The sequence below is a fragment of the Hesperophylax consimilis genome, chromosome 14, assembly GCF_061612785.1.
Source record: "Hesperophylax consimilis isolate HC1 chromosome 14, BYU_Hcon_1.0, whole genome shotgun sequence".
Taxonomy (NCBI): Eukaryota; Metazoa; Arthropoda; class Insecta; order Trichoptera; family Limnephilidae; genus Hesperophylax; species Hesperophylax consimilis.
This window is the reverse complement of record NC_142849.1, coordinates 18,540,393-18,612,481: the sequence shown is the minus strand read 5'-3', so window position 1 is coordinate 18,612,481 and position 72,089 is coordinate 18,540,393. Positions and strand designations below refer to the sequence as shown.

Here is a 72,089-nt window from a genome sequence, read left to right as displayed (position 1 = left end):
TTTTCAAATAATGTCAAGTTGGTAGGTACATATTAACCCATTACCATAGGTCACTCCAAATAGTTCGCTACGTTTGGTGACTTAGCAGGGGTTCCCGGGTTCATAATAAATAATAATAATATTTGGATGATTTGTATAGCGCCTTTTTGTGTAAAATCACCTCAAGGGGTGAGGTTTGGATCCGTTTGCCTACCTACTGCATGGCGGGTCGAATCGGGAGAGGCTGGTTGACGCAGACCTTTTGAGCTCTCCAGATGGACTCTCTTGACCCGTCGCTTTTGATCGCTGTGGGAGGAATGGATTTATACATCCGTCATTCATGGTTTGGCCCCCAGATTCCAACCCACTCTTCATATTCCTTACCAGAACTTCTCTCCTGCCTTTCGATAAAATAACCTCCCCCACAGCACCCCCAAAGATAACATAGGCCTTATTAGGCCCCATAGGGAATTAATTTTTTCTTAAGGCCTCTAGTTTATGTTAAAAAAAAACCTTTATGAAGGAACGCTGGTTTCGAAAGAAGTCGGAAAAACACTCTCTTGGGACGGATTGTCTCGCAGAATTTAAACAATCCTTCAAATTTAAAAATAAAAATTCATGTTCTGTGAATGTTCTATTGTAGTTCTGTTAATATTTTATCAAAGATCGGTTATTTTATAATACCAAAATAATAACAGAACATAAATTTAACTATTACAGAACTTGAAAATTTACTTTGAAATTTGATGAATTGTTTCAATTCTGTGAAAAAAACTGTCTTAAATTTTAAAAGTTTGTTGTTTCACTAAGCGACATTCTGTCAATATCTTCTTTAGACATCCCTCTCAAGTATTTTCATGAAATCTGTTTTCCTGACCATTCTTTTCCATTTGACTGCTCTTTGTAATAAACATGGCCAAATGACCTACCGTTGTTTATTCACTCATAGCTCCACACGGGAAATATACTGATAAAAAAATATTGCTAATTTATTAAGAATCTCTCCAAATTATTCGTAGTCCGGCTAAATGAATTGACAAACTTACTGACAAACTTTTAATAAAATACCAATGTATTTTCATAATGTCAGAACACGTGTTAATAAAAATCCTACCATAATTATATATTATAAAGACAAACGATGGTTCATGAATACATTTTCTGATATTATTACGAATGTTATAAAAGATTTTCAGGAAACGGCCTGCAATCCCACTTTTAACTGGACTACCAATAATTTGAAGAGATTCATAATAAATTAGCAGTACTCGTTTTTCTCCGTGTACTACCGTACTTTGTGGTTGGTATCAGAACTGCATCGTGGACAGCTGGACTTCGAGTTACTACCGTACTTAGTTTGCCATTATGTTTAATCTGTATTCATTATTCTTTTTTTTTGCTCCCTTCCCTCCCGCGAACATGCTTTACAAATACACACAACTACAATTTACATCTCATCCACTTGCTCTAAGGATTTAAATTCATCCTTCGTGTCTAAGAACATCACCCACCGTCGTGTATTTTCCTTACACTCTTTTAACCTAACTAATCTCACTGTTATGTAGTTCTATGAATAGTAGACCTCATGTCCAAAAAAACTTGTTTTTTAATTATTTCTTAGTTGATAAATCTAAACCAAAGATATGTTCTTCTAATATCTTTGATCTAAACCAATTTTTCTCTGCAATCATAAAATTTGTAAATAGGTACTTAAATAGCTTCCTACTTAATTATAATTATTATTAGCCGTGTTTGGTGACCAGATCTGAATAGCCAGGTACTTCCCCACCTTCCTCTTCCCCATCTCCCTCCCCTCCCCAATACCCTCAGCCTCACAACATACCCCAATTGGGGATGCCATAGTCTCACTGGCTCCAGACGGGAGCAGTTGGGACTCTTGTGCGGTAATACTGTAAAAAAAAAAAAAAAAATAAGCCAAATTTTTTACGTAACATTTTCCAGAGAAAGTTTACTTTCTCAATGGAATTATGAAAATTAATTTTGAACATTCTTGAAAAAATTCGACTAGGGGAAAACAAATAAACGATACAATTTCACATTTGAAAAATAATTTCTACTTAAATCTTAAACTTCTATTAAAACGGCCACCATCTTGAAACGGAAACGAAACGTACAAACAGTCAAATATTAAAAGATTAACGACCTCCATGACTTTCTGTGCTCCGTGACACCACATGATGCATTGATTAGGTCTCTCGGGAAGCTGCAGACGTAATCAGGATGTTTCTTCATCTCCTTTCAAAGAACTGTGTTTTTTGTTTCTTTAACGGTATCTTCTTTCTCGTCCAACTTTCTTTCAAGATGTGATATGTTTGAACTACAAATAGCTTAACAAACTAATATTAACTAAGGGTGGTCACTAGAGAGTGTTTTCTGGTTTGAACCTTTTGTGTTTGTACGTACAGTGAAATTAGATTTTTTAATATGAAACAATTCATATATAAATATATTTTGAAGTGAAACTTCTTTACGCGCGTTATGCATTTTCGAGGACCGGAGTAAAACCGACTCATGACCGTCACGAAAAACCGTGATCATTTCGCTATAGGAGCCTAGCTAATATTATAAACCTAGTTTAGGTCACTCTCCAAACTCAGCTTCGCGGTCTAGAGGCAGAGCGCCCGACTGTCGTCGTGAAGAACCGAGGTTCGATCCCCGCTTTACCTATTTTTTTTCTTTTTGTGATTTTTTTAATACGAGGAAAAGTGATAAAATGCTCTCGTGCTGCGACTTTTAGATATTTTGACTATATGATATTTTGGTCGAAATATAGCTTACGAATCAAGCCGGTAGAGTCGCTCGGTATTTTGATTAATTATTTTTATTTTGAATCATTTAAATTACTAATCAAGGCCAATAACGCGACAAATTACCCTCGCAGACGTGCGTGACAAGTTTTTTTAGTAAAAAAACACAGCCGTAAGTGAGTTTTTCAAAATTAAGAAATGTTTTTCAAATTCAAACTCCATACGGGTATGAGACTGTTAAAACACGATAGATCTTTTCCAAAACGGACAAATATACGGAAATATTTTGAAAAACGACAGATATGACTTCACACTGCCGATATATCTTCGATTCGACCGTATATAAAGCGTTAACGAGACGTTATGTGATATTATTCATTTGCCGTGTTTGAAAATGAAAATTTGCGTGAGACAAGTCAATTGAGGAGTACACGTTGTATATGCGGTTCTCGTCGCGCGAAATACCTCTCCTTGCGGTCAAGAGGCAGAGCGTTCGACACTCGTTATGCAGGACCCGGGTTCAAATCCCATATTTTTATAACTTTTAATTTTTTTATCACATGCTACTTATAAATATGTCAAAAGACAGAAAAAAGGAAAGAATGAAATGAAAAGAGAGAGAGAAGAATACTAATAGTTTCACTTCCGTCGTGCGTAGGCTTGCCACACACTGTATTTTTTTTAAAAGAAAGACCTGAAAATAATTGAAAATCTCCTACTACCACCACAGTAATCGATTTTTTTTTGTGTTGTGACGGAGGACTTAGCCAGCGGAGGAAACTATGCCTGGGTGGGACCCAAACGCGATGACAACTCAGTCTCTGACTGGTCGAAATACAGAACATAATAAATTTTATTATAATTTCAAAAAAATACAAGCGAAATAATTTTCTGTTAAAATAATATATCCCAAGAAGATACCTTCTCTATCTGAATTATTTTTCTTATAAGCTGTTCCAATTTACAAAAAAATATCACTTAAATTCAAAGCAAATTTGAGTTCATTGAACGTGAATAATTTCACTCAAGAATAACGCACATCATACAAAACCGACAATAGTAAAAGTAGGTACTTGCTTTCGATCACCGTGGATTAAATACTTTTGATTTTTAAACGTTATTCCCACAAAAACCCCTTGATTAAACAAACAGATTGGTTTTTACAAGGTTCGTTAACATCTCGGGTCAAATATGGTCCCATCGGAATTGCTGTGACTCCCTTACTATTATAGTGAAAAATGTGATCTAAACGGCGTTAGAAAGAAAAAATTCCACGCTTTATATTCAAATATAGACGAATAAATATAGACCATGAAACAAAAGGTTCCGCCCCCAATTTGAGAAAAAAAAGTAAATTCGTTGATTTTTTATTCATTTTTTTATACGTAACGACAAAAAGTGAGGAAACACAAATGTGTATTATACATTTTTCTAACAGCGTTAGTAATTTTAATTTTAAAAATATAAGGAGAACCATTTAAAAAAAATTATATTTTCATTCAATATTTAAAAAAATATGTTTTTTTAATAATAAAATTTATGCTCGTATTTCGTCACCATTCAAATAAAAATTTAGTTTTTGAATACATTAAGAAATATTTCATTAATAAAAATTTTATTGCAAACGGAAATAGTCGAATATTCTGACAGAATACGCCAGAGGCCTGGGGAGGGAAAAAAACTATATAACCATTTTCAAAATCTATTGTTTGGTTAAACGTTGTGTAATTATGATTTTAACCTATATTTTTAACGCGCGGTATTGAGCAATTGTTCGAAAACGATATTTGAAAAAAATAAAGATAATATTTTTTTGATTTTAGGTCTAGAATCTCTTTGAAGAATTATTGTATAACATGACACCTGTAAGCAGAAGTTGTGATTTTTTTCTGAATATGGTTAACCTAAAGGTAGAAATTGATCGGTTAAACTTTAGTCTTTAATTAGTCTCGATATATTTCTAATGAGGTAGATACTCTCAGTATCGCCACGATGCAAGACCAACGCTAAATATTGAAATTTGGCTCAAAATGACTAGATACTTCAAATACTTCCCAACTATCCTATTCTATTAATTCCTACAAAATTATAATAATTTAGTTTTTATTTCTAATGAGTAAAAACCATGTGATTATTCAGATAAATAAAAAGTTGTTTATGTCAATAAGTAGGAAAGCAAAATAATAATACCTTTCCCAGAAAACAAAATACCATCCTATGCAAACAATTATTCCTAAATTTAACAATTTTCCGCATAATGATACCCTTTAAAATGAACAGAAACGATAGGAAGCTAACCTGGTTTTTTTAATGATGATACTTGTTCTTCAATTCGAACAATTTTTCCCTGCGCCCATACCTCAAAATTTTGCATAATTGCCTGACCTAAATTGGTATATATGAAATCGAAAAAACAACTACCAAATTATGTTGGATTTTGCATTAATTCTGTCGAATAGTTTATGTGTAATTTGGATAAGTGTGCCAAGGTTGCCAAGTTATGTGATTAAAGCTATCTTTCAGTGCCAACTGTTAAGACGAGACAATAGCCTAAGATAAAGCCAGAATCTTAACGAGGTTAAGCGAAACGCTATGCACAAAAATATGCGATGCCCAGACCTGAATAAAATCCAGATTTTATACTAAAACGTTTTATATAATTTTCGTACCGTTTTACATATAATATTTTAATGGTAAGGTACAGTTTTTATTAATCTTGAAGTACAGCCTATCTATTAATTGAGTACAGCCTGGCGGGTTACGTGATACGCAATCTGTCTCGTTACAGCAGCACGGTAACAGATGAGACATAGCGCGTATCCTATGATAGAAAAAAATAAGTATTTTTTGACAGCAGAATGACTTTCATGTTTTCACTCCAAATGTGCTCAGGAATCACTGGTTAATATCCTTTGGGTATGTGAAGTCACGTGATACACCCTGTATAATTATGTCGTTAGTGCGATAGACTAATACAAATGATAAACACCACATTTGTTGCCACTTATTAAAATCGTTTTTAAAAGATCGGAAGAAACATTTCAATCGATCCATTTACAAAAAACTGTTATATCTGAGACAAATGAATAAAAAAAACATTTAGTAAGTTTACTTAATACTAAAATAAATTATGTAATTATTTTACCGTAACATTATTATAAGATGTAGCTACTTGTCTACATTTTACAAGGAAAATTATAATAAAAAGGTATTTTAAATCGAAATAAACTCAGTTCTTTCTAGAAACATCTCTCAATAAAAAAAAATTACTAAACTTGTGGATTATTCGGTCGCTCGTGGTTAGTTACGTACTTCCTTATGAAATAACAAAGGTGTAGTACCTATACTATAAGACAGGGCCGGCCCTGAGCCAAACAGCGTCTGGCGCTAGTACAAAAAACCAATGACGCTGAGGTATTATCAGCGCCTTGGCTCCTTGGCCCTTGGCAAGTCGGCGCCCGGAGCAGACTGCACCAACAGCGCCTGCACAGGACCGGCCCTGCTATAAAATAACTAAGTATGCTTACTACAGAGACATTAGATTCATCAAATCTATTGATATATGATTGAAAATATTATATTTCGTTTCCCTGAACACAACACCAGATCAAACAACTTATTTAGTACACCAAACTCTAATCCAAATACGTGCAAAACTCTTTGATATGACGTACATGTAAAACTCACAATGCATTATGAGAATTTGCAATTTTCAACTATAACTTGAAATGATATAAAATGCAGCTCACTAAACTGATTTAAAATACTTTTATTTTGTAAAAAATATACTGATTATTGTAAAAATATATCCGTAGTTTATTTTATTGTTTTGAATAGTACAATCAAGCGAAAACTGCATTTTACTTCTTTATAATTTTATGTATTTCTTTATATTGTAATAATACCGTGGAATTACAAATACAAGGTCAATAATTAATGGAACAATGGTCTAGAACATATGGAAAGTATTGTTCATACCTTAATGTACGACTGTTTTTTTCCTAAATAAATAAAATTAGTGTTACAAAAATGATTGCATAGTTGCTTAAAAAGCACACACATATACTGTCATAATGCGTTCAAAGATAAAAAATCTTTGACTTCAACAATAAATAATACACCATCATTGCAAAAAATGGACTTTTTATAATTATAATGCGACAATGCGAATACAAAGAGAAAAACGGAGTTTTGGTAAATTAAATATATGCCATGGTAGAGGTCATACGTTGAGTACATCATAACATGAGTTATTACAATTATGGAACTTCTCTGGAATGCTGTTTTTGTAAAAAATAAAATACTATGTTTATTCATTTCAACATCATTTTCATCAGGTCACGTTTTCAAATTTCACTAAGGTTTTTGAAAATCCACAGTTCTCAAAATATGAGGCAAGACCACATTTCCCCATTATTAAATAAGATTTAGGTAAAAAAGGTAGATAATAGCACCTTGCTCAATTTTATTGATATTTTTTGTTGTATTTGTAATACTAAAATATGAAATCAATACTTCGTTGCCATAGATACATCAATGCTCACATGTATACGTTTGTTCTATTACTAATCTCACGGAAATCAGTTACATGACGTAAAAACAAATAACATATTAAATGCAATTTTAGTTTGATTTTAGATGAAGGTACCGTGTTAACTTTCTATCACAACTCGCATCCTTGATGTGTTGAAGATGGAAAGATTTAAGAAAAAGCTAACTTTGTGGCACCTAAGTTTTGGAGTACCCTTATCTTTCCACTATAGTAGTAAGTTTTCAGTGAAACTTAATTTAAATCGTATATCTTTCCTCCTTAAATTGTTTACACTACACCCTTGGTGAATCCAAACTGTTTTCTAAGATTGTTAATGTCTCGAGCTTTCGACAATTTATATCTAAATCCATCAGATAACCTTTAATCTAGCACATGGCCGAGTGGAAAATGGAGTCAGGGGTGGGTAATGTACGCTGAATTCATTATTATTAAGGAGAAATTCAAATAAATCCACAAAAAATGTACAAGAAGTAGTGTTTTTCTTTTAAAAGGAAATAAAATAGCTACAAAGACGACGAAAAAATCTATCAAGCCAGTTTTTGGTATTTAATTGAGAACTTGTTGAATTACTGTCAAGCCTCGAGCTTCTTAATCCTGGTAATTTATATGAAAGCCCTTTAGTAAGGTGTTAACATATATTATAACCACGAGTTGAATGTTCTCCAAAAAAATTATATCGATATTTAAGCCCGTTTCCAGATATTTTGATGTATATTAAATCCTTTTGTAAAATATGTCACTGAATACGGAAGGAATGAATTAACAAACCTTGAATTATACCTAGTGAAAGGACTTTGAAACAATTGTCCAGTAAGATAATAACGCATTGAAATGCAAGGTGGAGATAAAGTAACGTCATAATGTGAAGTGGCTGCCATTTTCTTAGAAATTAAAAATATTGGACTCTGTTTTCACAGAAAGTTAATGTGTAAAATTGATGACATTGAATTGCAAAAATGATATTGGTCAAAGGATCACCCGCTAAGATGATGCACATTTGTGATAATCTGGCTCTAAAAAGATGATTTCTTCTTCAATGTTGGCTTTAAAGACTTTTAAGGTTTGTGGTTTGTTCGTTAAGAGGAAGCTACAAGCCAAAAATGTGTATATTCTTGGTATACCTTATATTGTAGGCAATAGGCATTAAAATCGCTTGACAAACGGAGTCTACAAAGCACAAAACTGGTTTTAATTTATTTTGTAAATAATTTTACAAGAAAGCAAAAACGTAAATCAAATGAAACTATCACATATAATCTTAGCTAAAATACTGTATTTTTTAAAAGTTGTTTTTTTTTACGCGTTCATACATTTCTTTTGGAAAAATATATATTTTTTAGTATGTTACATTTATATTGTTTATTGAGTTTTTTAATTTTTTATTATTTTATTTGTATTCTACTCAAGCAAAAACGATAGGAAAACCTTCAATTTATCTAAAGGATATTTTTTGGTATTCATAATGTACACCAATTCGTTATAAAGATTTATCAAAATAGTGATTTAGCATTAAGCTTCCCCTTAACGAGAGATTTAAAAAAGCCCCAAAGGAAAAAAAGGCTAGTGCCGTCACATTTGACGATCTGGCCGGTCAGAACAAATCTCAAAACCCGGAGATCACACGGCCCGGAAATTGGTTTTTCAAAATCTCCATTGCTGCTCGAGCTGTGTGAGTGGTCGCTCCATCCTCCTGGAACCAACAATGCTCAAGACATAATTCAGCAACTTGCGGAAAAAACTCGTTTAACATCTGTCTGTAGCGTTCACCAATTATGGTTACGGTGGGGCCGTCGGCGTCAAATAATCAGTTACAATAATTCCGCGTTCTTCAGGTGTGTGTCGCTCCATTGTTTATTGTCAACTAATTCTCTATCTGTCTACAACATAAATTTCAAAACACAATGAAATTTAACGACCTTTTGCTAAAATTATTGAACATTCACATTAAGACATTACTTTTGCCCCACCTTGTATTATAAAATGTATAAAAATAGGCAAAAACCCTTTTACACATGAACTTAAGGTTTTGAATACAATGGGAAGTAAATATAATTATGCATACAGCGTTTTTTCTCCCTAAAAGCTTCTTGGTATGAGCGTGGAAAACGGTATGTTAATATTTGTGTAAATTATCGTTTCCTTTACATATCCCCAGACAATGGTCTAATTTAGACTTTTTAGTATGTATAAAAAATTAAAGGTAGTTAACCAAACCTAACCTATACAAATTATGTAAAATGAAAAGGAAAGCATGATTAATTATTATTATAAAAATGTGTATTCTTCCTTTTTTTTTCTAAAAATTGTGTGATTCTGTGCTAATATTATCATATTATTAATGTGTTACTTTGCGCAAACTCACTACGTGTTTTCAATTACATTATTGGTTTATTCACGAGACATTGGTAGCAATAGGTAGCCAGTGGCACTATATAATCCCTTATGTTGTGGGGCTGAAAGTGGTGGGGAGGGAAGAAGATTGGCAAGAGAAAGGTTGAGAAGTATTTGACTTTGCAGAGCCGGTAAGCAAATATGGCTAAAGTCATATAAAGCAACGTTTTAGTTCCGAATGTTGGTCGTTCACTAGGGCCATACCGATAGTTTTTACTACTCTGGTATTAAAAGTTGAGTTATTTTATTCCATTAATTGACAGCCTCCCCGTGGGAAAATTTCCACAAAAAAAGCACTCTAAAATTGATACTTGTATTATTGTTAGTTTAGTTATTGTAACGTATTGATGTTTTACAGGATAGAATACTGGGCCCTTAATCTCCAGTATTCTAAGGAGGATAGGGATCTGGTAATATATATTAATAATCGTAGATACTTATATACGGAGGTTGTTTAATTCGGAATATAATAAACTGACAATACAAGTACAAGTTGCCTAAAGGCCGTCTAGCGAAAGAATGGCTCCTCGTCACCCGGCAATGTAATTCGAGGCTGTTGGTAGCGTTCGGTTATGTTCGGTAGAACTCGAAGCTGCCCGAACGCAAACACCAAACACTACACTTATGGTAGTCTCAAAAATAGTCCTAAAAATTATCCAATATTCCTAATTACCACGGTTACTGTAACATTTCTCAATTTTTACATCTGTAAATTCGGAAAAAACAGATAAGACAGCCCCCAGGAAACTAATCGACAAAAAACCTTGGTAAATACATTGAATAAATAATATAGACCTTCGGAACTGACTGCGAAACACAAGACTACATTTATTTGTTTTAAATTACTTTTTAATTTATGAATTCTCTTCCTTGAGAAAACAGCCCAAGTTCCATTGAGCTATAGTTCTATGGAGGTCGATTACTGAGAAAATGTTCAGATATTTCCAGAGTTCTTACTAATGAACCAAAATATTTTACTTTTTTTGTTTATTCAATTAAATATTATTAAAAATTAATTTAAGTAAATCCTTTGGGCAAATGTGTGCTTTTTTAGTAACAGTTCATCGATAGACGTTATTATCTTTGTGCATTTTATGGTACAATTGAAACGGATTCATAAAAGTCGTTCTTCTTTTGTATTACGGTGGTATATAATTTATGTAGCATTAGTAAGGTGCAACACCGCTCTTTGTATTTTCATTTAAAAGTTTACCATAGAAACTTCCAATTAGTTGTAATATATTATGTGCGAAATGTGTGTAAAATTTTCTGAATTTTTTATTAATTATTCTAAAAAGAAATAAAAAAAAATAAAGTGACGATTACTTCTATAATAGGTTTTTGAAGTTAACAAATTATTATAAGCATTAACTATTCGTCTGAAATATCCATACAAATTGAAAATAAATGCCGCCGACGGGAATTGAACCCGCACCTTATGATGTCTGGTAAGGTGCTCCGGACCACTGAGCTACGTCTGCTTATTCCCAATCCGCCAAATAATTCAATATGTACAAGTACTTCTATCGACAACTACTGCTTATTATATTTTTTTCAACTGCAAACAACCGAATTTATTTTTGTAGGAAAAGCTTTATTAGTGCTGAATTTTCCACTAGATGGCGTCGAGATATATTATATCTACATTTGTTGGTGAAATATTTTGACTTATCAAATATCATTATTATTTGTATTTTTACTGTGCTCTGTATAAAAACCTTGTCTTATAAACATTAGTTTATCATTACAAAATAATATTTCTGTAGTTAAATGTGTTTTTAGTTTCAAATAAAGTAGTATTTTCACAGTTTATAAGAAAATCAATCAATAAGCGACTGCAAAAAATTCCTCTGTTTTTTAAATCAAAATTTTAATATTTTTAATTGCATGTGACCGTTTGCAATGTTAAAACCTCGAATAGTCTTTTGCTTTTAAAATCCATATCTAAAAACAGCGAATCTATTTAAAGTTGAATGTCAACCGGGATTATTTGGAGTTTCTCTAACTACCATAGTTATCAGCGGAATCAGTTCCAAAAACAGTGAAAACGCCCTTGATGTGAATTTTACACGAACACGGCTTTATAAATTAATAAATATTTTTTATTATGAACTTACATAAAAAAATGTGCATATTTTTCAGTCTTTCCCTAACAAAAACCTGACAAATTGTTTTAAACGAAGTGAGCGACTGGCAATTGAGCCGTAATAGCAACCATTAACCGAAAGCACTTAATTATTTTTTCGTTTAATCTAGAAACGCCATTATTTATAACGTAACGAATATTTTGTATGCGTAGAAAATAAAGTTTTTTTATTAACGGAAGAGTTAGGGTATCCAAAACGTATTACGTCCACCCTTAATTTCATTTGAATTTTCAGGCTCGTTTCGAACTTAAGTTATATCGTTTAAAGTGTGCCTGCGGATGTTTCGAAAGCGCGGTATTTTTTGTGTTACCATCGATAACTTAGATATTTTAGCACAAATAGGAATATCCAGTTCAAAATATCCGCCCGGAGAAGGTCCGATAATTGTTTCAAACCTCAAAATGAAAAAAAAGATGTTTTTATGATTCAAAACCATCATTCCGTAAAAAGTACTATTATATTATACTGCGCCCTTGAGGTGATTTTCTCTATACAAGTAATAAAATTATTATTATTTATAGCCTAAAATCAATAATGCTGTTGCTTTTGACAAACTTTAAGATTTATCTTTTAAGAGTTGTGCTAGTAATTAATATCGAATTTAAGTGGTTTTTGTTGTCTTCACACGGTTTTAATGCAATTCCAAAATGCTCCAACATTTAAATATTCGAACATTTGTACATTACAAGACAAAAAAATTACGTATTTATAACTACCAACTAAATTATTCCTTTTTTATTAATTACCTATTGAAGTTTTTAGTTAATTCTTCATTCCTACCTGAAATGTGGTTTATACACAAGTAGCGAGCGGCGGACATATAGACCATAGACTATGTATAATTTAGTTCTAAGTTCATTCTTCATTCAAGACCTACCTGGGGCGTGGTTTATACACAAGTAGCGAGCGGCGGACATATAGACCATAGACTGTGTATAATTTAGTTCTTAGTTATTTTTTTAATTCAAGACCTACCTAAGGTCTGGTTTATACCCAAGTAGCGAGTGGCGGACATATAGACCATAGACTATGTTTCATTTAGTTCTAGGTTCATTCTTCATTCAAGACCTACCTGAGGCGTGGTTTATACACAAGTAGCGAGCGGTGGACATATAGACCATAGACTATGTTTCATTTAGTTCTAGGTTCATTCTTCATTCAACACCTACCTGTGGCGTGGTTTATACACAAGTAGCGAGCGGTGGACATATAGACCATAGATAGACTATGTATAATTTAGTTCTAAGTTCATTCTTCATTCAAGACCTACCTGAGGCGTGGTTTATAGACAAATAGCGAGCGGCGGACATATAGACCATAGATTATGTATAATTTAGGCCATTTTACAGATTTTAAAAATATTTGTATTTTGTTATAAACATTATGATTTTTCATCTATTAAATTTATGCGAAAATGTTTGTAAAGGTTTATCATAATATTTTTCGGCTGATATGTCTGAGAAATAGTTAGGATTCAGGCAAATTCTCTACTCAATTTTTTTATTATCTTGGTTATTATATTACGGTCTGTGTCTGTGTTTTCTACGAAAAAAATAAATAATAACTTGACCGTAACTTCTTCGTCTAATGCCCGGCAACAATGCTTGCTTGTTGTTCCACCACCACTCCCGTCTCGATCTCCACTCTCTCCAGTTTCGGTATTGAATGTCTGTGCTCCATTTACTCGTAAGACCCACTTCTAATCCATACTTCTCCCTTCTTCCCCTTTTGTCTTTTCGACCCATATCTGTCAGCGCTTTCTTTGTCTTTGCGATTAGCCCTTTCATAACTTTTTATTAATTCAAATTTACTTGTGACAAAATTTGATTCGTCAAATTTACTCGTGTTAAACAAAGTTCAATTGATCAAAGCCAATCGTTCTACCAACCTAATACTAAAATAACCATTAATACATTTCTACCCACTTTATTACTAAACACGCCTTTCCGTAATTAATAATATTTGCCATTGGCCTCACACCAAATTTAGAAACCCAAACAGGTGTGATTCAATCTATTACGTTTTGAGTTATGAACATACGATAGTCATAAAGGCGCATTACGTAGAAATGTCTCGTCGAAAAGTGTTCCACTATTTTCATCGGATTTGGTAGTTTACGGTCGTTCGGCGTTAGAACTTTGGGAGCATTGGGGGTCAAATCGACCTAACTAGACGTAGAATAGTGGAAACAGTGTTTTGGTTTTCTGTCGAATCTAAATATGATACATCTACCGGAATATTCTAAATTCTCGACAAATCAATTCCAATTTTGAAAATGGCAATTAAGATTATTTCCTGTTAAATATATTAGATTATAGGTAGATACTTTAGTGCTTGTCTGAATTTTCTAAAAAACACTTTCGTTATTAAAAAAATAAACATATAATTGAACTGCAGTTGCAGACAGAGGCAAAACCGAAATTAGTATTTTTATTTTAGGTCGTTTAAAATCACTCACGTGATATTTATTTAGTTGTATTGCTACAAAACACCATCCCTCGAAATGGGAAAATTGAGAATATTCGGGAATGAGGGGAAATGGAGAAAGGTGCTCCGCACACGTAAGCCTTGATATTGTTTCGGGAAAACTGGTTTCAATATTGTCGTTTAAGTCCAAGGATTTGGAAGAAACCTCATTGGGCGGAAAAGTTCGGGAACACGTGTTGAATCGACGCACGACGCCGGAAAATTAACTGATTTATCGTTTCTTGTAAGATGGGGCAAAAGTAATGTCATAATGTGGTTGTGCCATAATTTTTGCGAACAGCCTCAAATATCAATGTGCTTTGACGTTTATGTTGTTGTAAGACAGAAATAATTGGAAATAAACAATGGAGCGATACACACCTGAAAAACGCGGAATTATTGTTAATACTTATTTGACCAATTTCTGTGGTCGTTTTCCCAATCGTCCTGCACCAAGTGCGTGGGGTTCTATAAAATGGCAGCCATTTCACATTATGATATTACTTTTGCCCCACCTGCGTTAAAACAAGAGACCGGAAATTGGTCAAATAACCAGTAACAATAATTCTGCGCTCTTAAGGTGTGTATCGCTCCATTGCTTATTGACTTGAAAAATTTGATTGGTTATATTTTACATCGAATTTGTTATGTTAAATAAGACGATTTTATTTATATGAATATTTGTTTGCTGCGCTATATAGGTGAGGAATCGGCAACTTTGCTACATAAATTGTTCGCAAAAAAATTACGATGATAAAGGTCCTTATGCCTAGTGTGTCGAGTAAGTAAAGATAATGATTAATCAATAATTAATGTTTGTGATTTTAGAGCGATTATGTAAAAATAGAGTAGATGCCAGCCAAAAATCAATCACGATTTGTGTAATAATGATTTATCTTTGGGATTTTATCCCATCTTGCGCTATTTCTTTCTTCAGCCAAAGTTACAGACAGCATTTCAGTGTCCACCATCAGGGCAAATGTGTAATCGAAAATTGTGGTGAAGTGGGTGCTTATTTATTTATTTATTTATTCATTTTTTGGGAAATCAACAGTTTATATTTTTACAGATTGTACATAAGTGAAATAGCCAAAATAAAACCAATTACGGATTTCCTCCTTGTGACTTTACGTAAGACAGCATTAGAAGAAATAATTAAATTTATGAGAAATGTGAAGTTATAATTATATAAAATAAAAGAATTGTATAAAATAATAGAACAAAATAATACAACAAAAATAAAGGGGAAAAAAAAAAAAAAAACTAAAATTTATATAAAATAAAGGATTATCGATACATTGGTAACCATAAGAATACAAACAATATTGTGCATATAAATCATATCATAACCATAACCATAAGAAGACAATGTTGTGCATATAAATTATACCATAACAGGATTATAAATATATAAATACTAGAAACATAAACATCAGAAACATCAATTCAAGAAACATCAGTGAAATACTCTTTTAAGGACATTTTATATTTAGAAGATGTCGATATTGAAAGTTAGTTGATGGAAATATTGTATGTTTTTAGTTTTTCTAGATCATTATAATTATTTATGCAATGGTGATTTGTGTTTTCATTAAGTCTTACATAAATTTTACAATTTTTGATCCAACAGAATTTGAATTTATTAATTTTGGTAAACTCTCTGACCTTTTTGTAGAGTACTTTGTTTTTATGAGTTAAATGTTCATTTATATAGATCCGTTGTTTTCCATTAAAGTTAATATCCTCTGCTGTTAGGCCCCTTCTTGTCCGGATTGCTGCTATGATTTCGTCTTTCTGTTTCCTGCCCTTTAGTTTTACTATAATATTTCGCGGTCTTCCTTCAATCTTCTCCTTGGGGGTGACTCGGGTGGCGTATTCAATGTCGTCGCTTACTATATTTAATTCTGAATAGATCCTTTTGATAATCTCCGTCAGGTTCTCTTGTTTTTTTTCTGGTATCCCAATGATCTCTATGTTATTAATGCGTGCGTGTTGTTCGTTAGCATCCAATTGTTTTTGTAATTCTTTAAATTCACTTTGTATTACGGCGTTTTGTTCCAGAGTTTTTTCAAGGTTGTTGTTTTTTTTCGTATCAATTTTTTTTTCTAGAGTTAATATTTTATTTTTTAATTCCTCGATTTCTTCTTTATACTCGTTTCTGATGATTTCCAGAAATTGTTCCTTAAATTCTTCAAACTTTTTGTCAAGAAGTTGGAGGAGTTGGGTGTCCGTAGTATTTAGTGTTTTTGCAGTTGCTCGTGTAGTCATTTTGGCACGAAATATTAATTAGTATAACTTCACTTCACTATTAAAGCTATTAAAATATAGATATTTAGATTTTAGCTAGAATTTTTTATTTTATTTTGAGATATTTCAAGAGTGAAATAAAAACACGACAGCTGTCATTGAATGTTATTGTTGTATGTCATTGAATGTTAATGTATGTAGATATGATACCCTGTTTGCTATCTCCTATCCCGTAAGAGCTGAAATTTCAGCAAAATTTAAAATGGTTTTCTGGGTTTAGTTTTGGTGTAGCTATTAATTACCGGATACCGAGGATTTTATGAATTTCAAACACCTCCATAATTAGGCGTGCTTTATTTGTTTTAGGTCTTTATAGTACATCAGGAACACATTCAAAGTAATGGCGTGTTGTCAGGGTGGCTGAGTTTACATGATAGTTTGTGTGTTTAATTTTGAGAAAAGCATAAATAATATTATTGCAAAAAAAAATGGAAACTTATTGTACGCTAGGTTATAGAAAATACGTATTGTGAAAGCTCTCCAAAATGTTCTTGGTCTTTCATGGGACATACATGTCAAGGACATCTATACAATTTCCATTATCCTTCCAATCACAGTCCTTCCCAAACATGAAATCACCACCACCATCCTTCAAATTACCCAACAATCAACCCACAGTAACATCAAGCTACTTTATAATCAAAACATCCACAGCCACAATATCGAGAATAACAATAAAATCTGCATTCCTCTAATACACACTACGAAACATGGAATAAAATCTCTTAACTATATTGCCTACACACTCTATAAATCTATTCTAAATATGTATATAATCAGTAATAAGTAAGGCTTTAAAATATTATTTTTTAAAAACACATAAATACGTAATTCTTGTCGTGTTGTACTTTGTTTTGTTTCTTTCTCTCTCCCTTTCTATCTCATATATATGTGTTATCGAGCATAATCTATTTTTACCAATGTATTTGTGGTTAAGTACCTTCTTCTAAATTACTACCTTTTATTTGTGCTTGTTTGTTTCTATTTTACCTCCCTTTTTCTATTTGTGTACTGTTTTGCATGTGACACTTATAATTATGATATTTTTTATATTTGTGTACTGTTTCGAATGTGAAAGTTATAATTTTGATATCAAAATACCAATGTAAAATTGTACCTATCAACTCCCACCTATGTATTGTAAGTTCTTCTCGTCCTACAGTGAGTTTTGTAACCCATCAGGATTGCTACAGCAAGAAATAAAAATATAAAATAATAATAAAATAAAATAATCCTTACAATCTACAAAAATTTCTGTTAAACACCTGTTTTTTTTACGCAAAGTGAAATAATTTAATTACGTACAATATCCAACTAACAATGAATTATGAAATATGAAATATGTATAGCTAGATAATTTTACTGAATCGAGTTATCAAAATCTATTCACTCGGTAAGCTTTTCGAAGAATAGAAAAGCTTTCCTATTTGAAACGTAAGATAGTTTGACTATCTGTAACAAAGTCTGCAATGGGCAGTCGGTCGCTTGAAAACATGTATTACGATTCAATTGTATGGAAACTACTCTATATGATAGAGTAAGTGCCATGCAAGTGAAGTGAACATGACATCAAGCGTTCTGAAAGTGTTGTCATATACTTATTTATATGAATGCGCACTATGAAATGAACGAAACTCTAGCTTTATCGATTTGAAAGGAAACTCATGATGCCATTGAACTAACATTTGTTTTATTGGGAGTAGAATAATTAGAGAAAAAAATACATTGCAACATTCTTTATTGATGTAATTTGAATTCTATTATGTAATCTGTATTCGGGATCAATGCTGGCTGCTCTAAGAAGCTAGCCAGCATTGATCTCCGATGCGTGAAATTCTACGGACACGAGCGGAACACCCGTTTACAGTTTATGTTGGCTTCGTGACTCGTTTTTCGTGTCGGGTCGAATGTTGAACGAGCTACCGGCATCTGTTTTTCTTATAAACCGGGCCACTTCAAGACCCGCATTAATACATCACTTTCTACGTCATCCCCTACCTCAACTCGCCCCACAACACTGCCCAACCGGGTGGCGACAACATAGATCCCCTGTCTTTACATTGTAGAGAAAAGAATAAATAAATAAAAAAATAATATTTCAACTCCTAGACTCCAGACGGGACAAAAAAGACGATATAACACTCCAGAAGGGTTCAAGCTGACCCCAACCGCCTGGAGCCAGTGAGACTACGGCGCCCCCAATTGGGGTATATTGTGAAGTTGAAGGTAGTGAGGAAGGTAAGGAGACGAGGAAGTGGAAGGTGGGGAAGTACTTGGATATTCAGATCTAGACACCAAACACGGCTAAAGCCATTTGAACCAACGTTTCGATTCCGAATGGTGATCTTACACCGGGGCAATACTGAGAATATCTTCCACATCTGCTGAAATATTAAAACAAAACATTAATATATTCAAATGATAAAAACTTACCTTGCTGGAGACCAAAGTATTCGCCGAGCGCTTGTACCGGAAGAGAGATTCCGCCAAAACGGTGTATATATGATTTTTGGCGCGCATTGCGCAGGAAATGGAGGCTATCTAAATATGAAACGTGGAAGTCAAATCGTCATGTACTTTTGAAGAATCACTTCAACCACAATTGTTTTTTGTCAGTGGGGAGCTTTCGTAAGCTAAACTTAACCAACCTAACGAAAATGCTATAATTAAATAATAAAAGTGTGTATTGGCATTACAGATATTTGAAGTAATTCAAAACCGTGGTTTTAACGACTCCCCATTTTTCCAAAAAATAGATTTTCTCAATTATTTGAATGAGAATTGGACATTATTCCGTTCCTTCTCACCTTTTTAAAAATGACGTGCTTGACTTCTCAGATTTTACTTTCTGCGGTATAGAAGTGGAAACTTTAGATAACATATTTTTGGTTGTCCCTCTCTAAACAAATATTCTCTCTTCTATCAAGCTTTTTCTTATATTGCCTCCCCTCCATTCAACATCTCATATCTTTTAAGTCTGAACTCGACTACAATCTTCCATATAATTTATATATATCTTCTTTCTCTCCAAAATTGAAACGACGTCTTAGATTACCCTTGAAGCATAGGGTGAAAGCTAGAAAAAATTGAAAAAAAAAACATTATTTGAACTAATATAATTATTAGTTCAAATAATTCAAACCCATTAAAAATCACACAATAATTTTAAAAATGTTGCTTAAATTTAAATTTAGATATTTGATTGATATTATGTAGGCACATTATATTTTTATGAAAAATTATTGTTTTGAAAAATTTTTAAGGAAATTTTATCATTAAAAGCGAATAATATGTTAAGACTTAGCTAGCAGATGATTGAACCCTCGATGCCTGTTTGATAATCCTGTTCTTCGTCCTTTTTTCTCATTCTTTATTCCATCTAATACGTCATTCACTATAAGCAGCAGAATGTTTATATTTGGCATTGTCAACTATTTTTATTATTATATTACTTTTGTTAATTTTTAAAACAATCCGACAATTATCGAAATTGAATTTTTAAGTGTTGAACAATTTTCCAGAATTTTTTATTTACTAGCGTGGAAAATCACGGGTTGTAATATTTAAATAAAAATACAAATGTTTTTTTCAATAAAAGTTATAATATAAAATATTCCATTACGAATCTGTTAATGAAAAAATAAGAAAATACACAGATTTAAGAAATGAAATAAAAAGAATTTTGCATTCTCAGACTATAAAAATATTACCATTCGTTATTTCGGCTACTGGCATTATACCTTGCTCTCTCATCAAAAATTTAGGCGTATTAGATCTATCAACAAATTTATATATAAAAATGCAAAAGTCGGTCATTTTGAATACATGTAGGATAACGAAAGATTTTTTAAATATTTATGTTGAGGGATCAGTAGGATTTATAGGCCCTGTTAGGAGTTCTACCGAGCCGAACCCTCTGATATGAAAATATCTGGAGTCAGTGAATTATTTTCCCATTTGATCTCTGGTGAGTTGACGTGTTGTTCTTGTATTGTTTTGTATTTATTTTGCTTATATAATGCACTTGCATAATGTTGATTGACCAGATGATCATTTGTGGAAAAGTGTGTGGAAGGGTTTAGTTTTTCCTATGGGGAAGATTTAACCCGGACATAAAATCGGAAGTATTAATAGAAGAAATTTTAAAATTTGCAAAAAATTACAACACAACGCAATAAACCACCAACTTTTGTATGAACGGCGGACATAAATCAATTCGATTTTATGTGTTTTTGAATTATAAAATGTTACATATATCACATCAAATTATATTTTCTTCGATAATAAATGTTGACGATTTTCTGAAACCCGATGGCTAATGGATATACTCTTATTTCACATTTAACGAATTTCATGTTTTTTTAAGGCTCCGTAGTAAGCGTTAAAAAAAAACGTGGTTTGAAAGGGAAATGATATGTAAATTCGAATGTTAGAGCACGCAAATATTAAAAAACGATTATAACTAAGCGAAAATATTTAATAAAACACAACTCGTTTAAAATAGAGCAAATATCTTTCGATAAATGCATAATTTAAATTTAAAGATACGAATGAATATTTCATACCTATACCACATTAAATAATAGAACAAAATGTGACTTTAATCATTTTCGAAGCGTAATTTGCGATTTTTTTCTCTCAACGAAAATTTCATATAATTACCGTTTCGGTTTGTTTGTATAGATATTATGTACAAAAACAATATCTAATTTTTTAGGAACTTAAAAACATAAAGTGTTCAATAGAAATGTGAAGAATGTTGAGAGGGGAAGGAGGGAGAACTGCATTTCATTTATTAATAAGGGATATACCTTGACTGTTCACAGTCGCGTGACCACGGCAGCTCCTTTGATTTGACCCCCTTCTCCTGTCTACGGTCATATAATTTAGTAGATCAAGGCATATCACCTAGGCCACGCTCACATGTAAAATATAGTATCTGTTGACTATTTGGGAAAGTATGGTAAGCAATATAGCGATTAAGGGCTCTCTCAAATATCGCATGATAGTATTATAATAACGTTCGTGTGCGATTAGAATTAGTCGTAAATATGTCCTTGTTAATTTTTATCAGTGAATTCTGATCTGACCATCAATTATTGGCCAAATTCAATTTTTGAAGTGAAACTTCTTTACCCGCGTCATGCAATTTCGAGTACCGGAGTAAAACCAACTCATGACCGAAACGAAAATGCGGGACCGATTAAAGTTCATTTGATCTAGTCAAAGTTTTGAAGTAAAATATAAATGCTTCTTAGCTCATCTCGACAACTGGCGTTGGTGGTGTAATGGTCAGCGTAGTTGCTTTCCAAGCAGTTGATCCGAGTTCGATTCTCGGCCATCGCACATAATTTTTTTGTTTTTAACGCCTTTTTTTTTTTCAATGGTTGACCATAATATCAATCCACTAAGTAATATTTTAGGCCTGTAGCATACTTGAAAAGTTAAAGAATGATATAAAATTTTTTATGATGTTAACGATAAAAAAATAAAAAAAAACATAAAATTACCATAAAAAATGGGCCAACGGCACGCGGTGTTCCCAAGCGGTCACCCATCCAAGTACTGACCGCGCCCAATGTTGCTTAACTTCGGTGATCGGACGAGAACCGGTGTGTTCAACATGGTATGGTCGTTGGCAAACGCTAAACAATATTAATTTCTATTCTACCTGCCAATAAATATATGAAAATTAGTATAAAAAAGCCCTAATAATACTGAAAACATTAGCAAGGTGTGTGCGACGTTGATAAAAATAATCATTACATACGCGCTTGAAAAAGATCGTAATTACATCCATAACTTTGCAGGAATTTTTTTTTTCAATGGTTGACCATAATATCAATCCACTAAGTAATATTTTAGGCCTGTAGCATACTTGAAAAGTTAAAGAATTTTATGATATTATTAATGATAGTAACGATAAAAAAATAAAAAAAAACATGAAATTACCATAAAAAATGGGCCAACGGCACGCGGTGTTCCCAAGCGGTCACCCATCCAAGTACTGACCGCGCCCAATGTTGCTTAACTTCGGTGATCGGACGAGAACCGGTGTGTTCAACATGGTATGGTCGTTGGCAAACGCTAAACAATATTAATTTCTACTCTACCTGCCAATAAATATATGAAAATTAGTATAAAAAAGCCCTAATAATACTGAAAACATTAGCAAGGTGTGTGCGACGTTGATAAAAATAATCATTACATACGCGCTTGAAAAAGATCGTAATTACATCCATAACTTTGCAGGAATTTTTTTTTTCAATGGTTGACCATAATATCAATCCACTAAGTAATATTTTAGGCCTGTAGCATACTTGAAAAGTTAAAGAATTTTATGATATTATTAATGATAGTAACGATAAAAAAATAAAAAAAAACATGAAATTACCATAAAAAATGGGCCAACGGCACGCGGTGTTCCCAAGCGGTCACGCATCCAAGTACTGACCGCGCCCAATGTTGCTTAACTTCGGTGATCGGACGAGAACCGGTGTGTTCAACATGGTATGGTCGTTGGCAAACGCTAAACAATATTAATTTCTACTCTACCTGCCAATAAATATATGAAAATTAGTATAAAAAAGCCCTAATAATAAGAGAGAAGAATACTAGAAGTTTCACTTCTGTCTTGCGTAGGCTTGACACACCCACTTTTTTTTTTTTTATCGGTGATTTTTTCATTTATTTCTCTTTTTTAAATATTGCCTGTATGTAAAAAAGTTGCCTACTAAAATGTATTTATGCAAAGCGTTTGTATTTACGTAAAATCTATCGACGAAAACGTAAAAAAAAATTATATCTTTAAATGGCTAAAATAAAAACATTTCTTTACGGTTATTAGAGTAGTTATCAGAAAACCATCAAAAAATTTAAGAAGAAAATAAATATGAGCAAAGAAAATAATTCATAAATTCAAAAGCCATTTTCGTTAAAGATTATATGCATAATGATATTTTTTGTTTGATTTTCATACCTAGCTAAAATATTCATTTTCAGGGCCAATTTAATTTAAACGTGAAAATAAATTTCCTAAATGCTAATCGACTCCGGGTGATTTAAAATAAATCGCTACAGGAAATTACAACGACTTCCCTTGAGTTTCACGGGTATATTTTTTGAAGGTAACAAGCCCGTCGGAGATTTGTACAATGATAAGGCTGTATTGTGCGAGAGCAGACGGAGGCTTCTACGTAAAATTAAATTGGTTTTTAAACCCACTTTGATTCAGATGTGTTGAAGATACTGGAGAATAGCCTTGATGAAAGACAACTAGCATTCTTCTTCTCGAGGTGTTTGACGGTTGATTGATAGAAACAGGGTACTCTGAGAACACATAGAACTGAGACACCAACACAACACAAATTATTATTACGATAGTACCACTAAACATCAACAACATAAATGATCGCACCAAATGCTAATGACTCTACATCTTAATGTATATGCTTGTCACGTCACAGTGAAGACATACTATTATATATTGATTAACTGTTTCACTATATTCTATTATATATTATGCTATATTAATCTTATTTTTTGTAACAAACAGATATAATGATATCCTCACTGGAATATCATTATATCTATTTATTACAAAATTCTCTACTATTTGTTTTCCCGTGCTGAAGATTTCACGTATATTTTATCAAAAAATAGTAGTATAGATAAAGTTTTTCTAAAATAATTAAAAATATATTACAAGATATTTTTAGGTCAATTGAGGGGTTTCAATTTCAGTCTGTATTTGATATCAGTATATTGTCTATTTTTTATCTGCCTTTGTTTTGTATCCAGCTTTTTATTTGAGATATAAATGTTAGGTTATGAATGAGAGTGGTATTATGTTGTAGAGTTTAGTGCCATAGTATAGGTAGATTTTTTTGCCCTTATTATGTTGTATTTGTTGTTGCTTGTTGTAAATGTTTTTGACGCTGAGATAATGTATGTGTTGGTTGTTATTTCTTGTTTTTGTATTTATGAATGTAAAAGAGAAGTTGTTTTAGAATATATTCGTTTAAGGGACTTTTAGATAATTATCATAATGGCTCTTTTGGTTTTAATGGGTGATTTAAGGAAATTGTTATTTGCACTGCCCCATCCAATAATACCTGATTTTAAGAGCGATTGGCAAAGAGCCATGTAGATCTTTATTACTGATATTAATTGTCATTTCATTCATTTTGTTTCTCTTTTTTTTGTAAATTTAATTTCGTGGTTAGCTTATCGTAGCGTAAAAGCAGTGGTTTTTAACCTTTTTGAAGTCATGGAGCACTTTTGACTACAAGAAAATTTGCGGAGCACCGAAATCAAAAAGTCCTCAAGAAATCGGTTCCTCGCAGATCGCTTACGAACAAAAAACAGTTAAAAACGAATAAAAAAAACAGGTGTTATTCAGGAACAATGAAAAATTACCTACATTATTGTTAGAACTTTCTTTGATCGACCATGCTGGATATCCAAAGCTTTTCGGCTTATGCAGATTTCAGCGATATTAGGTATAATATTTGATGTATAGACTATTCTGAATTCTTCTTCTAAATTTTTTTTTTTTTTTTATATTTACTCCACACAGGAGGCCCTGAAGAAAATAATTTCCCTCAGGGCCTATGTCATCTTTGGGGATGCTGTGTGGAGGGTCTTTTTGTGGAGAGGAAGGAGTGAACATGGGTCTTGAAGAGTCCCATGTTGTAGGAGGGAGGAAACACAGAGGCCGGCAGTTCGTTCCACAGCCGAGCTGTTGAACTTAAGAACGAATCGTAGAAGCGACCCGTTCTCATGTGACAAGTGTCAACTGTGTACAAATGGTGGGCGCGCGTTTGGCGTGTATCCCGACTACGCACCGGTGCCGAAGGGATCAATGACGCTAGTTCTTCAGAGCATCTTCCATTGTAATACCGATAGAACAAGGACAGCATACCTACCTGACGCCTGTGCTCTAAAGATTGCAGTCCGTTTGTTAAGATTGGGGAATCTATCAAACGGACCGCCCGTTTCTGCACAGAGTCAAGGGTTTTTTTCAGGTATTTTGGGGCTCCAGACCAGAGATGGCTGCCAAATTCGACAGTAGGGCGCACTTGCGATTTGTACAGGGTGAGCAGTTGTGTACTATTAAAGTATCTGCGGGCCCTGTACAGTACGCCCAGCTTCTGAGAGGCCAACTTTACTCTAGCTTCGATGGAGCCCCCGTACCTGAGCTGGTCACTTATAGTTACACCAAGCATATCAATGGAAGGCCTGTTCGGAAGATTGCTTCCGTTGAAGGAGACTAGATTATCATTTGGATCCCTTTTAGACGTAATCAGACAGGATTGGGTCTTTGAAACATTAAATTCGACGAGATTATTTTTACCCCAGGAGGAAATACTCTCGAGATAACCGTCCATTCTCTGCTTCAAAGCCCTCCGAGCCGTTGGAGTTTGTGTGCCCTTTGGGGGCTTGTCAAACAAAAAGCTATCATGAACTGTACTGTCATCCGCGTAACAATGAATCGGTGCACATGTCAAAAGGTCATTGATGTGCAACAAAAACAAAGTCGGAGACAGAACCGATCCCTGTGGGACGCCAGCATTTATGGAGTGCGAGGAAGAGGTGAAACCGTCAGCAACCGCCTGAATCGACCTATCCCTTAAAAAGTCAGCAATCCACGTACACAGGGATGCGGGAAGTCCGTAAGAATGCAATTTGTTGACAAGTCCTCGGTGCCAGACCCGGTCAAAGGCCTTGGATATGTCTAGTGCGACCGTTTGGGTCTCACCGTGAATTTGTATGCCTTTCGGTTTTTTTTAAATTTCTATATTTACTATAATATTTTTAACAGGATTACAAAAATATTGAGTTAATTTAATGTTAACTTTAACAACATTCTATGATAATAGTAACAGACAATAGCTCTTTCAAAAATATTATCCATATAGAAAGTAATATTAGTAAGCTTTGGATAATCCAGTATTAAATTTCACTCAGCAAGAGCACATGAGCCAGCATTAAATTTGGGCTTTCATCATTTCGCGGAACACCGGTTAAAAACCCCTGTATTTTAAAATTTACACAACTGATAAACTACCATTTACCATAATATGATTGTATATCAGTGGTGTAAAACTAACAACAAATTTATTTTTAAAGTCCAATATCCACCGGCTAATACCGGTTTGTGCCTGAGTTTCAACAATTTTCGAAATCTCTCAAATGCTTCGAAGTCATTTTTTAGAGCTGTTCATTTTTAAGACTATTTGTTACCTTCTGTTGAGAATTTTTGCCTAAACCAATGGAAAGAAACCGGTGCACGAAATAACTACACGAACGCTGAAAATGTTGACCTAGTTAGTATCCTTGAGGAAATAACCAAGAGACAGACCGTGGAAGAGATGAATGTGTAGAAGAGGATTGGAGCAGGACAGGAAGAGAACAAAGGTCTGGAAGCGAATGGCTAGAAACCGTAGCCAGTGGAGAACCTTATTTGTGGGGAAGGCCAAATCCCATCGTATAATGAAACGCCGTTGCAATGAATAATTTCAGATGCTTGATAGTATTAAAAATAATATTGTTAATATATCAGAACTACCATTTATAGTTACATCCCAATCATAGTACAGCAAAACAAAGATGCGTTTTTTCCGCAAAATTAATTTTCGTCGCCGTATTAATCATTGTTATTATTATTTCAAGCAAACGTTTTCGGAAATTTATTTACTGGCAATACTTATTCAAATATCGTTTATGACCTCCCGATACAGATTTGGCTGTCTGGATGATAAACGATCAGAGCCCAGGTTAGCAGGGCGCCTAGAAGGGAGAACTTCCCTTATTTATTATAGCAGACAATTTATTACGTTTCGCAATATTGCCGAGACAAGGGTGGGCCAATCAAATATTGCCATCTTATGATCATTTACAGACACTTTTTTTTTTGAATTTGGAATTTCTTTTTTGAATGATCAGTTTTCCAGTTTTATTAGCTGGCTTCGCTGTAGATTCAAATATAATACATTTTAATTAAATTCGTAGTTTGATAATGCCACTTCAGCGCCGGGAAAAGCTGCCTAATCTAAACACTTTATTGGTAAATAATATCAAATGAAAAACGAAATCACATTAAGAACGTTTACTAAAAATTATATGTAACATATTAAAAAAAATAATGAGAATTTTTTTACAAATTGGCGGCACCAGATTTCATCAAGGGTAAGTACGGAAAAAACCTAATTTATTAAGTATATAAAATTTTTTGAAAATAATTCGTAAATAAAAAGCTTACAGCGAAACGAAAATTCGTACTTACTCCTTGAGATAATTTAGTTGACAAGCTACAGTTGAAATAATTAATAATAAAAGTGAATTGATTGGAAGTTATGTTTCCAGCCTGTTTGGTTTTTTAAGCTTAAGTGCTTTATGTTTAATATTACATTTTCGATTAAAAAATGTCATTTCCCATTCAACACATGATTTTGGAAAACTTACCATTGCTTTTGTAAAATCTAACCACTTACCGGCACCGTACAATAAAATAATGGCCATCATCCGGTTTTGACTTTCTGCTGATTTTAAGAATATCCTAGCTTCTTTTGGAATATCTAATTCGATTAATAATTCTAATAATATTGGATTTTTAATTGATTGGTGACTTGTGAACAAGCATTTTCGGTTGTTTTTAAACCAATTTTTTTATCCTTATATTTTGTTTTTATGCTGTGAAAATATTACATATATTTTATACGCCAGATTGATTTATTGTTCAATCACATACCCAAACCGGATTTTTTAGATTATTATTATTCAGAGCTATCTGTTCTAAAAAACTAACAAAAGGAATAAATTTATGTTGGCGCCGTGATTGATGAAGCAGAGAGCATACGAGCAGAAGGATTAAACCTTTATCAATTTCATGTATTTTAATGGTCTTTTTTTAATGGCAGGCTCCAAAAATCAGATCTACATTTTCAGTGAAGTGATTTTATGCGCAGGTAATATACATCGACGAGTAGGAACTTCACAACTCTGATTATAGATAAAAATATATGTGTAAAAATAAAACTCCGTATTATTGACTTAGCGTAGCTGAGTACTGTTGCTCGAAGTTTTGCATTTCATTTATCTGTAAACTAGTTGTGAGTTTGTTGTCAATCCTGTCCATATGGTAGCCGTATTGGATAGTACCTTTTTACTCCGCCAGAGTTTGCATGAGCGTTACGAGCTGTCAAATTAGAATAATCAACATTTTGTGGGGTCCGCTGTAAACAGAACTGCAAGTTACAATTTAATACAGAGTTAAACATTGGCGAGAAAGCAGAGAAAAAATGAAGGTTATTACCATTTTTAATTATAATTTTATTTATTTATATTCATAAATATAATCCAAATCATATTTTGTGTCGAGACATTGATTGTTTTAAATGGTAACCACAAAAAGGTTCAAAGAAAAACTAATGTTATAATTACTGTACTCTCAGTGTCGTCCTAGTAAATTTTGAGCGCTACTTGAATGGCGATAGCCTTATTTGGTTTACCATGTAAATGGAAAACCGAGGCACTTCCAAAACTTCCTCTTTACCATCTCCTTCTTTCCATACTCCCTTCATCTCATGAATGGAGTTGGCGCTAACAAAAAATTGTCCAAAGAAGTGAAGTTAGCAGTCCACAATGGAGTGCTGGTACCTACCCTGATGTATGGAAGTGAGGCATGAAACTGGCAAAGAAAGGATGAAAGTAGATTGAATGCTGTTGAAATGAGATCCCTGAGGCGTATGTGTGGTAAAACCATGTATGATCGTGTGAGGAATGTGGATATCCGCAAAGAGTGCAAGGCTGATGTAAACGTAATGAGTAAGATCAAGAAAGGGACGCTTAGATGGTTTGGGCATGTAGAGCGAATGAACGAAGAAAGGAGTGTAAGGAGAATATATGATGCAAATGTGAATGGTAGCATAAGTCGGGGAAGCCCGAGGAAGACATGGCACGACCAAGTGAATCAGATACTTGAGTCGGGCCATGTCAAGAGTCAGAACAATAGAAGAGTATGTATGAGACGATGTATGAATGTGAATGAGGCAAGGAGTGTGTGCCAAGACCGTGTTGTTTGGCGGTCCGTCCTCTCTGCCTACCCCTGCGGGGAAACGGCGCGATGGTTAGTTAGTTAGTTTTAGTCCCAATGACTCCAGACAGTTGGAAGTAATTGGGACTCCTGTGCGGTATCCACTTAAAAAAATGATTTTAGTTACGAAGCTATGAGTAATAAGTTTTATGAAACCAGAAATCATTGTACAGGGGGACTAGGGGAAATATGCACAAGCTGGAGTTGATTCTGTATGATGTTGAAAGTAAAAAAGATAAATAACTTTTTTTTCAATTGTTTCTGGCTTTCACCCTTCAAGGGTGTTTTAACAAAACCTCCTAGATCACAAGGCCGGGACACTCATTTAAAGCAGCCTCCTAACTTGTATAGGATTTTACAAAAAAAAAAATCATTTTTTTTCAATTTATTCTTATTTATTCAAACATCTTAAAATGTTTAAGTTTATGTTAAAAATATAAAGAAAAAAAGATTTTTTGGAGGCTTCCATACGAGTTAGAAGGCTAATTTGACTCAGTTTCCCGGCCTAGTGATTTATATTATGGAGGGAGTTAGTTAGGTATAAATAAAAAAAACTGTAGATTGAAATAAAATTATTTATGAAACTATGTATTATTTGGGTCATTATTACATTACATAAATATTAGGTTAGTTTTTTTTCAAATGCTTCTTGCTTTCATTTTAAATTATGGCGAGAGGAAAAGTGAATTTTTATAATAATTCTGTTTGAATTGAGAAATTTCAAAAGTATATCGAAGATTGGAGTTGAGTTTAAACTTAGAAGAGATGAGATGTTGTATGGAGGGGAGGGAATTTTAGATAAGGCTTGATAGAAGAGAAGATATTTGTTTAGAGAGGGACAGCCAAAAAATATGTGATCTAAAGTTCCCACTTCTAGATCACAGAATGTACAATCTGGAAGGTTAAATTGTGTGATGTATTGTACAATAAGGTTGAGTATTTAATCGATAGATGGCGCTGGTCATAAAGCTTACTCCAGATGTCGCTAGAGTGTAAATGGTACTTGTGAGATTATATTGTCAGGGAACAAGCTTCTCGAACCCGAAAATTACCAACCCTCGGGTTACACAACAGTGTAGCTAAATCCAGACCTATTTATAATAACGTAAATAAAACAACTATACGAAGGACTTTTTACTATTTTCATAGAGTTCCCAACACACAAAGTCTGCATAGTAAATGCAGATATAACAAATTGTTCGTATGAAATAATATTTTCGAAATATTTTTGTATGAATAAAAATATGGAATTTCATAATAAGTCACTTATCTTTTTTACTTCTAACATCATGTAATTGTAGAATAGGGTGGAGTGACATTGCAAAAATCAAATCTCGGTATTGTAATAGCTGCCAAAAGATGCTTCATGTCTTTCATATTCTCGTAAAAATACTTAAAAAAATCTAAACTTATGTCTTCATTCAACAACCTAGCGATTTCGTAACGTAAAAAACGTAAATTTAGCCTTTTTTTCCCAAAATCTGAGTACAGTCTCAAAAATATAAAATAATATCCATTACTTTCAATTGCATTTACCTTATTGAACATTACATGTTTTATAAAAAAAAAACACTGTATAAATTGCTCTTAAACTAGTGAGTTTGTGAGCGCTGTGGAGGTGGGGGGGATAATTTCGCTCCTATTGTTTCGTCGCAGAAACTAGATGCGACTTGCATCTAGTTTCGTTTCGGCTACCGCTGACCGTAGACGTGTTAGAATCCTTGTCCGATTAAATTTTAACACATATAATTGTTGTGAAAATGAATGGAAATTACACGAGAAGCAAAATTTTATGTCCAATATTCGGGGCACCAACTGAAATGAACTCTCAAGTGTTACCTACTGTCTCAGAAGTGATTAAACATTATTTGTTCTTACGATATGAGCGTAATCTTAACTCTACAAAAAAACCGTCAGTATTCGAAATAAAAAGTGTTATATCTGCAATTGTTGAAGGAATTTGGAAGCGCGCTTCTATTCCCATTGTTTCACACAATCGAGTGATGAAACTGATCCAAGATCATTATAACGAATACTTAAAACTTAAAAATTGGCCAAAAAAAAGTGTGCATTTTTTTTATTTTATTTTTTATTTATTTTTTTTTTTATTTTTATTTGTATAAAGATTACATACAATATTATTTATACCCGCTAAGCTACTGCAAGTAGCTTGTCAGCAGGAGATTAGTTGCACCTATAATAATAGTATAGTACATAAAATTAAAATAATCATCAACGCTTTAGCGTAGTAATACATACATTTCTACAAAAAAACCAAAAAAAAAAAAAAAAAAAATTGTGTTATACCTTAAATTTGAAAATACAGAAACAGTGTTGTGGGGAAAAAAAACAGTCTTAATACATGAGGTTACTCCTTAGTAGCCATGATTTTAATATTAAAGAGAATTTATTAATGGAGCAATTTTCTTTTAATTCATATGGCAATTTGTTAAAAATTAAAGGTATTGTGTATTCAAGAGTTCTTTGACCATATTTGTTTTGAAACACAGGTACTTTCATTCCTTTATTTTGTATGAAACGTGTATTGTGTACATGATCTACCATTGTTTTATACGGACTGTCAGATATATGCTGTAATACAATTTTTTGCCACATAAGGGCACGAATCGGTAGTACATTTATTGATTTATACATAATACTAATGTCTCTCCTCTGGTTATAAACGGTTTTGCTTACTAACAACTTTACCATGGCATTTTGAATCATTTGTACATGTTTTATGTTGGTTTTGCACGATTGACCCCATGAAGTTATCCCATATCTTACGGTAGATTCTGCAAGAGACAGATAAATCAATTTCATAGTTTTTAAAGGCACAAAATATTTTATTTTATACAGTCTTCCTACAATAGACCGAAGGCGCTTACACAGTTTTGAAATGTGTACATCCCACTTCATGTTACAATCTACTGTAACTCCTAGATAGACATAGTGGTTAACCAGTTCGATATTTGTACACGCACAGGGCTGTGTGATATTGTTGTGAATGCAGTCAAAAGAGTGATATATGATTAGAGGTGCCTCGCTATACTTGGCATGTGGTGATCTTATATGCATCAGTTTTGTTTTTTTAGAATTAATTAGTATACCATAATCATGTGACCACCTTAATAAAGAAATAAAGTCTTGCTGCAACAATTTCATTGCAATAGATAAATTTTCATGGGATATGACAAGTGCAGTATCATCAGCGTATACATAATATTTAACAAACGAAAAAATTTTTGTCATAAGAGATACAAAGATAATATAAAATGTTGGTCCCAAAATTGACCCCTGTGGAACTCCAGTTTTGACATTTTTTATTTCACTAAATTTATCTGATATTTTTACCTTGATTTGGCGGTTGGTTAAAAAGTTTTTGAATAGTTTGAGTGTATTTCCTCTTACCCCTATTGCCTCCAAAATATTTAACAATTTCGTCGTATCTATAGTATCAAATGCCTTAGAATTGTCTATGAACAGTACCAAAACATGTCTTTTGTTATTCAATTCATTATTTATAAAATTAGAAAAATCCTGTAGTAACATTTCGGTACTTTTTTTTTTTTGGAAACCATATTGATTGGGATCTATTATAGAAAAGTAGTCCAAGTATTTAGTTAGTTTTAAAGATAAGTATTTTTCGAGAATCTTTTCTATAGCTGGTAGTATACTAATCGGTCTATAGTTTCCTATATCGGTATGTTTTCCACTTTTATAAATAGGTCTGACAATACTACACTTCAGCTCATCCGGTATTACAGCCTGAGTTAAAATTATGTTAATCAGATGTGTTAATATAGGGCCTAGGATATCTATGTGTCTTTTTATGTCAAACATTCGTATGTTGTCTATGCCAGGAGACTTTGAATTTTTGAGGAGCTTCACTATGCTCACTATGTCTGCGAGTGACGCTCGTGGTATATATAAGCTATGTTGCAATTCTAGCGGGACGATATTTGATGCCCTAAAATCACATTTGTGTACCATTGAAGAAATGCTGTCTGAAAAATAGTTTACAAATTGGTTTGTCACAATTTCCACGGATTGATCTTTTAGCATATATCTAGATATAACATCATCACAGTTACTCTTTGTGTTACGTCCTAGAATTTTATTTATTTCATCCCAGGTTTTTTTGCTGTCTGTAAAATGATGCTTAAATCTATCATTATAAAATGCCGTTTTATTTTTGATTATTAATTTGGTGACATAATTACGAAATGATTTATATTGTTTTTCATAAATTGTATTTGTTGGTGAATTTTTCCATCGTTTAAATAAAAAATCTTTTTTTTTAATATGTGATAAAATATCTTCGGTCATCCATTCTTTTATTATCCAAGGTCGAGCTTTAGGTTTGACATCTATAATTAATCTACTATTTTCATACAATTCGTTAAAATTGGATTTTATTTGATTATATAAATTAGTGCAATCGTTTGTCTGTAGTAAAGCACTCCAGTTATAATTTCTAATAGAGCAATCTATACGTTTTTGGGATAAAATTGAGACCTGCCGTACTTCATTTACAATACGTTTATTCATTTTATAATATGGAATGCTCACACCTGTTGTAAAGTGATCAGCAATAATGAAGTCACATACACAAGCACGTAGCGTGTCCGTGTCTTTGTGCTTATTAATATACCTAACAAATATATGATCCAGGCACGTACGTGTCACTTTACCTTTAGCTATGGCTTCCCTCGTAACGTCACTGATACATTTAGTAAAATAATTATTTGAAAGAGTGTTTTCATAGTTGATCGTTATAGCGTCAATATAATTTAGCAAATCAATATTTATATCACCAAATATTAACATATTTTCATTACGGTTCGAATGTTTGGTTAGTAATGAAGAAAGCTCATTTATAAAAGATTGTTTACTAAGATTTGGTGGTCTATAAATAGCAAGAACATTAAGTGTTGTATTATTAGGTAATGTTATTAGGCATGAGATATTTTCGAAAAACATTGTTTCATATGTATTTTGTGTAAAAATTAAAGTATCCCGGATATATAAGCTTATACCCCCTCCCGATTTGGATGTGCGACAGTAACTGATGCTATTATAACCTGGAATTTCGAAAAGACAAGTTTGTTCACTTTTTATAGATGTTTCACATAACATTAATAAATCTATATTTTTCCAACAATTTTGGAGGTTAGCATGTAAAACATCCCAATATTTAGAGATTGATCGTATATTAACTTGCACACATATAAAACTTCCCACTTCACTGTTTTTTTCTACCATTTCTTCCGTCCATTGGTCTAACCTATTAGTTCTCTTAAAGTCAACATCATAGTCTTCATCTATGTAGTTAGACGCCATAGCTGATCGTGGAGAAATCCCTCGAAAGCGCTGCTAGGTATGCTGGGCAGTTCTCCCTGTCTCCGGTAGGATGAGTGGCGGGCTTTCCAAATCTGATGCAGGTGGCGCAAACTGCCTTCGCAGCAGTATTTGGGCAACTTTCGCGGGCGTGAACATCCTGGCTACAGTGACCACATCTTGTTTGATCTTTACAGAACTTGAAAGAGTGACCGATCATTTGGCACTTGGAACATACTGTGAGGCCAATAAAATCACGTACGCGGCACACTGTCCAGTCCACAAAGACCTTTCCCTGTTCCACTAAGATGTGTCGCAGGTTAGCAGGCACCTCGTAGACCCGGTGGCAAGTTGATCCTGTGCGAGCACCAGCTAGGTGACTGAGCCTGCAGCTCGCTATGGTGCTCCCAACGTCAGTTATCCCAGAGATGCCGGTAAGAGCGCTCTGCAGGAAATCATCATCAGTCAGCTCACGGGGAACATTAAAAAATATGACTCTCGGTAGTCTTTTGGTCGGCAGTCGGGCACTCAGGGTTGAAGAATTGACAAGAGCTGGGGCATTTAAAATTTTTTTACAGTCTTCTTTTGTCGCCGTCTGGAGTAACACACCATTATTTTTTATTTTCCGGATCCCCGTCACGCGTACACCTAAATCTGATGGTCGGAAAGTGTCCTTCATAAGCTGCTTTGTTTGTTCACTATCTTTGGCCTTTAATTTGGGAAAAATGCACACCGAAGGCTTTGGGCTTCCCACTTGAATCCTCGTGCGTGTGATTGGGGGATTGGATGCTTTTTCAGGACGATTCCGAACAGCGTCCGCAAAACTATTCCGGGCAATGTCTGCAAAAGAAAGGCTGGCTTCCGTTGCCATAGCGACTCTATGCATGACAGGACCAAGGTCAGACTCCAGCTGAAGGATTTTTTCTTGTAGGTGCTTATTTTCTACTCGCTCGCTCCTTGTTTCTTCTCTCGCGATGTGAAGCTGTGCAGTAACTGTTGCCATATCAGCGCGCATAGCCTCGCGCTCCAGAAGCAATTGGGATACGGCTCGGAGAACTTCGGATACGCTTCTTGAAACTCGAAGTTGCTGGTCCTTTGATACCTTTGAGCTTTTTTCTGCCAGGACGTCTTGTAGTGCCATCAGATGAGATTGGGCGTCATTTAGGACTTCTACTCCAGAGGCACTGGGAGACACGTCAGGCTCATATGAGCATCGGGATCCCTCATCATCCGAGTCAGAATCTTCATAATGAGGGTCAACTGTGATGATCTCTGGATCTGTTTTTTTGGCATTAGGGGAAAGCGTAATGTCCAGTACTCTTTTTTTCTTACGGTGACCGTATTCATCGCGAGAAGGTTTTGTCGCATCAGAGGACATTATAGAAATTATAAATTTATTTTGGGGAAACAAATGCTACAATAATCCGTATTCGCTTTTGTTGTGATAGAAATGTCTTGTGATTGGTTAACTGAAATAACACTAGCCAATGGATGATTTTGGTCTTAAATGATGGGCATCTATGAATTTTTGCAATTTGTGAAAGAAATTACCCGTCTATTATGAATATCTATGGAGATATATTAAAGACAAGATCAGTCTGCACAATTTTGCACAATTTCTGCGCAAAGCTCCAAGTTGTCTATGGTCACTGAATTTTGACAGGTAGCATTTTTTATGAGTTTTTTAACGTTATTAAGTACACAAGAGATTAAACAATGGTAAGGCATTATTATGTTAAGTTAAATTCTTATAAAATCAAAATGAATAAACTTTTCGATATTGTTTCATGCAAATGTAACAATCTTAATATGTGTTCCTGCGAAAAGACGCGCAAGGTACCCACCAAAGAACAAGCATTCCTTGAAGACCAAAGATCCTCGAGAAAAATGATGCTGGGAGCAATAGACACCGACACAACAAAAAAATTACATCGGAAAATGAGGATGCAAGCTCGTTTATCTGAACTTGCTTCGAAGGTCAGCTCATCTACAGCATCAGCGACAAAACCACGTCAACCCCTTTTTGATGAAAACCAATCATTTTCTTCACATTCTTCGCAACCTCCAGAAAATTCCCGTATGATGTTAAAACTCCCCACTTTGGCCAGAATCTGCGATCAGTATGGTTTGTCAGACAGGTCGGCATCAGCTGTTGCAAGTGCTACATTACAAGATTTTGGCATAGTAACCGAAGACGACTCTAAAATGGTGATTGATAGGAGCAAACTCAGACGAGCTAGACAAACGTGTCGCACTTCTTTAATCAAAACATGGCAGATGTCGTCGGAGTCAACAAAAATTCGAGGTCTATATTTCGATGAAAGGAAGGATAAAACACTGTCTCAGGAAAAAATAGGGGATAGATATCATCGGAGAACGATTTCAGAAGAACATTATTCCATTTTATCTGAGCCGGGGTCTCAATATGTTGGACATGTTACACCATCATCAGGAACTGGCAAAAACATCGCAAACAGCATGTTACACCATTTAAAAGTGAACGGTTTTAATTTGAATGATTTATCAGCGATTGGATGTGATGGGACTGCTATCAATACAGGCAAAAGAAATGGAACTATTAGATTCATGGAATTGGAATTAGGTCATCCGTTACAATGGTTTATCTGTCAGCTGCATGCAAACGAACTTCCCCTTCGCCACTTGTTTCAACACTTAGATGGTGCTACAACAGGACCTAAAGGGTTTTCAGGACCTATTGGAAAACTTCTTTCAAGCAGCTCTGAAAACACCGTTATAAATTATTCACCAATACACTTTGTGATGCACAAACTCAACGCAGAGGAATTGAAAAATTTGAGCACGCACCAAAAATACTTGTACGAAATATGTTTTGCAGTTACAACAGGTCACTGCCCACCAAATTTAGCAAACCGTCATCCAGGTAGTATTTGTCACTCACGCTGGTTGACGACAGCAAACTCAATACTTCGATTATATATAGGAACAACTACCCCTTCAGTGAACCTAAAAATTCTTGCTGAATATGTTGTTAAAGCATATGCTCCGACATGGTTTGAGATAAAGAGGCACCCGTCGTGTAAAGATGGGGCATTACATGTTTTTACTATAATAAAACTCACCCGATATTTGAGCACCGATCTACGAGATATAATTAATCCAGTAATTCAAAGAAACGCCTATTTTTGCCACCCGGAAAATCTGCTACTATCCATGATAATGGATGACAACCTTTTTGTAAGAGAATTGGGTTTGAGACGAATATTAAAGGCGCGAGATAGATGTCCGAGTCCATCTGTTGTTAGAGACTTTATTATTCCAACAATAAACTTTTCAGCAAGTAAATATTACGATATTATCAACTGGCAGGAATGCGAAGTTACACCGCTACCGATACTATCCGAAATCAGTAATGATGACCTAGTCAAAATGATAAATAATTTCGGTGAAGAAAAGAACAGTATTGAATTTGCCAGATTTCCCTGCCACACTCAAGCAGTCGAGAGGTGCATCAAATTAGTTACCCAGGCATCGTTGTCTACAGTTGGGCCTGAAGCAAGAGATGGATTCATTCGGGCGACAATAAAATCTAGGCATATAATGCCCGAATTTCACACCAAATCTCATTTCAAAACACTATAAATATTATAAAACTTCGATAATGTTTAAAAAAATTCTCTTTGTTAAAGTATTTTATTAAATAAAAAAACAAGTTTCTCAAAAACACGAAAAAAACAATAAAAAATCATTAATCCTCTTCAAAAAACCAAAAATAGACCCCGCCTTGAAACTATGGTAATTTTATTTTTATTTTCACATGTGTTATGCACCTTATTAGCTATAAAACCCCTAATAAAATTGTATTTTTGCTATGAATATCGCTTGTTTATAATGCTTGGCAGAGTTTTTAGCGACTTTTTTCATACAATTTTTTTCTAAATATAAATGTGCTGGTTGTTAAATAAAGGAACGTTTCGATCGAGTTGATTTTTTTAGACGAAAGAGGTGTTATATAAAGGCAACTTTTTTTTGCTATTACAGTACTGGCATCTTTAAAAAAAAAAGTCCCATACAACGTCACTCCACCCTATTGTAGAATCACCTCCCGAAGATTGTGCACTTTAGCCCCGGACACCCTGTATAAAAATCAAGCTTTAGAGCGGAGGTCGCTTTGTGAATATCTGAAATCTTGAAACTCAGATCAATAAAACCTAATTTGGTTTTTATTACAAAGCTTTATTATGGGTTCTTCCTTCTTTATTATTATTTTCAGAAAGCCTTCAGAATTATTTTTAGATTTTGCTTTCAATATTTGGAACAAACGGGCCATTATCAAAAGTTTGCATCGTTATTATATAAATTCTAGACCTTCCGTTTCATGAGAAAAGTTTTCTTTGATCCGAACACTATGCACCATTAATAAGAACTTCTTTATTTATATTTACGGTCAGTGGTTGAGTGGGCATAGCGCTTGGGTCTCACCCGAGCGTCGCGTGTTCGATTCCTCGGCTGGCTAAGTCCTCCATCACAACACAAGCAACATTTTCGGCTTTCTGTGGTGGTAGTAGGAGATTTTCAAACATTGTTGGGTTATTCGTAACCCGGGAATGTTTGTCTTTCTTTTTAAAAAAAAAAAAAAAAAATTATGCAGCATCATAAGAAATGTATACAAACCAAGACAGCACTTACTTTAGTGTAAAAGTTGTTTTCAAAAACTTTTCAACATATGAAGTTTGAAACATTTTTGTTAGATTTGAACCCAAGCTTAAACTATTACATATTTCATGATACTATGATTTGCTTTTCCTTAATCAACACTCCACAAGTTATGGATATCATTCACCAATGTCCAGACTTGTCAACTCAAGTCAGCACCTTGAATTTTTTGGTGTAAGCCTAAATGATTTTTGTCAGTCATTACGCAGGTAATATTTTGTATTGATATGGCTGAAGTCGTAAACTTCATCAAAACCTTGATCCTGTCTTGACTTGATCAAGTCTATTTTTTTGTGTCCTATTTTGTCATAGCATATTTAATTGTAACATTTTTGTTGTATTAACTTCTCGTAATACGTAAAGTGTTAATTGGACTTTTCCGTATGGTACGATCAAGTGAACTAAATGCTTGAGCTGGGCCATGTCATGATTCAGAATAACAGAAGGGTTTGTATGGCATAATGTATGAATGTGAATAAAACTAGGAGTGTGCGCCAAGACTGATTGTTAGGCGCTCCATCCCCTCTGCCTACCTCTGCGGTAAATAGCGAAATAATAAGTAGATAGTGAGAAACGTCTATCAAAAAATAGAGAAATAGTTAAGTGACCAGAACTATTTCACTATGTGATTAGGTCGTTTTATGTTCTTGAGATAGATGGACGATTCCTCAATGAATGGAATAGAGACTGTGATAATTACATGGCGATAGCTCTATTGTCTTTTTTCTCTTTATATTTTCCACATAGAAGATAGCAGAAGCGTGAGCGCAGGTCATTTCTCGGAATTTCAACTGTCACTTCCTCTTATTTCTGTAAGATCATCCTATATTAAGATATTAAAAGCCATTTTACCTAATAAATCTAATTCATTGAAACGTTTCGAGAGCTTAAAAGCAAACAACGTTATCTACAAAAAATATACAAATAAAAATTGTAGTTCTTAAAGCCAAATAAAACATACTAAATCTACAAAAAAAACATTCCAAAACTCGATGGTTTAAAATCAAACAAAGTTATCTTACATTGTTTGACATTAAGACCTAGATTTTTTTTAGAAATAAGTTCTTTTTATTTAATTAATTTTGTCTTACCCGAAATTAGTTTAAGTCAAATAAATCAATTTTATTAAACTTATTGTAATGTATTATCATTAAATAAATAAAATTAAAAACCTTGTTTGACTCTTAGGCCTAAAATAATGTATTTGTTTTTTGTAGTTAACGTTGTTTGACTTTAAGCCATCGATTTTAAAGCCTTGCCTTTACCAATCCTACATGAGTTATATGTAATGGTAATGATAATTTTAAAGCTACATAATATCCACTGTACATCCCCATAAACCAAATTGTTATAATTTTTAAATAGTCGTGCATACACAGTTCTTTATTTTCATTAGATTACACTACGAAAATCCAGAAAATATTCGAAATACTGTAACTGCCGTAAATTTGCTGTCTACATAGTCATTGTATCACCGCTAACGTTATTTTTTTATTAATCCCAAACAAAAACTTTTACATTGGACATGGATATTGAACATTTACATTGGATAAGGACATTGGACATATGTAGCGGGCACGGGGTAAAGCCGACCAAGTAATTTATGTAGGGAAACCTCTGCCAAGGAATAAAACGAACCAAAAAAACTTTTCTCAATTCTAGGCCATAAAAGTTCTTTTCGTATCGGTCCCATTGTGCGCCGGTTGAATGAAAAGTTGAACTGTGAAGAGAAAAACCAAAAACCACGACTGGGGAATGGATTCCCGGAGCACACAGTGGCGAGCTTTCGAACTATCCCCGATCGAGAGCTTTTGCATTGAGCCCTAACTTTGCTCGTAGATAAATCATTTAAAAATGTTTTCGTATATTTTTAAACTTTGTGTAAATTTGTGCTGATTTTGCTATACATTAATACCGTGTTTTACGTCGACTTATCAAACATACTCATTTCCGTTTTCTGTGCTGTGAGTTAGTCCTGCGTGAAAACTGGTTCAATGAACTCAAATTTGCTTTGAATTTAAGTGTTATTTTCAAAAAGGCAATTGACTGTGTGAAACATTCAGTAAAGCGATAAAGTAAATACCGAAACTTGCCATTTTAATAATTCAACTGATTTTTCAAGAAATCATAGTATTCCGTGAATTTTCATGGATCATAATACAAATTACGTAAATACTTATATCCGATATTCTATTCTTTTTTATGGTGTTTATGGAGGTCTTCGCATAATTATAATGATTTCTTTTCAATTACTGTATACCAGCGTGAAAGGATGCAAAGAAAGGCGAGAAGTCTACTTAAAAAGACACCTGAAGTCTACTTAAAAAGACAAATTTTTTCATTCTCCCTTGCCTGTACTATTTTCATTCAATGATACGTATTTTTAAATGCCTATCTTTGTAATACACGAACAACGTTTGAATTAAGAATTAATTTGAAACTTAAGAGTGTTTTTTAATTGTCACATTTTTATATAAATTTTATAAGACCAGGACAAGGGTAAATGTATTGTAATGTATTGATGATAGGTTACTGAGACAACGCGCGTGGTTTTACTGAACTAGGTCCAGTGGACATACTTTAATGGGCCGATCGTATATGTATTTCAATTTGTACACACATGTTACTTCAATGGCAATCCTTTCATAAACCGTGCTATATTTTTGCATCGATTAGTATTTAAAAAAAGTGTCTTCTATTTTACGTCATTGATCTCAATCCAAAGTTTTGCCGCTTTTTTAATTTCTAGCTGTACATTACCACCAAAAATCCTATTATCACAAATAATATCCGTTCTTTTGTTGAGAAAATATTCATTTAAATTCGGATAAATATTTAAAAAAAACGAGCAGGTAGATATTATAGTGATTTATTTTTGGGGTAATTACAGATAAAATTAAAATTACACATCTGCCCAGATGATGAACATCGTAGTATTGGCTAAAGAAGGAGGTAGCGCAACACGGTATAATATCCCAAAATTAAATCATGATAGTACTTTTGGTCGTGAAAATCTCAAATTATATCCGATGTATTTTGATACAATCTAAGGTAATGTTTAAATTTGAAGCCAATTAGAGATAAATCCCCAGGAATTTACGAAAGTCCAGGCTCGCAGCAAACAGGTCGATATACAGAACACAATAAAGCCCCCATAAATTCCCAAAAGTCGATTAAATATATCTTCATTGGATAAGGGACTTAGCCATTTTTGAATGGTTTCGTATTTTCCTTTGGAGACCATTTACAGGGCCCGCCAGTCAATCTTCAATTAGATTTCCCCCGGGGCCTGCTTTAAGTCGCGGACCAGATTTTATTTTACATTCGTTACTGCGGAAAAAGGCTTCGATTCGAGGGATTGTAGTATTTAATTTTGAAAATAATAAAACTTTGTTAATCCCGCGGGAAATTGCTCCCGGCGAATCTGGAACATTTAACACTTTTGTTATTTATCGATATTTTGTATTTTTTGTAATTAATTTGATTTTATAATAGTACTGTTTTTTTTTTTTTGCTTAAGTAGGTAAAAATTTAAATAAAAAATATCACTCAATTTATTATGATTGAAGTTTCTCGAAAAATTACTAGATTGAGAAAATTATATAAGCCTAATAAATTAATATAAACTTTTATGATAATAAAATACATGCAAACACAACATAATACAAATAAAACCTTAATAAAGTAGTGAGGGGAAGGAGATGAAATGACTACCTGGCCTAGATGTGAAGTGCCTGCCTGGCCTAGATGTGAAGTGCTTACCTGGCCTAGATGTGAAGTGCCTACCTGGCTTAGATGTGAAATGCCTACCTGGCTATTTACATCTGGCTACTAAAAACGGTTTATTCCATTTCAAACACCATTTCGATACTGTATGGAGGTTTTTCAATAGGGTGATGTTGACAGTAACTACCACTCTATAATAGAACTATGTATTACTACTTGTATTGTACCTGTTTATATAGTTTTACTCATTTTAATATGTTAAGTACTTATAAACTTATTATTATACTCCTGAACAACTTACCTAAAGCAGTGCATTGCATAGTTTCATATGCAGAACTGTAAGTGGCTTCAAGTCACTAGAATTCTTGAAAACTCTCTACACTTCGTTAGTAAGAAGTCAGAGTAAATGCGCCTATTTGTTCTCTATTCAATAAAATACATTCTAAAAACATAGAAAAAGTAGAGCACTAATTTCTTATATTTATTTACTTTAAGCTGAACAATCTATTTTAAGACATATGCTTCTGATGAAACAACTCAAATTGATTACGCTGGCAGATAAGCGTATTATTTCTGATCTTGTTGTATTAAGTACAATTTTTAATTATTGTATTGGCAGCCCTTAAATTTTCACGAAATTTAAATTATATGTACATTTCTGTGACAATTTTAAAACAAATCATCAGGTTCTTATACCTATAACTCAACTGCATCATTTTGATAATATATTGATTAAGATTTAGTAATGTCGTAGACATGTTTAAAGATTCCGTATTAGGGATGAACAAAATCTTCATAATAACTTTTCCGAATTGTACAAGATTACCTCTTTGAATACATATATTTTGCTGTTTCTTTATTTTTATTTATATATATTCCAAAATTAATTTTTTAAATAATTTTTTATTTGATATAATTTACACTATTTAATTAAATTAGTTAATCTAATTTCTTATTTAAAAGAAGTGAGTTGTCTATATCATTTCAAATCTACTAAACTTAAACGGGATGTAACTTTATTTATTTTATAAATCAATACCATGCATTTGCTTTACAAACAAATACGGAGTTAACACAACTCTATTAATTACATTGATTTATTAACTTCATGTAAAACTCCACTAGGGCGTAAATAAATAAATAAATATGTACATAAAAAGCCTTCAAAGTGCGCATAAATATTTAAATGAGTATAATAAAAAATATATAAATTAATACAATAATAAATAAATAAAACACACCTATTAGGTGTGATAATGATGATCTATTGATAAAGATCACTCTTTTAATATTAGCAGCAGACACATACCTGAACGGATGACGAACCTCGTGCTGGCACTGTTGTTGGACGTGGTAGTCTCTCTCGCTGCAGCAGCTGGTCCAGTTTCTTCACCACTTAGGATTTTTGCTGCAGAGTCTCCATTTTCTATCTTCGTCGAACGTCACAGCGGTGCTGCCAAGGTCTGTTATCTATGTGAGGATATTGTGTCAGCGCTTTATTACTACGGATATTGTGTCAGCGCTTTATTAGCAGCAGATACATACCTTAACGGATGACGAACCTCGCGCTGCACTGTTGATGGGCACGGTAGTCTCTCTCGCTGCAGCAGCTGGTCCAGTTTCTTCACCACTTAGGATGTTTGCTGCAGAGTCTCCATCTTCTATCTTCGTCGAACGTCACAGCGGTGCTTCCAAGGTCTGTTATCTATGTGAGGATATTGTGTCAGCGCTTTATTAGCAGCAGACACATACCTGAACGGATGACGAACCTCGCGCTGCACTGTTGATGGGCACGGTAGTCTCTCTCGCTGCAGCAGCTGGTCCAGTTTCTTCACCACTTAGGATGTTTGCTGCAGAGTCTCCATCTTCTATCTTCGTCGAACGTCACAGCGGTGCTTCCAAGGTCTGTTATCTATGTGAGGATATTGTGTCAGCGCTTTATTAGCAGCAGACACATACCTGAACGGATGACGAACCTCGCGCTGCACTGTTGATGGGCACGGTAGTCTCTCTCGCTGCAGCAGCTGGTCCAGTTTCTTCACCACTTAGGATGTTTGCTGCAGAGTCTCCATCTTCTATCTTCGTCGAACGTCACAGCGGTGCTTCCAAGGTATGTTATCTATGTGAGGATATTGTGTCAGCGCTTTATTAGCAGCAGACACATACCTGAACGGATGACGAACCTCGCGCTGCACTGTTGATGGGCACGGTAGTCTCTCTCGCTGCAGCAGCTGGTCCAGTTTCTTCACCACTTAGGATGTTTGCTGCAGAGTCTCCATCTTCTATCTTCGTCGAACGTCACAGCGGTGCTTCCAAGGTCTGTTATCTATGTGAGGATATTGTGTCAGCGCTTTATTAGCAGCAGACACATACCTGAACGGATGACGAACCTCGCGCTGCACTGTTGATGGGCACGGTAGTCTCTCTCGCTGCAGCAGCTGGTCCAGTTTCTTCACCACTTAGGATGTTTGCTGCAGAGTCTCCATCTTCTATCTTCGTCGAACGTCACAGCGGTGCTGCCAAGGTCTGTTATCTATGTGAGGATATTGTGTCAGCGCTTTATTAGAAGCAGACACATACCTGAACGGATGACGAACCTCGCGCTGCACTGTTGATGGGCACGGTAGTCTCTCTCGCTGCAGCAGCTGGTCCAGTTTCTTCACCACTTAGGATGTTTGCTGCAGAGTCTCCATCTTCTATCTTCGTCGAACGTCACAGCGGTGCTTCCAAGGTCTGTTATCTATGTGAGGATATTGTGTCAGCGCTTTATTAGCAGCAGACACATACCTGAACGGATGACGAACCTCGCGCTGCACTGTTGATGGGCACGGTAGTCTCTCTCGCTGCAGCAGCTGGTCCAGTTTCTTCACCACTTAGGATGTTTGCTGCAGAGTCTCCATCTTCTATCTTCGTCGAACGTCACAGCGGTGCTTCCAAGGTCTGTTATCTATGTGAGGATATTGTGTCAGCGCTTTATTAGCAGCAGACACATACCTGAACGGATGACGAACCTCGCGCTGCACTGTTGATGGGCACGGTAGTCTCTCTCGCTGCAGCAGCTGGTCCAGTTTCTTCACCACTTAGGATGTTTGCTGCAGAGTCTCCATCTTCTATCTTCGTCGAACGTCACAGCGGTGCTGCCAAGGTCTGTTATCTATGTGAGGATATTGTGTCAGCGCTTTATTAGAAGCAGACACATACCTGAACGGATGACGAACCTCGCGCTGCACTGTTGATGGGCACGGTAGTCTCTCTCGCTGCAGCAGCTGGTCCAGTTTCTTCACCACTTAGGATGTTTGCTGCAGAGTCTCCATCTTCTATCTTCGTCGAACGTCACAGCGGTGCTGCCAAGGTCTGTTATCTATGTGAGGATATTGTGTCAGCGCTTTATTAGCAGCTGACACATACCTGAACGGATGACGAACCTCGTGCTGCACTGTTGATGGACACGGTAGTCTCTCTCGCTGCAGCAGCTGGTCCAGTTTCTTCACCATCTAGGATTCTTGCTGCAGTCTCCATCTTCTTCTTCATCTTACTTTACTTAACTCCACTTTATTTATTGTATTTATTGTTGGGCAAAAACTACAGTTACTCATTATAATATATTTATTTTACAGGATGAAACACTTAATTCAAATAATAAATGATTCCACTTTATTTTGAAACTCCGCTTTATTACATTTAAAACTAAACCCACGAGGCAATTAGTCACAATACCAACCGCAAATTTCAGTTAAAGGTCTGTAACCGAGACACGTTATTATTTATGGCACCTTTTAGTGCTTTTCTATCTGATTACAGAGGCGAGAATACAGCAGGAGGAAAATTACTAGGTTCCACGAACAATACCGCGAAGCAAAATAACCGTTTAATATACATTATACAACGCCATGTTAAATGCTCCGTGGCATGTGTTTAGTTAGTTTTCAGAAACAACTCGCGGTTTTGATAACTAAAAATGTTCTAACGGTTAGAGGGATAGATCTCTAAATAGCAAAATATAAAGTCGCTCTCCGCGTCAGTCTGTTTGTGCGCTTAGTTCTTCTAAATTATGCAACGGATTTTGATAAAATTTTCACTTTCATTTAGAAAATTTTTTCCGGAAGGTTTATATATATATATAATACATGCATATTCTTTATGTAGAAAGTTGAAAAAATTGATGTTTATCCTAGAACTAACAACCTCAAATTTTTACAATAAATACATATGTTTTTGGATTGTAACAATATTTAAATAAAATTTAACTAGTGGACCTCGCGTTCAAAAAACATGTTTGTATTTTTTTCTTATTCAATAAATCAAAAAAAAAACTTCTGAAATCATAAGATTTGCGACTAGATACTTTAAAATACCCACCTTCTTAATTATGAAGTACGTGTTTTATGAAACTCGTGGACAAAAAAATTATTTCCAATAATAATAAGGATTTATACACTTCGTCGAAAGAAACGTCACCATCTGAATAACAATTCCCTTTTCAGACTTTCTTCACGCAGGAAGGTACTATAATATTGAAAAATGCCAACGAGTAACTAACACAACAATTTCATATTTAAAAAATAATATTTACTCAACCATTATAACGGCCACCATCTTGAATCGTAACGCAGAAACAAATTTATAGACGAATGAAATACAAAACATTCGATCTAATGCAGGATACGCTCAGTCAGCTATAACTTAAAACACACCATTCCTTTAAAAACATCTGTGCACTCTTCAAGGCTTGAGTATATCTATCAATTTCATCTGTCAAGCACAAAGAAACCTTAGCGTGATGAGTAAAAAAAAGCAGACATTTATTACACATCGCGTAATTATAGTTGACACGAGTCGCGCATTTGGAATTGTTTGTATTGGTGAATATGTATTATTACACCTACAACAGCGATTTCCTTGCGAAAAGTCTCCGAGAAATACCCTTTGTATTGCTTATTATACACGCCTTGTTTTTGTTGAGCGGAAATTTGACAACAATGGGGTATTGTCACAACGAATGTCTACCGCTAAAAAAGTGTGGAAGACTTAAAGTTCATTTTTATGATTTCGTTTATCGTGCTAAAAACATGTAATTTTAATATTTTCGTTCATAATTATTGATTTAAAACGATCGAAAACAGCACATTCCGAAAAAGTTCTAACTGGCTACAACATCATAATGACGTAGAAAACGCCAGTGCCTGATAAGACGGCTGTCACCAATGTCGCCCGGCGTAATGTCAACGGAACAGAATTCTAGAATTAAAACCAACATGTCGTTTTGCCGACAAATCGAAAATGGCATATTTTAAATAGTTATTCTCCCAGATAAAACTTTAATACCTTCATTATCATATTAGCCAATAGTGCGGACGTTAATTGATTTTGGAAATTCGAAATGTTTTTGCAGTGAGTTATTTTTATTAATGCGATTGAAAAAACTGAAACATACGATAGTGTTTTTTCTGAACTTGAATTTTGCTTCTTAAAGTCGATTAACAAATTTGAAACACGGTATACAAAAGCAATGCATACAACTCATCAGGAATATCGTGTATAAAACAAATAATTTTATTTTATAAAATACAAACAAAAATTGTGTGCTGTTTCGAAACCAGAAAAGGCAAAAACTAAATTTGATAAACTATTTGAGCAGTCAGTTATAGATGTGGAACTGAGAAGAACTCTATCATTGACAGGTAATTTGCAGGAGAATACAGGGTGAAAATAGACTTACTTGACTTATTTTAATCAGATTCCTGATATTATTTGGAGAAAACAAGGGTAAATAAAATTTTGGCATCCGGTGACATTTTTGATGTTTTCGTTTTTTTTCAACCTAAAACATATTTTATTTTTGTAGGTATTGGACAGTTAGGATCGGGGTACAGTGACCAGTGACGACACGTGGAGGATTTTTTGCTTGGTTTCGAAAAAAAATATTAAAAAAGTGATCGGATTCTAAATTTTAATTTATATTTTTACTCTCAAAAATGTCAGGAATCACTGGTTAAAATAAGTCAAGTACGTCCCTTAACACCCTGTATAACTCGTAACACGTGAATATTTACCACATCGTAAACCTTATGTATGTATAGTCTATGTAATATCATATTTGTGCCACATTATTTAATGCTAATTTCGAGAGTTTGTTCCGTAATATAGAACACATAAATTAATATATACGTATAATATTCAGTTGTACTCAAGATTGTCACACCCACATTGAAGATGTTTGTTGTAAGGAAAATAATACAAATAATAATCCTTGCTCTATTTAATTATTTGTTCACATTTATACTTCCTTTGACACTTTCACAACTCAATGAATTTCAATGATACTTGATTATAGTCTCACCAAATTCCGCCAGAGCGGGAGTAGAAAATAATGAACCCAACAAAAAAATTAGTCTTTTAAAAAGAAAGACAAACCTCAAAATATTTGAAAATATCATACAACTACAGCAGAAAGTGGAAAATTTTGTTTGTGTTGTAACGGAGGACTTAGCCAGCCGAGGAATTGAACACACTACGCCGGGGTGGGACCCAAATGCTTTGTCAACTCAGCCATCGTACGGTGTTTTAAAAAATACTAAGAAAATAATGATAAGAAGACAAAATTAAACGGTTGTGAATTTCACGTATCATTATTTTGCTTCCAGAAATAAACACAGAAGATATCACACACGTCAAAAAAACCTAACCTATGTTATTTATTTTTATAAAATTACAAAGGTGTCATAAAATTACGTAGTTGCTATAGGCTACCCCAAGAGGTTCGCTACGTTTGGTAACTTAGCAGGGGTGCCCGGGTTCATGTGGTGAGGTTTGTTTAGGTCTTGGTGGCGGATGCTTCTACCCACCAACTGCGTGGCAGGCTAGATTACGAGAGACTGAAGCCAGCAGGACTGTCTCGGAAGATCGTCTTGTACCGCAGTGGGAAGGATGGATTCGTATGCCAGTCATTCCTGGACACACAGACCCCATGTTTCTTACCCACCCTTCATGCCTTTTTGATTGCCAGAATTTACTCTATTTCCTTCCTTAAAAAGACCCTCCACACAGCATCCCAAAGATAACAAAGGCTCTGAGAGGAATTATTTATCTCAGGGCCTTGTGTGGAGTTATTGTAAAATAATCAAAACACTGATTTAACGTACCCTTATGTGGGTATCTACGCGAAATTCATGACTGTATAATTTCACCCTGACACCAAGAATAAAAGAGTATCTTCATTTTGTAAATAATACAGAAATCTTTTTTTGCGATGTACGTGAATTTTACCAATACTTATTATTGTTTTAAATATTAGCACATTGCATGTAAAAATCACGAGCCTTTCCTCGGTAAGATAATGACAATGTATATTACATAGGCACTACTTCCTCCTCGTGACCTTTTTCTCTTTACTGAATCATTAAAATGCCACCACCTTGAAACGGAAAAGAAAAGTACAAAGAAATGTTACGGATAGATGAAATGCAAAACGAACAATTTCAAACAGGATTTCAATTATTTTTACCGTTATTACACGATTGGCATTTATTCATTTTAAAATCTTTATTATATTTTATTTCAACCCTTGATTTGCACTAACTAATCCGCCCCTTTACCACGGATGGAGGAGAAAGGGTGAGGTTGGTTCTGATTATTATTCCGCGGAACACTCTACATCCATAATATAATAATATATATATACTGAATGGCACCAAATGGTACACATTGTACAAAACTTCATATCACACTCGGCTTGCTCCACAAATTTCAATTAGTATTAAAGCTTTGAAATTATAATAATGCCCTTTTGTCTCACATATTCATGGTGTATTTCAGGCTTGCTATCAGTGTTAGTATATGGCAAATAAACAGGATTAAGGCTTTTATTTAAAATACGTACATATTTAGCTTTAAGAGGTGAAGTTTTATGCATTTTTAATTTTTATGAACATATATAGGAGTGACAGTAAAAGACTGATGATTTTGTAAATCATTTTATTTGGCAATGTAATTGTTTTGCTTTACGCCTTTATAAATAATAATTATATTTGGATAATTTACATAGCGCCGTTTTCGTGAAAAATCACCTCAAGGGCGCTGTACAAATATATTTCTTAAGAAATTAAAACTAGTGACTTGCATCTAACATTTATATCTAGTGACTTACGACTAAGGCCTATAACTACTATTTTAATGACATATATATTTACATTATGTAGAAACTTAGAATCTAATTTTACTAGCGCCAAAAGAAGAAGGAAAATTAATTTTAGAACACGGGTACAAAATGGGTTAGCTGGATATACAGGGTTCTCCAATAAGAGGTGTTATTTTGAATAGCCCGCTATTTCGGTAGATTTTTGACATTTGACAAGTGGAAACTACGCCATTAATAAAAATAGAACGATACACGCTTCAACAACGCATTGAAATTAATAAAATTCACTTGAATGAATCATAATCGCAAATCATCTTGAGTGATGAGGCCCATTTCCACCTCGGTGGCTTCGTCAACAAGCAAAATTGTCGCATCTGGGGCTCGGAAAACCCAAGAGTTATTGTTGAAAAGCCTCTCTATCTTCAACGTGTGACTGTTTGGTGCGATTTATGGTCCGGTGGAGTCATTGGACCTTACTTTTTTGAAAATGGAGCTGGAGCAACAGTTACGGTGAATGGATTGCGCTATCGAGAGATGATTAATGATTTTTTATGGCCGAAATTAGATGGTATTCATTTAGACAACGTTTCCTTTCAAAAAAACGGTGCTAAATGCCACACAAGCAACGAAACCATTGATCTTTTATGATTGAATATCAAAATAACACCTCTTATTGGAAAATCCTGTATATCATGAATTATATAATGAAGTGAATAAATAAATTAAATTAATCGTCGATCTTTAACGCATTTAGATGATTCATCAGCCAACAATTAAACCGATTGACGTGTTATGTTCCCGCTGTTATTGTCCATTGTCATTGGCAGGAAAATCAATAGCATTTGGACTTTATAATAAGTAGTTAGACGGAAACCATTAAAAAACAAAAAAACACTAAAAAACAAAAAAATCTAAAAACAAAATACTTGTAGGTAATAATATTGGTTTCACACACTTAATTTACTGCATTAATTTACTGCATCTCCTCCATCATTATATTATTGAACAAAAACAGTACATTCATCACACATTAGAGTGATGAGCCATACTAAATACTGGTATAATATAAAATATTTCATAGTGGGTACTGGGTACCTCCAATAACATATGATGTTTCCTTGTAATATATTTTTGTGGGGTTTTTACTTTGAGTGATTACAGGGAGACGTATGTAGTATACAGGGTGTCCGGAAACTCGTAGTACAAGCGGGAAACTGGTGAATCTACATCACATTTGGAGTCGATTTTGTAGTATAATTTTTTTTATTTGAGCTTTCGTTATCGAGTAAATCGAGTTTGAAGTTGATTTTTTTTTTTTTTTTTTTTTTTTTTTTAATCAAATTCTTATAAATTATTACTGAAGATCAAAGTACCCAACTAATTAAAACTATTTGAAAGTAAAACAAATGAAGAAACTCGGATTTGAAGCATTATTTTGAAATCACCCTTCATTTAACCCGGTGTAATCATAAAATATTTCTGCTCTGCAGGGTTAAAACATCTGTTATTCAACCCTAAACACCAGAAAAAACTTTAACCCTAAAATAGCCGAAAAATATTTTATTTTGGTTTTTTTTTTTTTTTTTGAAAATGCTCAAAAAAAAAACTTTATGTTTTTTTGGGTTCCCCATGTGGTGTAGATTCTCCAGTTCCCCGCTTGTACTACGAGTTTCCGGACACCGTGTATAAGTGTGTGTGTGTGCGTAAAAGTGTGTTTGTATGTGGAGAAGTAGTGGTATGTGAAGTGAAATGATGTACCTAGGTGTTTGCGCATCGAACAGTTTATGTCATTGATATGATGCTCTTTTTAAATTAATGTGAGCAGTGAATCCGAATTTATTATTTATTGATTTACGCCTTGAAGGCTTTTACTTGTATACATTACTATAAGTGAGTTGTTTAGGAGTATGATAAGAAATGTATAGTGCGTATCATAATATACCAAGAGATATGCTATGTTGGCCGCCGGACCGTAGCCGGAGTACTACCTAATTAGGGTACTTTGAACGGTATCGGGACGTGTACGCACAGAAATCTGTTCTATGTATTAGTGCGGATATCTTAGCGCAAGCGAAGGTGTGCAGTAGTATTGGTGAACAAAACCGGCGACACTCGGCAAAACAATTCCACTCAGTACGAACTGCGCATAGCACATCTCGTTCTTCTAATATCTTTGTAATATACTGAGTATGAAAGATAACAATATTTAAATGCGCTTTTTTTGTGAAAAATTACCTCAAGGACGCACTACAAATACATTTCTATAATTATAGGACAGAAAAACAGCGTCATCTGTTGTTTTTTGATCTGTACGGACAAATTGAGCCACAGAAACACATGGCGGGGTACAGCTAGTTTTCTATAAAATCACATTTTAGGGGTTATTTTTTTTTTGTTCAAAACTGCCCCACTTAAATTTTACGAATGAAAAGTATCTACATTGCAATAAGACTTGTGTATCTACAAATTGGCGTTGTCTATGATGCAATGTTGATGTCTGATTGGCCGCAGATGGCGGGCGGTGGCGCTACAGCCGCCATGAGCATTTCTGCTGCCCACTTCTCCGAACAGGTGACCTAGTCAACAGGAATTTAAAAAAAAAACGTGCATTTTTTTCTTATATTAGCTATATTCCCTGTTCGATCAACCATTGACATTTTCCAAACACTTTGTAATGGTGAAGACCCCTGTCATTTTCAATCAATCAAAAGTTACCGAACCTAACCATCGTTATTTCTTAAACATTTGAACCTGACTCATTGGGTTACAACACTCCGACAGATAACTTCTATAAGAACTTAGGGTTAACAGATTGCATCCATCGGTCAATAATATAAAACTATTATGTAGTGTAGAATGCGTTTGACGTGCATACTTACGTGCATACGTGCATACATTATGATTTATTTATATTTTTTATTCGGGCATTTAATACACAGGAGCATATTGACCTGGAGGTGACTTAAGATCATCACTGTTTATTAATTATTTATTAGATTAATTTAAGGCGATGCACTACATCGTGTAATATTTTAAATTGAGCCCCTATCAAAAACAACCCTTACGTAAATGGCGATAAGGTTTAAATTCCCGTTTAACACCATCCGCCTGTTTTGATTTATGCAAGAAAAAAACATGGCCAAAAAGTGCCTTTTATTTTATTTTGTGGATGTTCAGGCATAATTTTTTTTTTTTCGATCATTTTATAAATAACTCAATTTTTCACATCATACAATAAAATCATAATCGAAAATGGGTTCGTGAGTAGGAGATTTCAAACATTAAAGCAGTTTTCATAGGCCTTATACATTATTTTTTCTGGGCTTATAAAAAGACTTATCTAAAAAATACTCGATTATTGCAAAGGCCAAGATGTATTCTACTCGCAGTATTTAATTAAAGCATCTGAAACATTTCTAGGCGACCAAATTTTCAAACCTAATACACATGATTATGCATTACTACGTATGGCATCGCCTTAAATACATTTGGCGTGCAGAGGACATAATTGAGAAAACGCGTAATTGGAAATGCTATTATTTAATCCGGGTATTTATTTTAATAATAATAATAAGCCTTTTATTCTGAACTTCTGTTAGGTACATTAATATTAGAAATGTTTTGTTTATTATAATATATCCCGAAGCTCAGTTTGCCTCTTGGCATAGGCCTCCTCTAACAATTTCCATTGGGACCTGTCACGCGCTAATCTTCTCCATTGATGTCCAGCCGTGAGTTTTAGGTCGTCTTCCCATCTCATGTGTTGACGTCCTCTACTTCTCTTGCCATCTCTGGGATACCAGTCAGTGACATTTTTACACCATTTCTCTTGTGGGTCTTGGATCATATGACCTGTCCATCTCCATTTTTGTTGGTCTATTCGGGTAACTATATCGGCAACATTAGTTATCTCCCTTATTTTGCTACATATCACTCTGTCCTGTTTTCTTATTCCTGTCAAACTTCTCTGCATGGCTCTCTGGCAGCGTTCCAACTTTTCTCTGTGGCGTTTGGTGAGTGCCCAAGTTTCGCATCCATAGGTGATGACTGGAATTATACACGTGTTGAAGACTTTCCTTTTTATTTGCATACTTAGTTCCTTGGATTTCAAGACTTCTTTCAAAGACCAGTATTTCTTCCATCCATTTGCTACTCTTCGCTCGATTTCTTTAGCGGTTTGATCTTTGTGTGATATTATTTGTCCAAGATAGATATACTCTGACACATATTCGAGTGGTTGGTTGTCAATTTTTATAGTTACTGGATCAGAGTTTGTAAGCAATTTTGTTTTGTCTTTGTTCATGCATAAGCCGACTTTAACACTTTCCTCGTTTAGTGATTCTATCATTTTATTTAGGTGCGTTGGGTTTTCCTCGAATAGGACTATATCGTCTGCAAATCTTAGGTGGTTCAGTTTTGCACCTTGCACGTTGATACCATATTTTTCCCAATCTAGTTTGCGGAAGATACTTTCTAGAGCACCCGAGAACAATTTTGGTGATAGAGGGTCTCCCTGTCTTACTCCTTTCTTGATCTTGAACTTTTTCCCCAAGGTTTCTAGTTGGATCCTCGCTTCGCAATTCAGGTATATGTTTTTTATAATATTGATGTATATTAATGGTATCCCCTGCTGTTTAAGACTATCCCATAAAGCGGTGTGTTTTATGCTGTCGAAAGCTTTGGAGTAATCGATGAATGCCATGTATATTTTCTTGTTATACTCGTTATATTTTTCTACTATCTGTTTCACTGTGTGTATGTGGTCCAGGGTAGAGTATTTTTGTCTGAAGCCGGCTTGCTCCCGTGGTTGGTTTTCGTCTAACCTTTTACTTATTCTTTCCACGATAACCTTGGAAAATACTTTGTAGATATTTGACATCAAACTTATAGGTCTGTAGTTCCCTATATCTTCCTTTTGTCCTTTTTTAAATATAAGAATAATGTTTGATGTTTTCCACTGTGGAGGGATTAGGCCAGTTGTTAGTATTTCGTTGAATATTGAAGTGAGTATTGGTAGTAGTTCTTTTAGGGTGCCTTTAAGAAGTTCGTTTGTCACTTTGTCTGGGCCTGGAGCTTTTTCCATCTTCTTACTGAATATGGCTTTTTCTACTTCTCTGGAAAGTATTTTTGGTTCGGTTATAACGTTTTTCTGCTCTTTAATGACGTTTGTCTTCTGATCGTATTTTTGTTTGTCGTCTGGGCTTGAATAGAGGTCCTGGTAAAATTTTGTGGCCATTTCGTTGATGTTATTTCTATTTGAAAAATTAGTCCCCTTTTTCTTTAGTTTTGGTATCCATTCCTTTTTTGATTCCTTCAATTCTTTAAGCGCTTTTTTCACTCCTCCTGTTTTCACTATATGCTTTTCTAATGTTTGCAGCCTCTTGGTCTTCCTATCTTTCCTGATGTTCTCTCTGATTTCCTTACTTAGTTTCATTATAGTTTTTATGTTCTCTTTTGTAGGATGTTTTGTAAGTAGATTTTTTCTTTCTTTTATAAGTTGCAGCGTTGTATCACTTAGCTTGTACTTGTTTATATTGCTAGTCTCAGCTTTTACTTTAGTTAGTAGATTTTCTAGCTTTCTATATTTCGTATGAGTATCAATGTTACTCGTAGTTAATTCTGCGGCTGATCTAATTAGAGATTGTGTTATTACCTTTAAGTTTTCATCGCTGTGGTGTTTTGTAGTGAGTGAAGCGAAATGTTTTCTAGATTTCTTTGGTAATTCTATTCTTATGTTGCTTCTGACCATTCGATGATCTGTATTGAAGTTGAATTTAGTTAGAACCGACGTATCCGTGAAGGCTTTTGGATAGTTTGATGTTATGTAGTCAATTTCGTTTTTGGTGTTGCCGTCGGGGGAGATCCATGTCCACTTATTCTTTTGGTTTTTCATATATAAACTGTTCAAGAGCGTTAGGTTGTGTTGTAATAAGAATTCAACCAGAAACTCACCTTGTGGACTTCTTCTACCTTGACCGAACTTTCCCAAGACATATTCTTCCTTGCATTGCTTCTCCCCGACTTGAGCATTAAAGTCGCCCATTAGAATAATATGGTTGTTTTAATACCTTGTTATTGTCTGTGTTAGTTCTTTATAGAAAAGTTTGAATTCTGTTTTCGTTGCTTGTTCTGTTGGAGCATATATTTGTATAATTGACCATACTTTTTGGTATCCCGGTATGTCAATGTTAAGAATGGCTATTCGATCAGAGATTCCAATTAGGTCTTGTATGTATTGTTTCATTGACCGTTTGATTATGAATCCTACACCTTTTTGGCCGGCTGTTTCGCCTTTGTGGAATAGTATATAGTCAATGCGTTCATCAATCTTTTCTCCTAGTCTTCGCATCTCACTAATGCCCAGGATATCCCATTTTATTTCTTCGAGAGTTATTTCTAGCTCGTGTAGGCTTTCTTCCGTTCTAAGGGTTCTCGTATTTAAAGTTGCAATATTGAGTATTTTGTTTCTTCTTGTTGTTAGAGGGTTGTGGTCTATAACTCCCGCGGGGACCAGCCGAATTGGGAGACTTTTTGTTGGTTGGTTTTGGTTGTTAATTTTGGTTGTTGTAAATATTCCTTGTTTCCGATCTTCCGAGACAGTAATTAGTTTTTTGGAGAACTTAGTTGTGGGTCAGAACTTGCCCGGTTGACATAGTTCAGTATGTTAGGTCTGTTGGTCTCTTTCATGCTAGTTTTGGGTAGAGGTTGTGAAGGATTGCTTGATATTTTGTTTGTATTTACTTTCTTCTGTGCTGATGACTTAGGAGAATCCGAAGTTTCTCTTTTTCGCTTTTCGCTAATGTTGTCAATCGGTTTTAACACTATCAGTTTGTCATATTTTATGTAAGCAATTTTTCCTTTCTTTTTCTCTTCTTCTAGTTGAGGTTGTAGCTGTTTTCGTTTTTCCAGGATTTCCTTCGAGTAGTCTTCTTTCACATTAATACCTGGCGGAAGGTTTGTCTTGTTCTTGAGTATAAGGTGTTTTTTCCATTGGGTCGTGATAGAGGCTATGACCGGACGATTCGTGTTTTCGCTTTGTTTCCCTATTCTGTACACGTTGCTAATTTCTTGGCTGTCCAAATGTACTCCCGTGTTTACTATGAGGTCTTTAATGTATTCTACTAGGTCTCCTTCAGATTTTCCCTTCTCTTCCATTCCGAAGAACACCAGGTTATTTTTACGTTTTTCTCTATCTACTGCTTTAAGTTTTTGTTCTAGTTCTAAAACTTTGTTTTTAAGGATATTGTTTTCTTCAATAATTGTTTTCATCTTCTCATCTAGCGCTTCCATCACATTTCTAGTAACGGAATGAGTTATTATTTCCGCTCGTTTTTCTAATTTCTCATCAAGTTTAGATAAAAATAATTCCATGTTTTTGTCCATTTTGTTTGTGTTCTGTAAAATTTTTTCAGATGGGGTGATTTGGTTTATGTATATTAGCGCCTGTTGTTGGGCAAAATTTCGGCACACCTGTAAAAACTTTCCGTACTTACGCCTGTTTGCAGTTTTAGTTATTTTAATTGTATTTATTATTATTTATTTATATTTTAATTTTCAGATTGCGCTTTTACTGCCATCTATTGACTGTTAGGGTTATCTCGTTTTGGTTTAGTGTGTGTACGTATTTACCGCCATCTATGAACAGGTACTTTGTAAATATGATAATAAAATAAAAAGATTTGGTTTGTTCGAGGATTGAACCCTTCTCCGTAGATACTGGAGTCAAACACTTTACACTTATGCCAATTCACTGTTGAGTCTCACTGAGATTTTACTCGATATTAAACAACTGTCAACGAAATGTGCTAGAGTGTATTTTAGTTACAGTTTGTTTTTTAATTCACAATTCAAATTTGTTGAGAATTCACTTATTGATAGATTTTTATTTTATTATTATATTTTGTTTTGTTTTAGTTCGCTTATTTAGGTTAAGACTTTATTTTGGTTCATTTATGCACAATTAAATTTTAGACTTCCAGTTTTAATATCACTTTTGAAGCACTCCCCGTTCGAGTATCGGTAGAATAGACACACGAGGATATAGATTGTGCAGCCAGTTTTATTTTACACACAAAATTTCAGTTTCTTAGACGCTTTTAGTACGAGTTCTCAAAACATTTCTAGATGAATTCTCAGGTAGATTGTGTGTCAATATTTTTGAAAAAAGTCACTTTTTAAGCATATCTCGGTAGAATACCGGGAGATAATCACACCGGGTGACAGCCCGAGAAAAACACAGCACTTCAGTAGCGAATTTGATTCGATTTAGACACAATTTCATGTTATGATTCTTCAAAAACTGGAGCTAGCGAAGTTAGCGACCGCACGCAATAATAACATAACAAAGATTTGCAAAGGCCAAGATGTATTCTACTCGCAGTATTTAATTAAAGCATCTGAAACATTTCTAGGCGACCAAATGTTCAAACCTATTACACATGATTTTGCATTACTACGTATGGCATCGCCTTAAATACATTTGGCGTGCAGAGGACATAATTGAGAAAACGCGTAATTGGAAATGCTATTATTTAATCCGGGTATTTATTTTAATAATCTAAATTTATATTCTATAATATAATTCTGCAATTAAGGAGGCGGGTTTGGGTACCGTCGCCCCGGGAACCATTTATCGGTTCCGCCATAGGTCACCCCAAATGCTTCGTGACGTTTGGTGACTTGGCAGGTGTTGGGGACGGATATAGCACCGTCGCAACGCGGAACAATAGGATTGGAAAAGGTTCGGAATGCCGACTTACCCTTTTCTATTCTTCCACGGTTTTCAATTCTTCTTTGCGCTGGTTCACAACAATTCACAAATTTCACCATGCGCGAGCTCACGATGGCTTTGATTTCGATACGGTCGATAAAGGGGGCTCCGTAATCAAACGATGTTGACAGGACGAATATTTTTACTCAACTAACGTCGGCATAGGAGAGGAGAGGAGGGGAGAGGTCGATAGGCCACAATAATTTTATAAAAGATATAAAGGTAGGTAGCACGATGCTAGGTGCCAACATTTCCGCCCACCTAATTTGAACGAATTAATAATTATGATACAAAATTTAAGGTAAATAAGGTAAATTTAAATATATACATGGGTAAATTGTTCATTCAAGTTGTATCCGTAATGCCTCGCAGAAAACAATAAAAAAAATAACTCTTTACTAAATTAAGTATAACTTTTCAAAGAATGGTTCCTGGACCATAACAAAAATTTTGGTTTTGAAAAATATTTAAAATTGGTAATATTCCTTTGGTCTAGAATCTGAGTAAGAAACAAAACGAGAATTAGAGTATAGACATCTAAACAACAACAAAAAAAATATAGATCCCAATGGTAAATAAAATAAAAAATAAAACACAACAAAAATATGGAAAATGAAAACGTATTTTTATTTTAGATGTATATCTTAAGATTTATCACTAATAATAATTTTTTTCTTCCGGTAACGGGCAAAGCTTTATCACTGGTCGAACCAACGAACCAGATTGAGTTTTAACAGTAGCTACCCTAACTATTCCATCCTTACCGGGATGAACGTGGATAATTCGTCCTAATACCCACTTCATCGGTGGAAGACGATCGTCCTTTATTAACACTAATTGACCTAATTTAATGTTTGGATTAATTTTGCACCACTTTGATCGTTGTTGAAGCGTATTTAAATATTCTAAATGCCAACGTTTCCAGAAATGTTGCGACATCTTTTGGAGATGTTGCCACCTACTTAAACGATTAGACGTGGTGTCAAGAAAGTCATATTCAGGCAAACCTAGTAGGAATCCACCGATTAAAAAGTGGCCCGGGGTGAGTCCATTCACATCCTCGGGGTCTGAGCTCATTGAACACAAAGGGCGGGAGTTGAGGATGGCCTCAATTCTAGTGAGAACTGTTGCAAATTCTTCATAAGCTAGAACGGTCTCACCTATCACCCGTTTTAAATGGTATTTTACAGATTTTATCCCTGCCTCAAATAAGCCTCCGAAATGAGGACTTGCTGGAGGGTTAAAAGACCAAATAATGCCGCTCTGAATTAGATGATTAGATATAACATCACGCTGTGATGCCAAGAATTTATTTATACCTAGTAGGTACCAATTTGCACCGACGAAATTGGTTCCGTTATCGCTTATGATTTCAGAACATAACCCTCGACGATCTGTAAACCGGCTAAGGGCTGCAATACATGCTTCAGAAGATAAATCAGACACGATCTCTAAATGAACTGCTTTCGTCGCCATACATACAAATAGACATAAATAACCCTTTGACGTTTTTGCTCCCCTACGTTTGTGATCTTTCAAGGTGAAACGTCCTCCGAAATCTACACCAACTCGAGAAAAAGCACGGCTTTGTTGCACTCGAGAGGGAGGTAAATCACCCATTAGGGGAGGTAGCACCGAAGATTTCATTTTATAGTAGACAATGCATTTCGACAGTTGTGAGCGAATTTTATTCCGTGCAGCCACTATCCAAAATTTACGCTGAATAGTGAATTGAAGGCTTCGTGGCCCAACATGAAGATATAGTTTATGATAATAATCTATAATTAAATAAGCTAAATGACAGATTTTCGGAAGTAAGATCGGAAATTTACTTTCATATGACAAATTTGAATACTTGAGTCGACCGCCCACCCTGATAATACCGTGGCTATCAAGAAACGGTTTCAAGTTTTGAATTTGCGTTGAACATGGACTGCCATTTCGCATATTACGTATATCAACAGAAAAATACGTTTCCTGTTCAATGCGTACGATTTTCATAAGCGAATCATTTAATTCGCGAGAACTTAGATAAGTCGAGTTTGAATTTCCACTACCAGGACGTTTCTGACAATTATTTACGAAACGCATTATCCAAGCGACGACGCGTTGCAATTTATAAAATGAAGAATATTTACTAATAATCGAATTAGGTACTATTTGAGATGATACAAACGTTTTAAGGTTGCATGTTTTGAGTTCTGGTATTTCTCCGTCAGATTGATTGTATACAGCTGAACAAGGCCAGAGTGCTATTGGTTGGTGAAGCCATTTTGGTCCCGTAAACCACAAAGGGTGTGATATAATGTCTGCTGGGAAAAGCCCTCTTGAACCAGAATCGGCACAATTTTCCTCCGAGACAACATGCTTCCAAACAGCATTTGGTGTATTTTCCAGTATTTGTACAACCCTATTAGCGACAAATGTTTTCAATAAATATGGCGGCGTTTTTAGCCACGCTAGTACAATAGTCGAATCTGTAAATAGAAAAACGTTTTCTATTTGTTCGGCAAACTTTACAGATGACATAATATACTTTACAAGTTTCGTGAGAAGAACGGCCCCACATAATTCTAGTCGTGGAATTGACAGGGTTTTCAAAGGAGCGACCTTCGATTTTCCCATTAAGATGTGAGTGGTATTGCTATTACGCTCTAATAAATATACCACTGCAGAATAACCCAATTGTGAAGCGTCACAGAACCCTACGAGGAAAAGACGACTTGTCATCACCGTATTGTAATATCTAGGAATATTCAATGTTCGAAGTAATGAAAGTTGACTTACAAATTTACTCCACGTGTTATGAATATGTGGTGGAACATCACGATCGTCCCAATCGACACCTAACTTCCATAGTTCCTGTAATAGACATTTTGCGAAAAATGTCACTGGGGTGATGATCCCAAGTGGGTCGAATAAACGAGCTACCGTTGTTAAAATTGTTCTTTTTGTGCATATCTTATTTGAAGGTAGATCATCCTTGTAGGTAAAATTATCAGTCGTTGGACTCCACTGAATGCCTAATATTTTAACAATTTGATCAGTTCCGGCGTTATCAAAAGAATGACCATCTTGCTGGTGCTCTTGCGAAACGTGATCCAAAAGTGACGGTGTATTAGATTGCCATTTACTAAGTTCTAATTTCCCAAGATTTAACAATCCAATGATATCTTGTTTTAGTCTGAGGGCTGTGCTAATCGTTTCTGTCCCTGTTACCAAATCATCTACATAAAAATCATCGCATAGAACCTTGGCAGCGTCAGGATACTTTGATCCTTCATCTTGTGCTAGCTGGCGAAGGGTACGAATGGCCAAGAATGGTGAACTAGACAACCCGTACGTTACAGTTTGTAACTCGAAATCAATAACCGGTTCATTCTGAGATTCTCTCCACAAAATATTTTGGAATTTACGCTGAGATGGAATAATTAATATTTGCCTATACATCTTACAAATATCAGCTGTAAATACACACTTATGAAAACGAAAATTTAAAATCATACGTGGAATTTCAGTTTGCAATTTTGGACCGTTCAATAATAAGTCATTTAGAGATAAGTTATTTGGTTGGGTTTTTGCCGACCCATCAAAAACCACACGTAGTTTTGTAGTTTTACTGTCAGGATTCAAAACACAATGATGAGGTAAATAGAATGCATCTAAATTCCGAGGTACCCGTGTCATGTGTCCCAGACCCTCATATTCTTGTATAAAATTTCCGTAATTAATTGCTAACATGGGATCCCTTTTAAAACGAATTTCTAGTTTGTTCAATCGCGATTCCGCAAGTTTTAAGGAATTTTGAGAAGGCATAATTTCTGATTTTGTTAATAATGGTACAACATATCTACCATCACATTCTCGATAGTGATTCGAAGCGTACATTGTTTCGGCTAATTCGTCGTCCGGATTACTCGTCACAATTGAAGGTGTTTCTTCAATTTCCCAAAATTTTCTAAGAGTATTGCTTAACGAATTTGTTTCAACAAATAAAGACGAAGGCGTTTGAAATGACGAATTTTCCATCTTCCCCATTATAATGTAACCGAATACACTGTTTACAGCACATGGAGAGCCGTGAATTATTTCATGGCCACTATTAAATATATCCAAGTATACGTCAGCTCCTAACAAAAGGTCTATTTTGCCCGACTTGTAATATGATTCATCAGCTAATTTTAAATTTTTAAATTGTGACGTTCCACTCGATGGTAAATCATATGACGGATGATTAGAAGTGATTTCTGTAATCACGACAGTTTGACATTGAAGAATAGGCCCTTTTTTATTTCGAGGTTTTATAAAACATTTTGTTTTTCCATGACAAGAATTTATACTAGAATTTCCTAAACCGTTCAGTGAAATACGATGTTTTTTAATTGACAAACCCAAGAGCTGGGCACATCTTTCCGTAATCAGAGAGACTTGACTCACACAATCTACGACGGCGCGGATAGGTATATAATCATTATATTGATTTCGGACCTCAAGTTGTACAGTTCCTAACAAAACGGTAGAAACGCTCGGAATCGCTGTTGCGGCCAGGGTTGCACTTAAATTATTAAATTCATTTTCGCCCGATGGTTCGGCGGCAATGTGCAACATTGAATGGTGTTTTTTATTACAAACCTGGCATGTGAATTTTGATACACAATCTTTTACATTGTGTTGTTTCAAACAATTGAAACAACGGTTTAAAGTTTTAATTTTGTCCCTCCTTTGATGGGGACTTAAAGATGTAAAAGATGCACATTTGTAAAGAAAATGTGCACCTTTACATAATGGACAATGAAGGTTATTATCATTCTTATTGGCAGATAACAACGTTTTAAACGAACCTTTTTTCTCTTTTGTAGTATGTGGAGATAACATTTCTAAAATTCGCGTTTGATTTCTCAGAAACTCGAAAATTGAATCCAATTCTGGAATCTCTTCACCGGGCAATTTGGATTCAAATTGACGTTTAGTTGTCAGATCCATCGATCGTATCATAATATGACCAACAAATTTATCAAAGATATTTTCTATCTTCATCGCCTTTATAGCGGCGCAATTCTCTTGAAACGTACTGAGTAACCGCGCTATACCTGACGCAGACTCGTTTTGTAATATTTTGAAATTAAGAATTTCATCAACATAATGCATGAAAAGAATTCTAGAATTTTGGTATTGATTTACCAGAATATTCCAGGCAATGTCATAATTCTCTTCGATAAGAGGCAATGATTGTATAAGTGCCAGTGCCGGCCCTGTAATTACCGATAAAAGATAATGGTATTTTTCTACATTAGTATATGCATTGCTGTCATGTATAAGACTTTTAAATAATGAATGAAATGAGCGCCAACTTTTAATGTTACTATCAAAAGTGGGCAGCTTTATCACTGGTGCACGAATCACCGAATTACTTGCCGTTTTAGGAATTGAATTTTCATTATTACTTGTGATAACGCTTTTCATTTGCATGATCTCGAAATACATTGAATCAACATTATTCGCAATGTTTCCTAGTTCTGACATTTCTGTAATCTTGTCTAATGACAGTAATTGTTCCTCAATCTCGTTTTGAACTGATTCAAATTCTTGTAACCAATCTTTTAACTTTTCACATCTAGCAAGAAACGTATTTTTTTTCTTACTATCATCATAAGTGCTCGCTATGAGCTCTTGCGTAATACGAATACGAGATACTATTCGCTCACGTCGGGATTGCAACAAAAGTACTTTTTTCTCAGCCATTGTATTGAGAAATTAATCTGCACAAAAATGCCGAGTGAATACAACAATTTATTTTAAATATTAACAAATTTGTCACCAGTTAAGTATTTTTTACTACCTACAGGCAATTTTCGCGAACAGCACGGCTGACGCAAATTTTACACATAGATCAAAAATTGAAAATATTTGCCACTGTGAAACAATTGACTTTACTAACGAATATACTTATCTGGGACTAATAGTAGACAATAAATTTAAATGGGATAAACAAGTGGCTAAAATCTGTAACCAGCTCCGATCTTTTGCAAGTAATTTTTATAAACTGAAATTTGTTTTGCCTCATTGTACTCTTAAAATAATTTATTTTTCTATGGTCGAATCCATACTCAGATATGGCATACGAACTTGGGGGCACTCAAGCAATATTTATATTAAATATATACAAAACTTACAAATTGCTATTATAAAAAAAATTGTACCACCGAATATCTACAGACAAAGAAGTAATCTAAAACTACTGTATGGTTCTGAGGGCCTACTTCCAATAAAGGGTCTTCTTTGGTACATTATTATAATGGATAATGAGGGAGATAGCAAATATAAAAAGCAACCGGTGCATAATCGCACAACAAGATTCACTGAAAATAAGGGCCTCATTATTCCAAGAGTAACAAATAAGTATGGAAGCCGAACGCTTAAATATTTAATACCAGAGATTTTCAATAAATTTATTAATTATTTTAAACCTCAGAATAATGAGAGCCCTGCCCCAAAAACACTAAGCGTTGGCTAATAAGCGATGAATCAATGTATCTCTGAACATTATTATTGATGTATTCCTGAACATCTCAACGTACCTGCCTAAATAATTTGTATATAGGTAGGTACTTTGATATATATTATTTTGTGATATTGTTTATTGTATAATTTTGTGTCATACATGTATTAAAAATTAAAAATGTTTTATATATATTATTTGTAGAACCTACAGACAAGCCGTCATGTGTGACAGCTTTGTGGGACTGCATATACCTATATCTTTAAAAATTTATAATAAAAAAAAAAAAAAAAAAAAAAATCAACTTTTATGAACAATTTAACCTTGAAATAATTAAATTAACCACAATTTTTTCAATTAATATAAATTATCAGGCTCGAATGACCAATGTTGGGGACGGATATAGCACCGTCGCAACGCGGAACAATAGGATTGGAAAAGGTTCGGAATGCCGACTTACCCTTTTCTATTCTTCCACGGTTTTCAATTCTTCTTTGCGCTGGTTCACAACAATTCACAAATTTCACCATGCGCGAGCTCACGATGGCTTTGATTTCGACACGGTCGATAAAGGGGGCTCCGTAAACAAACGATGTTGACAGGACGAATATTTTTACTCAACTAACGTCGGCATAGGAGAGGAGAGGAGGGGAGAGGTCGATAGGCCACAATAATTTTATAAAGGATATAAAGGTAGGTAGCACGATGCTACCTACCTTTATATCCTTTATAAAATTATTGAGAGCCCGGCTTCATTGGTTGAGGTGTGTTCAGAATGCACCTGCCCAGTGCCCACCAGCTGCGTGGCGTGGATCGGGAGAGGCTGGTTTGAGAGATCCTTGATCTCTCCAACTGGCTTCTCTTTACGCATCCGGAAGAATAGATCATTTATCCGAGACTCCTGAACACACTAATCCCTGGATTCCTACCCACCCCTCATACCCTTTTCCTTCCCAGAACATCCTGACCGCTTTTTTTTTTCTCCCAGAGCATCCCCAAAGATGACATAGGCCCTTAGGGAAATTATTTTCCTCAAGGCCTCCTGTGTGGGGTTAGTATAATAAATATATTTATATAGGCAGTTATGTACAAATGTCAATGTTAAGGTTTAGGCAAACATTGTGGAAAGTATGAAGAGAAAGGTTAATTGGCGATTTTGCAGAAATACAAAATTGTAATCAAGTGCTGTATAGCAGGTAAGTACGTCTCAAAAGTATGTTAAAATTAATTGGGGACAGAGGTTCGGTAAAGTCAGAGATAGTAGATACAGTATAGTAGAGACAGTAGATAAGTAAAAAAATGTAAAAACGAATGAGGGTAGCTGTCCATAATGGAGTTCCGCTCCTAACCCTGATGTACTGCAGTGAGGTAAGGAACTGACAGACGTAGAATATAAGTAGTATGAATGCTTGAAAAATTAGAACAATAGGTGAAGGTATCTATAATTGCAACAATGTATTAAAAATGTAGAGATATATGAACCAAGAATGCCCGAAAGAGTTAGGGAATGATCAAGTTACTCAATGACTTGAATCTTACTGATATGCAATATAACTTATTTAGCCGGTTAAAAACGGGAAAACAGGCCATTAATTGATAGGTTTCCAGTTAAACTTTAAGTAAAAGTTTTTGAAGAAAACGTGTTCATAAAAAAATTATTATATTTTATCATTTCGTCATCATAAATTATCAGGGCAAATGCCGGTGCATGAAAATGTGTTCCGATATATTAGAAATAAACTAAAAGTTTAATCCTGTTTCTAGCCGGATTTTGATAAATCAGCATATTTTTCTCCATGAAGAATAACAAAAATGTATGGTGTTTTTTGAGACGATGCATGAGTATAAGCCCCTTCTTCCATAGGGATACGCAATGTGATCGGGATACACAATCGGGATGTCCTGTACTCATGTCATGTACTCAAGTCGTGAACAACGCACACAGTCTGCATATATAGTTATTGAAACCACGAGACACGCGTTACCACCAATGCTTGTTGAATTCTCGAAATGTCAATACTAGAATTCTTTCATAACCTCACTCACAACCAAAATGTTGCCGTAGCTCTAATTTTTATGATCTGTCATTCTTTGTGTTAACTGTTTTCCTAGCATTGATCTCATACAGGAATTGCTACAAAATGTCTGACACGTGAAATTATGTCTTGACGACCCGACATGAGAAGCGATAACCTCACCCAGCTGGTCGTTGAAGACTGGCGTCGATGACTAATTTACAAAATATCGGCAACGTGTGCCTGCGCAGATTTACAGCGGTCAATTAATTCTTGAAACTTGAATCCTTGATCGGTTATTGAATGTTGGACTGTAGAGTACTTGCGTATCAAGTAACCAAAAATAGAATGTATTAAGACGGAGATGAGTAGCGATTTATCCATTCTGCGCACTTCTCCCTGGAAACCGCGTCTTTTTTTTACTTAAAATGACCACGGTTATTTTTCACAAAATTGATATATTTTTCTTTGCATTATGCAAGGCTGGTGAAGATTAAATTTATTATTTTCTTGGTAACCACGTCTAGCCATGGGAACGATGGAACTGGGAAACGCCGAACAAAGCGTACGCAGTAATACAACACCGCCTTTGTTTCTTCATTGTGCTAGAAAAAAGGGATTTTTGTGGAAAAGAAACAGGGTTTTCCTTTTCTAATTCTAGTAATGGAATACCCAGAGGACTAGCCGGGAATGAGATGCCGCGTGATAAAAGTTTTAAAGAGAATACGTACCTGGTAATGTTTTAGTGTGAATATAGCACTAGAGTCTAAACTACTCTCGACTATCTGTATACAGTGGGATGGGATTCGAGTGATGATTCCAGTGGCGAATTTGTAATACGTTACTATTCGTCGCCTTAGTGCTTAATTTTCCAAACGACCAATTAGGAAATTTTATAGGAGAGCAGGTTTTCTCTCTTTATTTCAAGGATACATATACATGTGTTTAAGATGAAGCTATTTTCGTAAAGGTAAAGGTTACACCATCGCTAAAGTGACTAATTATCGTTTTCGGTACTTAATTTTTAGTACTAAAATGAAGATTGAACAATTTTCCAATTGGTCGTTTGGAAAATTAAGCACTGAAGCGACGCATTGTCATTACAGAAAAAAAAAATACGACAAAGATTTTGGGTTCATCCATATCTGGAAAGAAATTTCAACCGTTGATTATTCGTTGCTGAAAATGGACTCAGATGCTAATACTAAAAGTTTTTATCGTATGTCTGAAAGAAGTTGTTTATTATAAGTGCAATTGATTTTCTCTGCACTACACAGGCAAAATACAAACAACACGACAACATAGGCGATTCAAATCAAAAGCGAAAGAACATGTTGAATAGCTTTCAACTGGGATATGTCGTAAACTTGTTAAATGAGTCGCGTGTAATATACAGGGTTTTCCAATAAGAGGTGTTATTTTGATATTTAATCGTAAAAGATCAATGGTTTCGTTGCTTGTGTGGCACGTAGCGCCGTCTTGTTGAAAGTAAACGTTGTCCAGATCAATACCATCCAATTCCGGCCATAAAAAATCATTAATCATCTCTCGATAGCGCAATCCATCCACCGTAACTGTTGCTCCAGCCTCATTTTCGAAAAAGTAAGGTCAAATGACTCCGCCGAACCATAAACCGCACCAAACAGTCACAGCTTGAGAATAAAGAGGCTTTTCAACAATAACTCTTGGGTTTTCCGAGCCCCAGATGCGACAATTTTGCTTGTTGACGAAGCCACCGAGGTGGAAATGGGCCTCATCACTCAAGATGATTTGCATTTGATTCAATCAAGTGATTTTTAATAATTTCAATGCATTGTTGAAGCGTGTATTGTTACATTTTTATTAATTTCGTAGTTTCTACTTGTCAAATGTCAAAAAATGTCAGCTTCAAAAAAACCGAACGTAACATCTACCGAAATAGCTGGCTATTCAAAATAACACCTCTTATTGGAAAACCCTGTATATACATATATATATAAACTCTTTTTATGTATGTAATATGCAGAGATGTGCAAAATGGGTACCCAAAACCATTTGAAATGCAAAATGGAAATGGGTCAAAACTTTTCCATTTGAAAATGCAAAATGCAAAATGGTTTTTAGAAAAGCATTTAAAATGCAAAATGCAAAATACCTATTTTCAAAATGCATTGAAAATGCAAAATGGTTTCTCAGGTCAAACAATCAAATTAATTATAGAATTTTTAAACAATTTCGTCATTTAATAATGGACATCAATGTAGAAAAAACATATTACATGATGGTAAATCCAAAAACACCACGACTACGGATTATGAAACCACAAAAAATTTGCGCGGGACTAATGTTGCCAACGTAAAAACATAGAAACTGCCATCTAAAATTTAATATTACAGCGTCATGGCCCCATGTTCAGTATTTGAATCAGTATTTTTATAACAATTATTTTATAAGCAATAATTATTAGCCTGAAACACTCATCCACATTGAAAAATCTCCTGATAAAAGATACATGACGCCAACGGGACTTGAACCCGTGTCCTTTCGATTTCCGGTCGACAGCTCTGACCACTGAGCTATGGCGGCTTATCTCTTGTCCGAAATAATTCAATATATACTAGTGTTTCATTCAACAATTACTGCTTGTTACATTTTTTCACCTGAAACAACCAATTTTATTTATTGTTTTGGTGTTTAATTCGTAGAACTCCATTTTTTTTTTTTTCATTTGAGTTTGTTAGTGACAGTTATGATAGTGACAGTTTGATAATGGCCTCAAACGCCGAAACAGCTGTCACATTAAAAACTGTAAAAATAACAGAAATACTTGCAGAACTTAATAATTATTATAACATTATTAAATTTGATTTATTTTAAATTTATTTAAAAAAAAAAAAAAAATGATCAACCAACTTTATTTTGGTTTGGCTTTATTATAGTTGGCGTCATGTATCTTTTATCAGGAGATTTTTCAATGTGGATGAGTGTTTCAGGCTAATAATTATTGCTTATAAAATAATTGTTACCCTTTGTGCTATGCATAAAAAATCTTGTCTTAAACATTAGTTTACTAAAAAAATAATAATTAGTATTTTTTGTAATGGTATCACTCAATTGCCAGGGCTCCTACCAGGGAGCAACTTGACAAATGTAAATTATCTCTCATAGCGAGGCTGAGGAACGACTGATATTTGGGGCTTATGAAAAAAATATGAGTGGAGA

At 34.5% G+C, this 72,089-nt stretch overlaps 3 non-coding genes across 3 annotated transcripts; all 3 read right to left on the bottom strand.

Moving 5' to 3' along the window:
* Positions 1–22,131: 22,131 nt before the first annotated feature.
* On the bottom strand, positions 22,132–22,250 carry LOC149417993 (5S ribosomal RNA). The gene has a single exon (XR_016303207.1). It is a non-coding gene; the product is annotated as a 5S ribosomal RNA (ribosomal RNA).
* A 323-nt stretch (positions 22,251–22,573) lies between these two features.
* On the bottom strand, positions 22,574–22,692 carry LOC149417992 (5S ribosomal RNA). Its single transcript, XR_016303206.1, has one exon. It is a non-coding gene; the product is annotated as a 5S ribosomal RNA (ribosomal RNA).
* Positions 22,693–23,015: 323 nt separating this feature from the next.
* On the bottom strand, positions 23,016–23,134 carry LOC149417991 (5S ribosomal RNA). The gene has a single exon (XR_016303174.1). It is a non-coding gene; the product is annotated as a 5S ribosomal RNA (ribosomal RNA).
* Between the last annotated feature and the right edge of the window lie 48,955 nt (positions 23,135–72,089).